Raw genomic sequence first — 70,781 nt, 5'->3', positions numbered from 1 at the left:
GCAAAAATTTTACAGACCATTTGTATTCTGCCTTGGATGAAAAGGGAATCATTGTATTCAGGGATGACAAAGAACTTGAGAGAGGAGAATCCATTTCACCCGGACTCTTTAAAGCAATTGAAGAATCCAAAATTTCAATTGTTGTTTTCTCCAGAAGCTATGCTTTTTCGACTTGGTGCTTGGATGAACTTGTTCATATTCTTGAGTGCAAAAACACAAATAATCAACAAATGGTTTATCCAATTTTCTATGACGTGGAACCGGCTGTTGTAAGGAAACAGACAGAAACTTTTCAAGAAGCATTTGCTCAATATGAAGAAGTTTTTAGTGAGAATATAGAAAAGGTACAGAAGTGGAGAGACGCTTTGAGAGAAGTGGCTAATATATCAGGCTGGGAATTGAAGGACAGGTGATCTTTCTTATTGTCAAAGATTTATAATTTCCTATTCAATGATTCGATTTGAAACTATGTCCACACGCAATTCAATTCAACAACACCAATCTTTTCTTGATCTTTTTCAATCTGCAGGAATGAGTCTGAATTTATTTTGGAGGTTGTTAAGGTGATATCAAGCAAAAGTCCTATAAAATCAGGGATCCTTAAGCATCTAGTAGGAATAGATTCACACTTGAAGAATCTGAGGCTTCTCATGGACAAAGAGTGTAATGTTGTTTGTATGATAGGAATATGCGGTATGGGAGGTATAGGTAAGACAACTCTTGCAGGAGTTGTTTATGACTTGACCTCTCATAACTTTGAAGCAAGTAGTTGTCTTGCCAATGTTAGAGAAATTTCAGAAGAAGGCGGTCTGACCTCTTTACAAAATCAACTCCTTTCCCAATTACTAAAGCTTCCAAATAATGGCATATGGAATGTCTATGATGGTATCAACATTATAGGAAGGAGGCTGCAGCACAAAAAGGTTCTTTTAATTATTGATGACGTAGTTGATATAAAGCAATTAGAATGTCTAGCTGGATAGCGTGAATGGTTTGGTCCTGGCAGCAGGATTGTGATAACGTCGAGAGATAAGCATTTGTTGATGATGCATGGAGTAGATGAAATATACAAGCTCAGGGAATTACATGACGATAAAGCTCTTCAACTTTTTTGTAAAAAAGCCTTTAAAAGCCACCAGCCTAGTACAGGATATGAGCAGCTGTCTAAATGGGTTGCAAAGTATTCAGGTGGTCTTCCATTGGCTCTCAAAGTTTTGGGATCTTTTCTGTATGGTAAAACTACAAAAGAATGGGAAAGTGCACTAAAGAGACTGAAAAGGGAATCAGAAAATGAAATTTTGGACATACTTAAAATAAGTTTTGATGGGCTTCGAGAAACAGAGAAGAAAATATTCCTTGATATAGCATGTTTTTATCAAGGGGAGAATAGAGATTATGTAACAAAAATTCTTGATTACTGTGATTTTGACCCAGTTATTGGAATAAGGGTTCTTATTGATAAATCTCTCATAGAAATTTCAACCGACAGTAGATTTTGGATGCATGATTTGTTGAAAGAAATGGGTCAACAAATTGTTAAAAGACAATCCCCTGAAGATCCTGGGAAACGTAGCAGATTGTGGAAGGAAGCAGATATACATCACATGTTGACAAGAAACACCGTAAGCAACTAAGTCAAAAACATGTACTTTTTTTAACCTCTTCACATTCTTTTTTTTTCACTTATTCTTTACTTGTAACTTTCAGGGAACTAAAACAGTTGAAGTGATAAAGCTTGAAAACTTCACCGAAGAAGCAGAAATGCATTTCAGCACAAGTTCCAATTCATTTTTGAAGATGATTAACCTAAGAATGCTTTTGATCCGTAATTTGCAACTTCCTGAAGGCCTTGAATATCTCTCTAATGAGTTACGGTTACTTGAATGGCATGGATATCCTTTGAGATCATTGCCATCAAATTTTCAGCCTGATAAAATTGTTGAACTAAACATGCGTTATAGTCGCATCGAACAAATGTGGTGTGGAATCAAGGTGAGATTCTTTTAATTTTCATTTCTGTGAATAATTGTTCATATTGTTATCATTCATCCCTTGAAAGTTGTTGAAATCTCTGTTTTTGAACAGCATTTAAGCAAGTTGAAATTCATGAGACTTGGCGATTCAAAAAATCTGATCAGAACACCAGACTTCTCAGGCATGCCAAATTTAGAAGAGCTGGATCTTGGAGGATGTACAAGATTGCGTGAAATTCACCCAACATTGCTACTTCACAAGAAGATTATTTTATTGAATCTAAAAGAATGTAAAAGTCTCACAACTCTTCCAGACAAGATTTGTATGGAATCTCTAAAAATACTTGTACTTTCTGGTTGCCGGAAATTGAAGAACTTTCCAGAGATTGTGGGGAGTCGGAAGTGTCTGTCAGAACTTCTTTTGGATGGAACTGATATTAAAGAACTACCAAAACATAAGCGCTCCAAAATATCATCCAACTTTGAATCTTTCTGGCCTTTTCAATTTTCAGAGTTCTCAGAGATCATGACAAGTATGGAGCATCTGTTGGAGCTTCATTTGGAAGGAACGGCCATAAGAGGATTGCCTGTGTCAATTGAACATCTTACTGGCCTTGTTTTGTTGAATTTGAGAGATTGTAAAAACCTCGAGACTCTTCCAAGTACTATAGATGGTCTGAAGTCTCTTAGAAATTTGTATCTCTCTGGCTGCTCCAAACTTAAAAGTATGCCAGGGAACTTTGGGAAAGTAGAAAGCTTGGAAGTACTAGATTTAAGCGGATGCAAAGGACCACCACTATCATCATCATGGTATCTGCCCTTCCTAATCAGTTTGATGCGAAGGTGTTCAGATCCCATGGCTTTGGGGTTTCCTTCTCTGTCAGGTTTGTGCTCTTTAAGGAAATTGGATCTCAGTGACAGTAATCTAGGGGAAGGAGCAATCCCAAATGATATTGGCAACTTATGCTCATTAAAAGAGTTGTATCTGAGTAAAAACAGTTTTATTACGCTGCCAGCAAGCATTAACCGTCTCTTTAATCTTGAAAAACTAGAGTTGGAAGACTGCAAAAGACTTCAATCTATGCCACAACTTCCACCCAGCATAGAGGAAGTCAGAGTAAATGGTTGTGCTTCATTGGAAACATTATCAGGTGCATTAAAATTGTGCAACTCCGAATACATTTCAATTAATTGTATAGACGACTTGAAATTGCTTGGTTGCAATGGTTTGGCATTTTCAATGCTAAAAGAGTATCTTGAGGTCAGTTTCGCACTCCCTTTCTCATTTGTGCCAAACATTATGCATAAAAATAACGCACTGTTATGGGCATTTCCCCTCCCCCCCCCCTTTTTTTTTGGTTGCAGGTAATGTCAAATCCAAAACAAAAGTTTGATATAGTTGTCCCAGGAAGTGAAATTCCAGAGTGGTTCATGCATCAGAATGATGGATCTTCAATAAAATTCATAATGCCTTCAAATTTGTATTGTAAGAATAAGGCATTGGGATATGCTGTCTGCTGTGTTTTTCATGTCCATAATCATTCACCTGGTATCCAAATGAGGCGTTCATATCCCATATATCAGTTGAGCTTCCATTTTAGTGGCTCTTCTACCAGTTATTTTATTGATTTTAGAGAGGAAGGTAGTCAAGCTGAGACAGACCATCTTTGGCTACTCTACTTATCTCTTCAAAATTGCTGTTATAGCAATTGGGGTTTTGAGATAATCTCATTGAGTTGTTCTTTCGACCTGTGTCGGGTCAAGGATTGGAGGTGAAGAGATGTGGCTTCCATCCCGTTTATAGGCACAATGTGGAGTTCTTCAACCAACCAAGAAACCAATGGACTCGCTACACCACTTATAATCTTAATGAATTTTATCCCAATTTTGTTGTAACACTTAAATTCTTGATGAATTGCTTGAATATGCAAGCAGCAGAGAAACAAACATACCTTTGTTTTTATTAAAGGAAGCTTGAAAATGAAATACAATTGTTTCAAATATTTATACATAAACTAAAAACAACGGTTGCTGGCTCAAGGTGCAGCTGAAAATGAATAAGACAAAGAGTGACAGCTGCACAGCCAATCATTGAAAACATTCTAGAAATTTCCAGCTTGCAGAGTTCACATGTTGATATTCCTCACCATAACAGTTTTGCCAGCTCATAGGATACACCTCACCTTCCTCATCAGCTGCTCTTTGGAAATGGTTGCTCAGGTGGCATGCCAGCAGGGCCTTGGGATCAAATGCTGGTTCTTCACAACCTGAATTCTCAACACCCTCTCTCAAACTTAAGGTCTTGTCAAAGACATTGAGTTTGCTTCGAAATTGACTGAACTTGTAGTAAGGCAGTGGTTTGGTCAAGACATCTGCAATTTGGTCTCTGCTGGCCACAAAGTTTATATCCAGCTCTCCTTGAGTAACTTTATCTCTAATGAAGTGTAAATCTATTTCAAAGTGTTTTGTTTTTGAGTGATACACAGGATTTGTGGCTATTGCTGCTGCACTTGTGCTATCACTCAGAATCATTGGAGTTCTCTGCATTTCAATCTTCAGCTCATCAAACAGAGAGTTAATCCAAGTGATTTCAGTGGTGCATAGAGCCATGGCTCTGTACTCTGACTCTGCTGTAGATCTTGCCACCATTCCTTGTTTCCTTGAGCTCCAAGCTACCAAATTATCTCCTAGGAACACACAATACCCACTTATTGATCTTCTGTCATCTGGATCACTTGCCCAGTCAGCATCTGTGTAGGCTACTAAATCAAGATGTTCTGATTTTTTGAATTGTAAACACATGTTACCAGTGTTCTTTAGATATCTCAACACTCGTTTGCAGGCTATCCAGTGAGGCTGTCTTGGGTCAGACATGTATTGGCTCAGCTTGTTGACAGAGTAGGCAAGTTCTGGTCTCGTTAGAACAGCATACTGCAGGCTTCCAATAACACTTCTGTAGAATGAAGGGTTATCGAGCTTGGCACCTTCTCCTTTCTTCAGCTTTTCTGATGTGCTGAATGGAGACTCTATTCCTTTGCAGCTCTCCATCTCAGTTTTAGTTAATAGGTCTTGGACATATTTAGCTTGAGAAAGCAGAATAGAATTCTGATTTCTTATGACCTGTATCCCAAGGAAGTAGCTCAGATTTCCTAGATCTTTCAATGCAAAAGCTTCACTTAGCTTTCCTATCACACCCTCAATTCCTTTGTTATCACTTCCAGTGACAATTATGTCATCTACATACACAAGTATAATGACCATCTCAGCATTGTTCTTTCTAAAAAACAGTGAGGTATCACACTTTGAATTGTTGAACCCCCAAGAGTACAGAGCACTCTTTAACTTGTCAAACCAAGCTCTAGGTGCCTGTCTCAAGCCATAAAGAGCCTTCTTGAGTTTGCAAATGTGATTTGGCTTTCTTTTGTCTTCAAACCCTTCAGGTTGTGGCATGTACACTGTTTCTGTCAACTCCCCATTCAGAAAAGCATTATTTATATCAACTTGCCTTAACATCCAATCATTATTCACAGCCAAAGTCAGAATGATTCTAATGGTTGCAGCTTTGACCACAGGGCTGAAAGTCTCATTAAAATCAAGTCCTGGTGTCTGTAGAAAGCCTTTCACGACAAGTCTGGCTTTGTATCTATTTATGGTACCATCTGGATTCTCCTTCACTTTGTACACCCACTTGTTTCCAATAAGTTTGTAGTTCTGGTCATGTGGTATTAAGGTCCAAGTTTGGTTTTTGATTAAGGCATTGTATTCATCTTCCATGGCTCTTCTCCACTTAGGGTCCTTCAATGCCACAATTGAGTCTTGGGGTAAAGAGGTTTCAGGTTGAGTAGATGTTTGGTAGACTTTTGGTTTAAAGATTCCTGCCTTTGATCTTGTGATCATAGGATGTAAAGGTAATTCCTTTTGAGTGTTGGAGGCTTGAGTGTTTGGTTCTGTTATTGCTGGCAGGTTGCAGTTTTCTTCTGTGGAGTTTGATGGGAGTTGAGCAGGGGATTGGTTGGCTGACATATTGTTGAGGTTCAAATTCTCACATGCTTCATCTTGAACAGGATTTGAGAGCTGTTCTGAGTTTCCAGCAGTGGCCTGAGATTGACTATGAGCTGATTTTTGCTGTGCTGACTCAGAGGGGACACTTGTGGAAAAAGACACAACTTGAAACTTTTCAAGGACTGTGGGGGACACATTTTGGTCAGTGAGCCTGTACTTGCAGAAATTTGAGTCATTTTGAAAAGGGAATGAGCTTTCATTAAACTTGACACTAGCTGAAATGTAGACTCTTCCTGAATGATGCATGCAAACATAGCCTTTATGACTGATACTAATACCCAGCAATATGCATTTGGATGTATGGAAGTCAAACTTATGCTTGTTGTAGGGTCTCAAGTATGGATAGCATTCACAACCAAAAACTTTGATTTGTGAGTAATCTGGTTTGGTGAGATATAGTAGCTCAAAAGGAGTTTTGTTTTCGAGTGTAGGTGAGGTCAGTCTGTTTATGAGATATGTGGCATGGCTGAAGGCTTCTTGCCAATACTTTAAAGGCATTTTTGCTTGAGCTAACAATGCTAGACCAGTTTCCACAATATGTCTGTGTTTTCTTTCCACCTTTCCATTTTGTTCATGTAAATATGGGCATGAATGTCTTAGAGCTATTCCTTCTCCTTTTAGATATGGTTCAAATGTTTTAAACTCTCCACCCATGTCTGTCTGTAAGGCTTTGATTTTCAGATTTAACTGATTTTCTATTTGATTTTTGAACACAATGAATGTGTCAAGGGCCTGTGATTTTGCTGTTATAGGAAACAGCCATGTGTATCTAGTTCTATCATCCACAAAGGATATGTAATATTTATGTCCATGGGTTGATGGGATAGGTGCTGGTCCCCAGAGGTCACTGTGAACCAATTCTAAGGTTGTGCTGGTTTTGGTTTCTATGCTTTTGAAGCTTTGTTTAGCTTGCTTTCCATACTGACAGGCATTGCAAAATGAAGGAAAAATGTTTTTATTGATATTGAGCTGATTACATGAAAGTAGAGTGTTTCTTAGGACTGACAAATTTGGATGCCCCAGCCTATAGTGCCAAAGATCCATATCATTGGTTCTAAGGTTCCTACTACTTGCTTTATCAGCCTCACTAGACTCAGCTATACTGGTACTGACAGACTCATTACTACCAACACTGAAATTGAAACACATCATTGACATAGGATTGCTAATGTAGCTTATTGACTCAGACTCTGAAAAGGAAGATAACTCAGCAGCATATGTGACCTTGTTGCCACTCAAATGAGTAGGCATGCATAGTAGCTCGTATAGTCCATCTCTAGCCACTCCTTTCACCAGAATTTTCCCTTGGCTCTTGTCCTTGATGAAGCAAACAGATTTATGAAATTCAACATTAATATCATTATCAAGAAGCAATTTGGAAACACTAATAAGGTTCTTTGCAATATCAGGTACACAGAGAATATGGTTTAGTTTGATGTGCTTGTGTGGGTTGTAAGTAGGTAACATAGAGTAACCAATGTGAGAGATGTGAAGTTTATTACCATTACCAACAGTGAGCTTGTCATTACCTTGGTATTCTGAGTTCAAGTTCATGTTCCCAATGGCATTGGTTACATGGTTTGTTGCACCACTGTCAAGGTACCAGGCATTGCTGCTCTGTCCTTCTGCTGAAGCCATGTATGCCCCTCTTCTCCTATTTGGTTGTGGCACATAATTTTTCTTGAACCTATGCCAGCATTCAGCAGCTGTGTGACCCATTTTGAAGCAAATCTGGCATGGACCCTTTGACTCAGAGCCCTCATTTTCAGCAACAGCCTTGCCTTTCCCTTTGTCTTGAGCATTTTGGTTTGTCTGACCAGGACCACCACTTCCACCATTTCCAGAGCTACTACCAGGGGTTCTAAAGACTATTCCAGGTTGCTGTTGATTACCAAATCTTTCACCATACCCCCAGTTCCTTCTACCATTTCTCATTTGTGTGAAGTTGGCCTCAAGTGACCCTGTGCTGAGGTTCTGTTCAGTTCTAGTTTCTTGGCTGAGGAGCATTCCATACACTTCTGATAATGAAGGAGTTTCTGGCATGGAGTTAATATTAGTGACTACAGAATCATATTCAGGTCCTACTCCAGCTAAGACACACATAATGAAGTCCTCATCAGTCATGTTATTTCCAGCTGCTCTAAGAGTGTTTAGGATAGTTTTCATTCTGGAATAATAGTCATGAATTGTAAGGGACCCCTTTTTGGTGGTTTGAATCTGTGTTCTCAGGTATAGAACTCTAGCTCTTGTTCTTGCACCATATTGATTGGCAAGGGTTGTCCATACTTCACATGAAGTAGAACAATCCACCACAGTGCCAAGCACTCCTTCACTGAGTGATGAGAGCAACCAGCTCAGAAGAATGTGGTCTTGTTTCTTCCAGATTTGGTATTCTGGATTTGTGGTGGTGATGGTAGTTTGATTAGGTCCAGGATTAGTGAAGCATCTGGGGGGACAAATATGGCTCCCATTTATGAAGCCTTCGAGCTCATTTGCTCTTATGCTGGAAATCACTTGTGATTTCCAGAGCATAAAATTGTTCTGTGTTAGCTTGATAGGATTGGTGAACACATATGTGTTGCTGGTGATGTGTTGGGTAGGAGATGCATTCACTAGGGTCATATTTCTGGTGTTGTTGTTTGGATTCTGGTCATCAACATTTTCTGGTTGATTCAAGTTTTGGTCGTCTGGATTTTCCAGTGTTTGATTCATGTTTGTTTGTGAATTTCTGCTGCTTTCCATAGCTTAAAGTTGCTCTGATACCAACTTAAATTCTTGATGAATTGCTTGAATATGCAAGCAGCAGAGAAACAAACATACCTTTGTTTTTATTAAAGGAAGCTTGAAAATGAAATACAATTGTTTCAAATATTTATACATAAACTAAAAACAACGGTTGCTGGCTCAAGGTGCAGCTGAAAATGAATAAGACAAAGAGTGACAGCTGCACAGCCAATCATTGAAAACATTCTAGAAATTTCCAGCTTGCAGAGTTCACATGTTGATATTCCTCACCATAACAGTTTTGCCAGCTCATAGGATACACCTCACCTTCCTCATCAGCTGCTCTTTGGAAATGGTTGCTCAGGTGGCATGCCAGCAGGGCCTTGGGATCAAATGCTGGTTCTTCACAACCTGAATTCTCAACAATAACAAAGATGGCTGTGGCCACAACGTCAAATTGAAGCCTTATTAAATATTTGGGGCTGAACAGTGGGATTGGGGCTGTGTTGACGAGGAACCACAACCTCAAAATAAAAAATTTAGAGAACTCAAATGATTCTCTGAATTTATTGGAAAGCATGCATCTTCAGTTTCTCTTTGTGTTCTTTGCACTAGGTAATTCATTTACATTCTTTCTATTCATTTATTTTATCTACTCATGCAAAAATATTTTATGTTAAATTACCAGAAATGCTCTGCTTGGATCAAAAGCAAAGAATGCTTCGAAGTTGTTGAAATGTGCCTTCCATGAATTGAATTAGCATTTGTGCTCTATCAGATTAGCACCTTGAATTTCTCTGAGGTTTGTTAATAAATCCCAGTGAACATGGATTTTGATCAAGATAATCCAATGCTTACGCCCTGTTGATAAAGAAACAAGCAGTTCATTTGATTGTTGCAAGTGTTTCTTATTTAATTTTGTTTTGATTATTTCATTTTTGTTGTTTGGAACGTGAGAAAATGTGGAATTAGAACTGAACTAGAGTAAAAAGAGATTGAAAGAAAGTAAAATTTCAGAAAATCTTTTTTTTTTTTTTTTTTGTTTCTGGGAATAAACAAAGTTTAAGAAATATAAAATAGAATTTGAAGCCTTGAGTTTTGTGATTTCTCATGAGTTGAAAATTAAAGGATTGAAACAAATCCTCTGTTTCGTATTCTTAACATCTTGCAGCTTTTTCATTTTCGTACCCTGACCATTGTTGTATTGAATCAGATGTCGTAGTTGATGACTTGCATTGCCATGAATGAATAATAAAGAAATTAGATTAGCTTGCTGAATCTGTTTGAATTTTTTGATATAGCTTCTGCAATCTGATGCATTTAAATTATGCCAGTCAATGTTCTAATTTATATAGCTGTGCACAGTGCTTGAAATTGATTGTTAACAACGATTTGGCTTTTCCACTTAACTAACGTGAGCCTCTCACTCTGTTTCTCTCAAATGTTCTATGACTTATGCCTAAAAAATTTATGTTCTGGAAAAGATTAATCTAAGGGCTAAGAGTTTCCGTAGAAAGATTATAAAGATGATAAAGGTTTGTTGTGTACTATTGTTTTATTCAACAATGTCGACCCCTGATGCTTGTTTCTCAATCTTGTCCATGAATTCTGGAAACTTCGAGAGCTTTCATTCTCAGACCTTTGATGGCTTTTTGTGCTTGATAATTCAAATACAAACTTTCCCGCCAAATATTTATTCGTTGGGACATTTTGTCAAATAGATTGATATTTATATCAAACACCTTTTGTTTTAGCTAGGTCGGGTCCAAGTTTTTGACTTGTAACATGATATTATGGAATCTATAAGAAAATAAGCAGCACATAAATATTAGGGGGTTCATGGAACAAAATTTCTCAGGTTTTCCAATATATCTACAGTTTCTCAAACCTGGGAAACTGTTCTCAAATTACCTGTTGTTCAATCACTCAACTTCAAATAAATGTTTCCCCGTTGTTCAATTACTCAACTCCAAATAACCACTCAACAATACAAGTAAATATCTTCAGAAGAGCCAAGAAATTAAGCATAGCAAGAACGTAGCAGCTGAAGTTCATAGCAAATCTGCAGACTGCAGCTACAAATTCGTATCAGCACAAGAATTTTGAATGAACGCATACCACTTTAAATTAAAGCAATATATATGTTGAGTTACTTCCGGAAAAAGAGAAGGAAATAGAACCACACGTGTAGAAATATTAAGAAAACAACTAGTTAGGTTTTTCCCTTTTGATTCGAGTTCTTTAAATCTTTTAGCTTGTGGTTCATCATCATAATCACAGCAGTCAATACTTCCACTGGATTCCCCTGTAATATGGCCGGTAACGCTTTGTTTTGACCTCGTGGCTACATGCCTCTTTGATCCGGCAAAATCATCATCAAGATTATAAACAGTAGAGAGGCTCCATTCATATATCATATACAATTAGTTGTTAGTAATAAGCTTCCACCAATTTGCTGTAATTATATTCATAACAACTACTTTACTTGTGGGATTCAGAAATCAAAATTATATTCCTAACAGCTACTTTACTTGTGGGATTCAGAAATCAAAATTTGGAATGAGAATGGTCGATAGTGTTTACTAATTAAAAATGTAAGAGGGAATAAGAATAAAACATGTGGGGCTCATACATTCATGAGAGTTGGGATTAAGTTCTCATTCATTGAACTCGCAATTACCCTTCTCAAATATCATAATTCTAATTTTGTCTTCAATTAAAATATTATTATATAAGTATATTATTGTAGTTGTTATTGTTCTTGTTCTTGTAATTGTTAAATAAATATTGTTATTGTTAAAATTATCATCATCATCATTATCATTATTATAGTAGTGACAACAGCAATAACAATAATAATAATGATAATAATAATAATAATAACAATTATTAATCCATTTTTATTATATTATTATTATTATTATCATTATTTATTAATATCATTATTATTCCCATAAATTTTGGTCATTAAGGTACAGGACAAGCAATGGGTTTGCTACCCCTAATGATACACACACCGACGCCTGTAATTTTGTTAATGCGGACACGCTCTTAATCCGCGGTTTAAGAGAGTTAAAAATTAACTCTCTTAAACGGTCTAAGAGTGTGTCCGCATGAAAAAAATGAGAATGCCTACTATATGTGTGTGTGTGTGTGTAACTAAGGTTCACTATACTTATGTTTCTATTTCATAAACAATTTCCTAGAACATGCTCAGACGACAGTGTTGTAGGCTATTTAATTAACTAAAGAAGCACATTATTCTCAACGATAATGATTTTCATGTGAAGAATTTTCCAATATTTAATAGAGAAAAAAATAGCTACACTTTCAAAGTTTGTAGAAATAGCCATGTAGAACAATTTCCTAGAACATGCTCAGGCGACAGTGTTGTCTGGATTTCATGTTTTGACAGTACGTATTTCATCATATACCATTAATGGATGAACCATGGCATATCAGCATACATAATGCACTTAAGATCAGGATATAAACTACACAGGCTTTGATACCAATGTTCATTTTCTTAATCTATGATGCAACTTTATTTGATCAACTAAATTCATATCTTTTTGGTTGATGCAAAAACAAATCGTCATGAATCTGAGAAACAAATAATAGTTTCCTTCCAATCTCCGAGAACGGATTTCCAAGAACCTTCACAAACAAATCGCAATGAAAAACAACTGATTACTGGAGCCTTCATGAACAGATCGTAACGGATCGCAACGAGCTTATGTCACTGATGGTCAGAGGACAATCACATGGTTGGAAAATCCCCTCAATTCACGTAGTAAGAACTCACTGTCTTTTCCCTTTTCTCACACTCTCTTTATGATATTATTCTAATTCTTATTATTATTATCGTACATATTTGCAAACACCCATGTAATGCTTATATAGTACAATAAATGTAGTTTAATTCAAATAAACTTCTTAGAATTATTTGAATAAGCCACAACTTATGTGATTAGGATTTGGATAAATCACTAAGTTTATCTTATAAAAATCTTAGATAAACTGTAAGTATATCTTATCTCTCAAGTTGGATAAAGTCAGCCCATCATGGGCGCGTAAATCTAACAAATGTAATGGCTTTCATGAGCATCCAAGAAGTCTCTTATTGGAAATATGATGTGTTCTTAAGCTTCAATGGTGAAGAAACTCACAAAAATTACCCCAGTTTCGTCCATTTTTTCTATGCAGAATTATCAAGCACTGTCTTTTGTTGGAAGCAAATTACCACAATCATCATCATCATTGTATTTTCCTTTCCCCATCAATTCGATGAAAATGAGGAGTTCACATACTGTAGCTTTGAGGTTGCCTTCTCTTTTAGGTTTGTGCTCTTTAACGAAATTGGATATCAGTGACTGTAATCTAGGGGAAGGAGCAATCCCAAGTGATATTGGCAACATATGCTCATTAAAAGAGTTGTATTTAAGTAAAAACAGGTTTTTCTCGCTACCAGCAAGCATTAACCTTCTTTCTAAGCTTTGGATTATAGAATTGGAGGAATGCCAGAGGCTTCAATCTCTGCCACAACTTCCGTCCAATATAGAGCAAGTTCAGGTAAATGGTTGTGCTTCTTTGGGAACATTATCACATGCATTGAAATTATGCAAGTCAATTTACGTAGTAATTAATTGTATGGACTGCATGAAATTGCTCGACAACAACGGGTCGACATTGTCAGTGCTAAGAGAGAACCTTGAGGTCAGTCTCTCATTCTGTCTCCCAGATGTGCCAAAGATCATGCCTAAAAATTATGTATTGACATGGACCTTTATTTCTTATGTTTTTGTGCTTTTTTAAGTTGCAGGAAGTGTCAAAACCAATACCGCATTTAAGCATTGTTGTTCCAGGAAGTGAAATTTCAAAGTGTTTCAGGTATCAGAAAGAAGATTCTGCAATGGCAGTCACAATGCCTTTATTTTTGCGTGAAAATGAGGTGGTGGGATATGCTATGTGCTGTGTTTTTAATGTCCGTAAAGGTTCGTGTGGTATCAAAAGGTTGCGCTCATTCCCCACACATCAGTTGAGCTGCCATAAGAATGCTTCTTATATGAGTAGTTTTATTCATTTTAAGGAAAAGTTTGGTCAAGCTGGGTCAGACCATCTTTGGCTTTTTTATTTGTCTCCTAAAGAAGGCTATTCGCGCAAATGGAATTTTAAATCTCCGGATTTTGTGTAGTCATTTCAGTCTGATTCGGGCCCAGGATTGGAGGTGAAGTGTTGTGGTTTCCATCCAGTTTATAGGCACGAAGTGGTGAAGTGCGACCATGCAACAAACCGATGGACTCGGTCTATTATTGATTATAATCTGAATGGAAACCTCTGCACTCGGTTTATTGATCATCTGTATGAATTGTGTCAAAATCAAGTGAAGCTCAACAATGTATGGTATCGGTTAGATGATTATCTGGATGAAAACCAAGTGGAGGATTTCTACCAAACAACAAACCAATGGACTTGGTTTATTGATCGTCTGAGTGAATTTTGTACAGATGCAAAGGAGTTACGCCAAGCATGAGGTGGGCTTCTTAATTATATCGAACGTCGAAGTAGCGGCAAAAACATCCGTCGTCGTTAAAGCAAAAGCATCTGTAGTCTGCGAAAAGCTCTCATAATGAAGAAAATATTAGGAATTTACTATTAGGAATTTACTTTAACTTTAATATTTTTCTAATTTTGTACCAAACTCATTGTTTCTAATACTATTTTATTAGTATGAGTTTTAATCTTTAATTAAGCTAAAATAGTATCTTTAGGGCATGATACTCGTGTAAATTATTGGGATGTCAATTTTATGTAATTTACCCATAAAAGTAAAGAAAATAACAATTAAATTTTATTTAAAAATATTAGATTATAAGCTAGATACATAAATTATTAGATACAATAACTCATGTTTATTATGGTAATTTAGTCGCTATATATCATAATAATAAAATACTAAAATAAAACTTGTATTAAAGTTTTATGATTAAAGATGGTCAAAAAACCCAAGAAAAAAATTAATAGAAGGATTTAACTAATTAACTATACAAAATTTTTATTAATTTGTATTTTTTAAAAAAATATTGTGAATTCATTGCAAAAAACCAAGCCAGGCCACAGAAAATATTCAATTGAAAAAGCAAGAAAAGAATGAGCGTGTGGATGGTAAGGGCTCGGACTCCCTCTTTCATTATTCCAATAACAACACTCAGGATTGGAAATGGAAATGGAGATGTAAAAGGCCTACGCTTGCCCCTATTGAGCAATAAGAGTTGGCAGTTTCAGTTGCAGTTCCAGCAGAGGAATAAGGAGAAGAAGAAGAGACAAAATGTTACCATCAGTTATACTAACAGTAGCAGTGGAGGGGATTCTGCTTCTGCTGCACTGGAATTGGAGGTTAATGAGATAAGGGAGAGTTGCAAAATGTGGAAATGGAAGGGTCAGTACTCCATCAATTACTTGGTTTCTTCAACTCCAAATTCACATCCCAATTCTCCTCCTCTACTCCTTGTCCATGGCTTTGGTGCCTCCATTCCTCACTGGCGCAGGTTAGCGAGATAAGATTGCTCTTTCTTGTTGTGAATTGTGTAGCGGGTTAATTATTGGGTGCACAAAACGTAGCTCCTTTATTGTGAGTTCAATTCAAATTACGTTCTGGGCATTTTCGACTTTATTTGTTTTTTGGTATGGAGCATGTCATGCCCCTATGTATGTAATACCTCTGACTCTGTTATGTATTATGAAGTTCAGGGATGCATTTATATGTGTTATACTTCTAATAATTAATTAAGATGAATGAAGCAAAAGAATAATGAAGGTAAATCTATTCGTTATTTCCTGGTGCATTGGCATTAACACCTAGTTCTATTCCTTGCACCTAGATGATGACAAACCGGTGATCTGAGTTTCAGGGTTCCATTTCGTATTACCCTTTTATGGATATAGGCTTCTTCCATTTTCCGATTCTTAATCTAGTGAAAAAGTATTCATTTTACTGCTCCGTTGAAAAGGGGAATGAAAATTTGCTTGTGCACCATTCCTTTATCCTATTAAATAATGTGAGGAATTGATATTTTTCTTGTCATCTCTGAGGTAATTTCAGGAATATTGGCACCCTGGCAAAGAGCTACACGGTTTATGCAATTGACCTTCTTGGATTTGGTGCTTCAGATAAGCCAGCTGGTTATTCATATACCATGGAGGGATGGGCTCAGGTATGCAATGTTCCCTAGCCAGAAGTTGGATCTTTTGTCATCAATCGCTTGACCTTTAGTTATTTTCCTTGCTAACTTGAGTGAGATTCACTGATACAGCTACTATTGGATTTCTTGGATGAAGTTGTTAAGAAGCCAACTGTGCTTATAGGTAACTCTGTTGGAAGCCTAGCTTGTGTTATTGCTGCCTCAGGTATATTTATTTTAACTTCCCCTTGGACATCAGATATTCTTCAACTTGCTTGCAAAGAAACACTTGCCCCTAATTATCCTTTTTGGTATCTATGGTTTACGACAAACCTGCTATATTTTCTACCATAAGAATCTAGTCAAACCCTTGTTCAAGGGCTTGTTCTGTTGAATTGTGCTGGTGGCATGAACAACAAGGCAATTGTTGATGATTGGAGAATCAAGCTATTGTTACCATTGCTTTGGTTCATTGATTTTTTGTTGAAGCAAAGGCCAATTGCTTCTGCTATATTTGAGCGTGTGAAACAAAGGTATTTTCTCTTCTCTCTATTCAGTCCATTGTTCATTATCCCAAGACACTAGAGTCAAAATAAAAAAAAAAAAAACTCTATGATGTGCATATCTTGGTGCTGTAGGGAAACACTGAGGAATATTTTACTGTCCATTTATGCAAATAAGGAATCTGTGGATGAAACACTGGTTGAGGTATTAATATTCTCCACTTATATGCCATTTTAACCTGTTACAAAAATGGCTTCTCATAATTAATGAATCGACCTCAAAACTGCAGATCATACGAGAGCCCGCCAATGAGGAAGGGGCACTTGATGCATTTGTTTCGATTGTAACAGGCCCACCAGGGCCGAACCCAGTTCAATTGATGCCATCAATCTCTATACCTGTACTAGTTTTATGGGGTGATAAGGATCCATTCACACCCCTCGATGGACCTGTTGGTAAATACTTCTCATCTCTGCCTTCTAAACTCTCAAATGTGAAGCTAATTGTATTGGATGGAGTAGGACATTGCCCCCATGACGACAGGCCTGAGTTGGTCCATGAAAAGCTGCTTCCTTGGTTGGCTGAAACATTTAATTTCTGAGGAATTTACTTTCTCATCAGCAAGTTTTAACGAGCATTATATATTATTCCTATTGTAAAAAGACAAAACAACTCTTGTATTTATGTTGTATATATCAATTCTTATTCAACCGCTTGGTTATCTTTTGGCGCCGAAGGGAATGTTGGAGAAACTGATCTCTGACAAGTTGTAGAAGCTCCAAATTGATTCAAGAAATATATCAAATTATTCAATAAAAAATCAAATTCAGCACAATAATAAAGAATAATGATTTAGTAATCCATATTGCTCTTGTCAATGATATGTGAATGATAGGATCCAATTTTATACATGAAAAAGATACAATAATCTAAATCGAAATATAAGTTCACAGGCATCTTCAATCCTTTCCTTACAAGTCATTTTTGTAAATATAAATTCTAACCAAAGACGATACCACATCAACTATGGAATCAAATGCACCATTCCAACTATGGAATTGGTAGAGATACTTGAAAAAGTGCATACATGTTTAAGCAAATGGATTCACAACTCAGGTGAGTTGAGTGAAAATGACACCTATCTCAGTCTTCTTCGTGACAGTTGAAACATGTGCTTGGGTCTTCCATTGACGTAGGATTTGGGGTGTTAAGTAAATGGATCCCACATTTTTTCACCCCGCAGCACTGGCACTCCAAAGGTGGAAAAACATTAAAGTGGACTGCCTCAGGAATGCAATTGCATTTCCAAAAACCATTAAAATCCTCTTCACAGAACTGATAGTACCCCAAATGTAAGTAATCTGATTCTACATAATTAACTCTGCTCTGAAATAATCGTGTGTCATGCGTACCACAATCTTTGGTGGTTTTCACTTTGAGCTCAAAAGAAAATGAAAACCATGTGCCACAATCTACATGACGGTCTGAAAATGCTAAAATAGCACTAAATGCAATGCCCTGCACTCTGCTATTATTGAAGAAATCTGGGGGCATCTCCAAGGCTATAAAAGATCCCACACTTTGAAACTCAAACCACTTTGGAATTTCATTCCCAGGTAGTACTATATGACCTTTGCCCATGGAAAAACCTCTATGTACCAAAAAAACATAATTTTAAACCCAAAAAAAAAACCAAAGATTGTAGAAATTGTAAGTCGAGAGAGTTAAAGACACACATTTAGCCATACTTCTTGCCATATTTCTTGCCAACGTACAGCTGGCGTATGGTTCGTATGCTGAATTCTCAGGGTATCTTCAACAATTCCTGCAGTAGAATTACCTTCCAATTTAAAATTATTTCTCCGGTCAAAAAATATTGCCTGTAAGATTCATAACTTAGAGAACAAACCTATAAATGGTTGCAGTGCCAAGCAACCTCGTTCAAGGAATGGAGGCTTTTGTACGAATTCGAACCTCTCACCATAACTTAAGAGGAGGTATCCCGACACGAAAAGTTGGATAATGCTTTCTGGTATTCTCTCAATATTGGTTTTCGCTAGATTAAATGTTATTGGCGAGGATAATTGGCCAAGACATTCGGGCAATCTCTGAAGATTTGAGCAACCACAGAGACTAAGAACTCCAAGAGATTTCAATCTATAGAGGCTGCTTGGGAGACTCTTAAGCCTTTTACAATCTGAAAGGTCTAAGTATCCGAGCCTAAGTAGACGCTCAATTGATGAGGGTAGTTCTTCAATTGCAATCCCCCTTAAAAATAACCAGCTTATATTACCTGATGAGATCTCTGGAAGCCTTTTCAGTTTTGAGCAGCCCGATAGATCAAGTTTGGTAAGAAATTCCAAGTTAAATATTCCAGATGGAAGACTTTTCAGGCTTTTGCTACCTCTTAGATTCAACGTAACTAGCTTGTTCAGACGTGGCATCAACGTGGGATTTGGAATTTTGGCAATTAGCTTATGGCAGGCAGCATGGATTATCTGGTTTAACTTACTATAATGCTGCTCGGTCAAAAATGAGGCCAAGACAAAATCGTTACCACGTATAATAATTTAAGGTTGTTATTGAAAGATTGCACATATATAATAAGATATGCATACCTTCACACAATCCCAAGTCGTTCAATGTCACTATCAGGCACTTCAAGTAACATAAGCTTCTCTGCACTGAGGTTTGAGGGTAATGACTTCAACGGATATCCATGCCAGTGAAGATATTTCACTTCAGCAAATCCAGGGTCTTGCAAATAAGACATCTTACATTTGTTCTCTCCATTGAATAATGAACTATAGAACTTTAAAAATCTCAATTTAGGCATCTTTGTGAAAGTATTGGAATTTGGATGGAGCTCTTTTACTTTTGACATATCCAAACACATGCCCTCAATTTTTTCTGTCCCCTAAAAATAAATGAAAAAGCAATAAAGTTAAAATCAAATGAAAGATATGTGTATTCCACCAATGAATCGCACTTCAACCCCACCAAGTCAAATTTTTGGGGCAAGTTTCTCACTAATTCACAATTAGAGGTAGCTTAGTTAATAATTCAACTTTTTATTTATTATTTAGTCGAGTTTATGTGGGATTGGAGTGGACTCTTCATCATTTCTCAAATCAATAATTCATGTTTTTAGTTATTGCTAGGCAGTTAAACTTTTAATTGCAAATGCACAAAGAAACATAATAACACAAGTAATACTTAATATAAAAATTCCGTCTGTGTACTATACAAATTGGCATATCAATTATGCTTGCAGACGATTATGCAAGTTGTCATGGCATTTATAATTTATTGCTACGTCATCTAACGGATATGGTTTTTTCTAATCATTGTCGCTCTTCTATTAATTCTAACACTCATCAGTTCGAGCATATATAAATATATTCATATCAAGTTTGTAAATGCTAGAATATTTCAAAATAATTATCCACAACAAACTGCTTACCGTGTTATATGTAAGAACTTCATAGATATCCTCATGATGCCACAACCTACTGCGGTTTCCAGGATTAATTGATTCTTGTCGAACAATTTCCCTACCCAACTCTTGTAGTAAATCATGCATTCTTATCTGGTTGTATGAACCAATAGCAATGAGAGATTTATCAACAAGAACACTTATTCCTATTTCTGGGTAGAAACCGCTTGCATTATGGAATTTCATTACTAGATTTACATCCTCGCCTTGAAAGAAACAAGCAACATCAAGGAAAATATTTTTCTCCTTATCATCCAAACTATCGTAACTTATTTTTAATACCTCTAGGATACTTGGATGGAGGATTCTTTGCAATTTATTTATTGCACTTTCCCAGACTTCCTTTTCTCTTTCATATAGAAAGCAACCCAAAACTTTAAGAGCTAAAGGAACACCTTGAGCATATTTCATTGCCTTCCTTGAAAATTGCTCGTAACCAACGTAAGGATGGTTTTGTTTGAAGGCATGTCGAATGAAAAGCTCAAGAGCGTGATGATATTCTAATGCCTCGATCTCATATATTTTACTCACCCCCCAATTTCTAAGCACTTGTTTATTTCTGGTGGTTATTATGATTCGACTCACAGGCGTCAACCAATCAAGACTTCCAATTATAGATTCTAATTGGCTGAAGCAAGTCACATCATCAAAAACAATCAGAACCTTCATGCGGCTGAGCCTTCTAAAATTGAGACCAATATCAAGACTCACATTTTTATCTTTCAATAAATTTGAAAGAAGTTTTTGTCGCAAGCAACCTAATCCTCCCGGTTTTTGTGACTCTTCTCTAACATTTTCAAGGAAGCAAGAACCTTCAAAATCGCTAGAGATTTTGTCGAAAGTAGCTCTAGCGATTGTTGTTTTGCCTATACCACCAATGCCCCAAATCCTTAAAGCGTAAACATCTTTCGACTGAACACCTAGTAGATATTCAATTTCCTCAACTCTTGATTCTACTCCAACCAGCTGGTTTTTGTTATCATTCCGCCGAAAAACTTGATCCAGCAGTCTCTTTAAAATATGATTAACAACTTCGTTTATAAGTTCCGATTCAGGCCTACCAAATACATAAAATTAGCAGCAGTAACTTCAAATAGGAGGAATTTGCATGAAATATGAAATAAGGGAGATTGCTAGTTTTCCAATTGAAATTAATATATACTACTTATTGTTTTTCAGAAGGATAATATTGCAAAGTGATGGTACCAGGAGAGTTATTAAATATTGTAAAAATAGTCAGAATAAGTGGTATATATTGATTTGAGTAAGGAAATTTACAATCTCCCTATAAATTATGTTGATGCTGAAATCTGCTCGTCCTCTGCCTGACCAGATCTTTACACCAACGTTTGTGTTATCAACAATGAGGATGTCAATTTCTCCTTACTTCAACGATCGCTCTAGTTACTGAAGTTAGACTTCTCCTTCTTTTTCTCACTAAGCCTGCGTTCACAAAAATGGATCAGAGACGCCGGTGGTTTTGCCGGCGTAAACCCTCCGATGCCTAAGTTAGCACAAGGTGTTTACGGGAAAACGGTGCAATTAAGATTCAAATAATTGCTTAGAATTGGCTCACTATTGGTATTGAAAAGGGTCTGGATACAATTTGGCAGAGTTTTCCCTTCTCTCAGTTTTTCTGTCCCCCTTTCTTCATTGATTTCTTCCTCTTTTATAGCTGCTACCCCACATTTCCGTTTACCCTTCATCCCTCTTTTTTCAGGTAGTGGCAGCCCTTCATGGGACTTTAACTGCTACATTGTGGGCAATCGTGAGATCTCGCGTCTCCCTCGACGGTTCTGGGAAATGCGCAACTATCGTGATTCTGTGAAATCGTGTTTCCGTTCTTTGGGGGATGGGTATCGGCTCGGTATATGCTTCTGGTCGGTGTACTTCTGTGGCTGGTACTCATCTCTGGTTGGCTCATATTTGTAGAAGGCTTATTTCCAGTGTTCTGCTTATACCGTTCGGCTGAGGTGATCCACCCCGGGGTGGGGACTATGGCATGACCGAGCTGGTGCTCTTATTTACCTAACATTAGTCCCCCAGTTTCTGGTCTTGCGAGTGAAACGAGTTGAGAGTAGAAACTGATAATAGAATATTACCGGCCCGGGGAACTTCTCATCTGGTCTTCTTTTTACTGGGATGGACCTGAGGTTCCGTTTTTCCTCTAGGGGGACTCCGACCTGAGCATGGGCCTTCATGAGCTTGTCCATTGCATATCTGGGCTCACATCTAACCTGGCCTCTTATAACGGTTAGTGACGTGGCATCTCCAGACTCTTCGTATTTGAAATTTGAAACGACGGGCTATCCATTCCTCGATATCCGGTGAGTGAGCTGGCACCCCCCTCACTTAAATGCTTCCATTTCCCCCTTTTCGCTTCAAATCCCTAGATTGAAATTGTCATCGTTTTGTTATTCGTTTCTCCGTCGTTAATCAACCCCCTCTTCAAACTTTGCTCACACTTCATGCGTCCGGAGTATCCACTTGCTGGGTGTTCTCTCTGTCACGGCAGCGCTCTAAGTGCCAGTTTATTCCAAGTATAACTTTTAACTTCTTCTCTGGTTGTTGTTGGTTGGGTTCTGTGTTGCCCCTTTTGTATCCATATACTCGAGTTTGCTTTGTTTTCTTTTGGGATTTCGATATGTCAAATCAGAAAAGGAAGTTAATTACCAATGAGAGTGACGAAGAAACAGGGGATTCAAACCTTAAATTGTCCATACCCACTGATTTTTTACATCCCTCTAGTAGTGTAGGTCTTTCCCATGGTAGGGATACCCTTGAGTACCCACGTCCCCTGACCATTTCACCTTCCCCTGAATTAGAACTTGTAGGAAATAGAGGGGGACCTGCTTCTGGCTCGGGTGAGAACCACGGTTCTGGTGGGGTTGGGGTCCCTGGAGAAGTGGGTGATGGTGAGGGGAGCAGTTCCGAGCCGAGCGGACCTGCTAAGAAAAGAAATCTTGGCCATAGGGTGGAGGCGGATTCTTACCCTATTGATTTCATAGATTGTGCCACCACCCCCACCGATCTATTTAAGCTTACGAACCTCTATAACATTCCCAATGAGGTTCTCCTTGTAGTTCCTGAAAAAGGTGATGTTCCTAGTCAGCCTCCGAAAGGGTATGTGACGATGCACTTGGAGAGTTTCAGACTAGGAGCTCGGCTGCCCCTTCAACGTTATTTTGCCAAGATACTGGGCGGTATGCACCTAGCCCCAGGTCAGCTACACCCAAATGGGTGGAGGGTTCTCTCGGCAATGTTTGTGTTGTGGGAGAGGTGCGGGTTGGAGGAGTCTTCCCTTGTTGAAGTGAAGCATCTGTACCAGCTGTGGAGTAGCCCGAGGGAAGCGGGCTGGTACTACTTTATGTCAAGTTCTGCAAAGAGGAAACCGATCACTGGGTTTCCTTCTTCATGTAAAAATTAGAAGAACAAATTCTTCTTTGCTAGAGGAAACTGGTGTCCAGCAGTTCGGTCGCTTGGTGGGGATATTTACCTTCCAACACATTTTGTCACCCCAGGTCGTTCATTTTTGCCTATGTTCTTAATCAAATTGTCACTTATTTGGGTTCTTTAACCTTTTTTGTTATTTCAAAGTCGTGGGGTTTGATCGAGGGGCTTGAAGACCGACCTTTGCTTCAGGTGGAAACTGCTCTGGTGAACGCGTCTACCTGCCAAGACCTCCTGTCACCAACAAACCTGGTCGGTTCGGGTCTAGTGGACATAGCTGCTGGAATGGATAACAAAATCCTCAGCGCGATGAGCAGAAAGCGTGGTCGGGCTTCAAGCAGCTCCAGCAACCCTCCCCCTCCTCCAAAGAAAACCAGCGTCGGTCTTTCCAAGGCTCCTGTTCCTGCTCTGCCCCCTCTTCTACCTCGTAAGAGTGGTGGGGAGAAAACTTCCGATAAGAGTCCTAAGGTCAGCATCCAGTCTGGGGACCGATCCTCTCCTCTTCCATCGCGGGATCAAGGTGACTACCTGAGCCCGTATTAGAAGGATTACAGAAAATTGGTGGGGCCCAAGATGGTGAAGGACATCGAGAGTATGGACCTCTTCGAGCTAGCTGGTTCTGTTCAAAGAGTCTCCTTCAGGCTGGCCACCTTGGTTTCGTGTTACAAGAATGGGTCCACGCGCCTTGAGAGGAGGCTTCAAGCCAACAATCAGGAGTTGAAGAAGAAAGCTGAATCTGCTGATCGCTTGAAGGAGAAGCTGGCTGAGCTGAACAAGTAGAGCACGGATCTGGAGGAGAAAGTTGCTGTTGCTGAGTCCACCACCTCCAAACTTGAGGGTGAGTTGGGTGACCTGAAGTCTGATCTTCAGGCTACTCAAAGTGAGAGAGATACTTTGAGGACCGCCCTTGAGGGAGAAATCAAATCTCTGAGCGAGCAGCTGGCTGAGGAGAAAGGCAAATCTGCTGATGTGGACGATCGGCTGGATGCCGAGTATGACTTTGGGGTTGCTTTCTCCTATAAGTGCATCATGTCTGTGCTTAAGGAAGAATATCCCGAGCTGGACATGAGCAAGCTGGAAGTTGGAGTGCAGCGGTATATGGCAGAGGTCGGCCAGACAGATAAGGAGTAGGGTGAGCAGGATCAGGTGGAGACTCCTTTAGATGGGGTGCAGGAGGGGGAAGCTGGGGGACGTGCTTTTGAAGTGGGTCAAGGGTCCGTGCCTCCTCCTCTCGGTACTGCTGATCTTCCACCTCCCGAGATTGCTGATCCTTCACCTGCTGGAGCCGTTGACCCTCCTAATCTTTAGGTCTATTTTTGTATAGACTCTAGATTTTCATTTGTTTTGTAAACATTTGAACGTTTATAAATTTTTAGATGCTCTCTATTGGGTTTCTTGTCTGGTTTTTGCTCATGGATTGTTTCTGCAAATTAACTTGACAATTTATCTGATTTTGCCTGCTGGTTCTTTAGTGGACCGAGCAGGAATAGGCATACGCTTGCCTTAGTAAAATTTTTGCAAAATTGCCTGCTGGTCGTTCGTTGACCGAACAGGAGCAGGCACTAACTTACCTCAGTAGAATTTTCGTAAAATTGGCTGCTGGTCTTTTATTGACCGAGCAGAAGCAGGCACTAACTTGCCTTAGTAGAATTTTCATAAAATTGCCTGCTGGTCTTTCGTTGACTGAGCAGAAACAGGCACTTGCTTGCCTTTGTAAAATTTCTTGCAATTGCTTGCTGGTCTTCGGTGACCAAGCAGGAGCAAGCACTTATTTGCCTTAGTCGAATTTCGTGGAATCGCCTGCTGGTCTTTCGTTGACCGAGCAGAAACAGGCACTTACTTGCCTTAGTAAAATTTCTTGCAATTGCCTGCTGGTCTTCGGTGACCGAGCAGGAGCATGCACTTATTTGCCTTAGTTGAATTTCGTGGAATCGCCTGCTGGTCTTTCGTTGACCGAGCAGGAACAAACACTTACTTGCCTTAGTAAAATTTCTTGCAATTGCCTGCTGGTCTTCGGTGACCGAGCAGGAGTAGGCACATATTTGCCTTAGTAAAAATTTAATGGGACTGTCAACAGAGGGATTTCATGCTGAATTCGTCTTTATTGAAAGTTGAATGCATTACAAAAATGCGGAATATATGCATGTGTAACACTTCATCATGCATTTAATAGAAATAACTTGTCAAAATGAAGACTTAGTAGAGCACTTTGCTTACTGGAAATACTTCTTTAAGTGCTCGGCGTTCCACGACCTCTTCACGTCTCGCCCGTTTGGGTACGCTAGCTTGTAAGCCCCTGGTCCAGTCGCTCGAATCGCCCTGTACGAGCCTTCCCATTTCGAGTCGAGCACGCCATGGTAAGGATCCCTAGTGTTTTGATTCACCTTCCTAATCACCCAATCCCCTGCTCGGAACTGCCTCACGAGTTCTTTCTTGTTGTAATAACGCGTGACCCTCTGCTGACACTGGGCCACTTTCTGCGAGGCCCCTTCCCTTTTCTCCTCCAATAGGTCCAGGCTCAAGCAGATCTGCTCATCATTTTGCTCCTTATTGAAATGTTCTGTCCGATGCTTTCCTACTCCAATTTCTGTTGGGACTACCGCCTCATGACCAAAAGCTAAAGCAAACGGGTTTCCCCGGTGGCGGTTTTGTGAGTTGTCCAGTAAGCCCACAGTGCGCCTGGTAATTCGTCGACCCAAGCTCCCTTCTTCTCTCCCAGTCTTGTTTTCAGGAGTTTCTTTATTACTTTGTTGGCTGCTTCCACTTGTCCATTTGCTTGTGGGTGTGCGGGGGTGCAGAACTTCAGGTCCACCCCCAGGTTCCGGCAAAATTCTCTAAAGTTGTTGTTGTCGAATTGCCTCCCATTGTCTGTGATGATGGTATAGGGGATTACGTATCTGTAGATGATATTCTTCCAAATAAAATCCGTTGTCTTTCTCTCCGTGATTTGGCTGAGGACTCCCACTTCTACCCATTTAGTGAAGTAATCTATTGCTACAATAGTATGTGTTGCCGCTCCTCGGCCCTTTGGTAATGAGCCAATCAGGTCGATTCCCCATTGAGCAAAAGGCCATGGGGACATCATAGTGGTCAGCTTTTCTGGGGGTTGTGCAGGAACCACAGAGAAGCTTTGGCAGGTTTTACAGTTCTTTGCCATCCTTTTCGCATCCTGGTGCATGGTTGGCCAGAAGTATCCTTGCTGGAGTGCCTTGAAGGCTAAAGTTCTTGCTCCCGAGTGATTGCCACATATCCCTTCATGAATCTCCCTCAGTACATAATCTGCCTCCTCGTCATCCAAACATCTTAAAAGGGGCAAGGTGAACCGGCGATACAGCACTCCGTCAAGTAGCGTGTACCTCGCTGCTCGGTATTTTAATTTTCTGGCTTGACTTTTGTCCTCTGGTAATACTCCATCGCGGATATATGCGCGAATCGGGTCCATCCAGGATTCTCCAGTGCTTATTCTCATCACCTCTACTTCTCCCCCTATACTTGGTGACATCCTCACCTCTGACTTAGGTAATTTTGCATCTGCAGTTGCAGCCATCCTAACCAACATATCGGCTCGGTAATTCTCATTCCGGGATATCTGCTTTACCTCTACCTCTTTGAAGAGTCCGACCATTTGCTTCGCCTTCTTCAAGTAAAGCCCCAACTTCTCTTCCCTTACTTGGAATTGGTCGCAGAGCTGATTGCAAACTAGCTGGGAATCTGCTCGGATTTCTACTCTTTCAGCTCGTAGCGCGCGTGCAAGCCCGAGCCCAGTAATGAAGGCCTCATATTCAGCTTGGTTATTCGTAAGCTGAAACTCAAATTTTACTGCATAGAATACCTCGACCCCTTCTGGGCTCCGTATTACCACTCCTGCTCCGGACCCTTGTTCACTACGCGACCCATCGACCATCACCAGCCACACCCCCTCTGGTTTCTCCTGCTCGATTGCTTGTTCCTCCCGAATCTCTTCCCCTGGTTCAGCTCGGTCAATCATAAAATCGGTCAGAGCTTGGGCTTTGATTGCTCCTCGGGGCTTATAAGATAGGTCAAACTCGCTCAACTCCACGGACCATTTTACTAACTGACCAGATGCATATGGTTTTTGAAGCATTTGCCGAAGGGGCTGGTCAGTCATCACAATAATCTGGTGGGCTTGGAAATATGGTCGGAGTTTGCGTGCTGCCGTTATTAGAGCCAGTGCCCACTTCTCCATCAGTGGATACCTGGTTTCTGCATCCACTAGGGCCTTGCTTGTATAATATACCGGGTGTTGCCTTCCTTCTTCCTCCCTGACTAATACCGAGCTGGTAGCCCATTTAGAGATTGCCAAGTACCAAAGCAGCTGGTCACCCTCTCTCGGAGTTGATAGTAACGGGGCGCGGGCTAGGTATTCCTTTAGCTGTCCAAATGCCTCCTCGCATTTCGATGTCCATTCCATCTTCCTCCATTTCTTTATGATTTGGAAGAAAGTGTGGCACTTATCAGTGGCTCGCGAAATGAATCGGTTCAATGCTGCCAATTTCCCCGTAAGGCTCTGCACTTCCTTAACTGTTCATGGGGACCTCATTTCTATCACCACCCGTATCTTTTCCGGGTTGGCCTCAATCCCTCGGTGGCTCACCAGGTATCCCAAAAATTTGCCCGAGTTGACCCCAAATGCACATTTCTCCGGGTTCAGCTTCATTTCATACCTTCTCAGCAATTCGAAGGTCTCTTCCAAGTGCTTCACATGATCTCTCGGTTCCTTTGACTTTGTGATCATATCGTCCACATATACCCCCATAGTGTGACCGATCAATGGTTTGAAGACCTTGTTCACTAATCTTTGATAGGTAGCTCCTGTATTTTTCAGGCCAAAAGGCATCACCCTGTAACAAAACAAACCCATGTTAGTTATAAAGGTGGTGCTTTCCTCATCCTGCTCGTCCATGGGTATCTGGTTGTATCCGGAAAAAGCGTCCATGAAACTGAGCAGACTATGACCCGCTGTTGAGTCCACCAACTGATCTATTTTTGGTAGGGGAAAGCTGTCCTTCGGGCATGCCTTATTGAGGTCCGTGAAGTCTATACACATTCTCCACTTCCCATTGACCTTCTTTACTAGTACTACATTGGAAATCCACTCCGGGTACTTGGCTTCCCTTATAAATCCTGCTTTCAGCAACTTTTCCACCTCAGCATTTATAGCCTCGTACCTTTCCTGGTTGAAGCACCTCATTTTCTGCCTCACTGGCCTTGCTCCTCTCCTGATCGCCAACTTGTGGCAGGCTACCCTTCGATCAATTCCTGGTATATCCTTATGAGACCAGGCAAATATGTCTGCATGGGACTGTAGACACTTTACCAACTCGCCTTTTATTGCTTCGCCCAATTCTGACCCGACCTTAACTACTCTGCTCGGGTTACTCTTGCTTACAACAACTCCCTCCAACATCTCGACAGGTTCCTGGCGACCCTTTTTCGAATCCCCTCGATTATCTAGAGAGGTAACCTGCAGCGTTTCCTTGGCCGCTGTAGCATAGCAGCTCCTTGCCATTCTCTGGTTGCCTTTTACTACACCAACAACTCCATTTACTCTGTACTTCAGCGCCAGATAATGCGTGGACATTACACATTGGCTTATCCTCATGAACGGTCTCCCCAGTATCATCTGGTAAGGGCTTTTTTCCTCTACCACGACAAAGTCCAACATCATCATTCTTTCAAACGGCTTTGTCCCCACAGTAATCAGGAGTTCGATGATCCCCATGGGAGTTAACCGTCCCCCTCCAAATCCCTTTAAGGATGTATTTGTCCGTTCCAACTTCAAGTTTACAATTCCCATATTATCTAGGGCCGACTTAAACAGGATGTCAACCGAGCTGCCCGTATCCACCAGTATTCGTCGCAATTCTGTACCAGCCACCATTGCCTTAATCACCAATGCATCCTCATAAGGATATAAAATACCCTCTTCGTCGTCATCTGTCCACATAATGGGAATTTGCCGCACTTTTGCCTTCTTGGCTGCTGGCAAATTGAAAAGCACTTCTTTGCTGGTCATGGCGTATCTCCCATAGTTCTTCCGTGCCCTGTTCGAATCCCCAGCCAATGTTGGCCCTCCTGCTATAACACGGATAGCCGGCTGTTCACGTTCCAGATCCCTCTCAACTCCTTCATCCCGTGTGTCTTGTGATTCAATGACAGGGGACACTCCATCTACATACTCATCCAAGTATCGGTTCCTCACTAAATCCTCCACCTGAATCTTTAGGTCATGACATTGGCTGATAGTGTGACCATGAGTGTTGTGGAATTTACAGAATTTGCTCTTATCCCGTCGGTGAGCAGGTTTTGTTATAGGGGCTGGAGGGTACAGCAGGCCTCGTCCCTCGATCCTCTCATACAGTTCCTCTATGGAGATTTTTAATGGAGTGTACTGTCTATATGCCACGCTCTGGTCAACCAATTGAACTGCTCGGCTATCATGGATGTCACCTCGGGCTGGTATGGTCGGTAGCTGCTCTGGTCGTCCAGACTTGGAATTAGTTGCATTTAACACTCTGGGAGTATTGTGATAAGGGTGGGTAGCCATCTGCCTGAATTCTCGCTGCCGCTCTGGGTACGGGGGGCTCGGAGGTTGAGCCCGGTTGTGTTGGAACTGTTGTGATCTCGGAGCCATGGGGTAAGGGCGGGACAGAGCTAATATTCCACCCATTACTGAAGATTCCCCAGCTCGCTTTCTCGACCCGCTCCCGTTCGAGGCTCTCCGTTCCTTTCGTCTCAGCTCTTCCAGCTGTTCACTTTTTATCCTTGCCGATTTCTATATCTCGCCTCGCCTGTTCATACCCCGCCAAGTAATTCTGCACTAGGGGGCTTCTTAAGTTATACCACAATCGGTCGATTCTTACACCTTCTTTTAATCCCCTCAACGCCTGCGAGTGATTAAAAGCTCCTAGATCCAGCACGACTCAGTGATATCATTTTACAAAATTTCGAAGGGATTTATGCTCCTCCTGTTTCATCCCCATCAATTCCATCATGTCGTCCTCTGGGGCCACTGCTCCTCGGAACTATTCAGCCAACTCCTGGCACATCTGCTCGTACCCTTTTATACTTCCTCAGGGCAGCTTGTGGTACCATTCTCGGGCTCGTCCCTCTAGTGTCAATGGGAACACCCTGCACCTCTGAGCTGGTGTCAGCCCCTGCACACCCGTCATGTCGTTGAAACGCTCAATGTGCACCAGCGGGTCACTTCGCCCGGAGTATTTGAGGTCGAGGAAACGAAAATCTCTTGGGATTACTGTACCCATGATCTCGGTTGATAACGGATATTCTTCATCTAACATTATCCTCCAGCTCGGGGGCTTCCTCTTGCCCTATATCTCCTCCATCACCTGCGCTAATCTGCGCACATCTCTTTCCAATTCTACAGCACGGTCAGGATCACGCGCAACTATCTGATCTCGCTCCTGCTCGGCATTCTGCAACCGCTTTCTGAGCTCTCCTTCATCAACATTGCCCCCTCGGCCATCAATTTCCAGTACCCGTCTGGGGCGAGGTTGGTCCCTTCCTTCATCCGCGCGTTCTCCTGGAACCCGACCAGTACTTCTGTGGGGATGCACCCCATTAGGTTGGTCTGCCGGCGGAGGGATTTCCTCGACTCTACGCCTCCGGAGGCTGGGTTCTGCTCCTACTTCATCAATTCTAAAAGTTAATTTTTGAACCCTGTATTTTAGGAGAAATCCAAAAATTAAGGAATCCACAAGATCCCCACCAAACCCCAATAACATATATAAGAAATTTGAACAATTATGATTTAGTTTACATCATACATATATGTTTTTTTTATCAGTTCTAAAAGTTAATTTTTAAACCCTGTATTTTAGGAGAAATCCAAAAATTAAGGAATCCACAAGATCCCTAACAAACCCCAAAGTGAAATAGGATCTGTGAGTGGATTATTATTACTACTATTATGTATTCTACAAAGCATTTATGTTTGATTATATGATTTAGTATAATGTTATGATTATATGTACGTACATTATATGATTGATTGAGTCATGAGATTTGATTGCCAAGCACCATATGTGTACCCTTCCCCATAGACCCTACACATGCGTATTGAGAGTTAGATCACTCAGCTCTTGTGATGCAGTTAGTTCCGCTGAGCATTGAGAGGTTTTTTCCCCACTTTATTCGTACGATGATGATCCTAGTGAGTATTGAGAGTTATTTTCCCAGGATATTATTTAGTGCAATTTTGTCATGTATGTATATATGACTTTATGTTTGCTTTTGTAATGAATTCAGTGTGAAGTTATGTCATACAATTATGTACAAGCACTAAAGCACTAATTTATTTTTATATGTAATTATGTCTATTCATTGAGCCACAAGCTTACTATTTTCCTATTTACCCCATTTCTCTAAGGTTTCTGTAGGATTTTGTGCAGTTCAGTTTCTGATCAGTTGAGGTTGGGCCATAACACGCATTACTGCATGACTTACATTTTGAGCACGTTTATGTTTATATGTATATTACGTACAATAAGATGTGAACTATGCAAATTTTGAATATATTTTTCAATGAGGCACATATGTTATTAGATATTTATAACAAAGGCAAAGGCGAGTGTTATATTCTCATGAATTAAGTTTATGTAACAAGTTTTAGATTTAAGATTGCATAATTCAATTCAGATATAGCAGAAGGGTCGAGGTGGGTTGTGTCATATATGATATGTACATATTTAGATTCAATATAATCACCATTTGTATGATGGTTTTTTAAAATAAGTGCACATATGTCGTAGCATGATTCACTTATTGAATACTTTTGATGTATTCTAAAATTTCTTCTTTAGTTAGAGGTATTTGTTTTAAATTTTTATGCTAAAAGGTCATTTTAAATTTCGAAGTGTAAAATATATTTTTTTATATTTACACAACAAATTCCTTAATAAATTTTTAGAGAGCTAAAAGAAAGTGGTTAATTATTAAAAAAATAGAGAAATTGAACAGTGGATGGGGCCTTTATTTAATTTATTAATAAAATGCAGGTGAAGACTGGTGTAGTCCAAAAAGGCATCTTTTGTTAGAGTATAGTAGAAGTAAAGATATGAAATAAAATGTTGGAGAAATATTCGTGGGGAATAATAATTGTGGAAAAAAGGAGCAATAATTGATAAACCTTTATTTTAAGAGCTAGACTATTGGCATTCTTCTAGCCTCCTCATGAAACTACTTTTTCGGTTACATTTATTTTATTTCACAAAAATCTCCTTTTATTTTTAAAGACACTCTTTTAGTTTTTCATTTAATCTTTTTTTATTAGCTGTTTTTTTTTTATTTCTTTTACAATCTTATTGTTATCCTACATACAAACTAAAAAGTTTTTTAGGTGATAAATTTTGAATGCTAATCATTAGCTCAAATAACACATATTTTAGATTGTAGTTTGAAAGTAATCTTAAGTACAAAAATATTTAATCAATAAGAAATAGGAAAAGAAAAATAGATTATTCTAAATTTATATAACTTATTTTAGTTAGATAAGAAATAATAGGTAGGAAATTAAAAAAAAAAGATTGATTATGAATGTAAGTAATTTGTTGGGGGAAAAAAATCCTATGTGTTTGTTTCTTTTTTTGTCTTTAACTGTAATTTCCTTTTTTTGAAATAGGGTTTTATAAGAATAATGAAGGGGTGCCAATAGCTTCATTCTTATTTTAATTGAAATATGGGGAAGAATGAGAAGGAGGAGAAGAAGAATAAAACAAAAAGAATCGACAGAGGCATATTATAAATGTCGCTTTCCTAGTGAAAAAAGAGTACCGTGGGAAGATTAGATGGATCACAAAATGGTCGTGACTTCTATTTATAGATAATCACGTGCTCTTTTATTTCGATTGTTATCTTTCATAATACTCTTTCATTCATGGTTATTAAATCAAAATTTGAACTAGATCATCACTAGTCTAAAATAAACTATCATCATTTGAAATTGAAGTATAAAACTGTGAATGGATGCATCTTTAAATAAAAAGGATATGTTTTTATTATATATAACATTGTTTAAGTAAACATATCTTTATAGTCAGACACCTTTTTAAAGTGCCATTTATTTTGAAAAGATTCTAACATAAAATATATCCCTCTCCCTTATAAGAGCTCATTTGGTATGCTAGATTGGATTAGATTAGATTGGATCGGATTAAATTGGATAATATTAGATTATATATAATATTATGTTGTGTTTAGTGCAATATTAGATTGGACTATAAATAATCATGACTTATATTATAATATTACAATTTACAAGTTATTATTATTATAAACTAAAATTTTGATTTATTAATTATACAAATCAACCTCAATGATATTAATGAAATAGAAATATTTTTATTTTGTTAAATATATTTATGATATTTTTATTATTTTTATTCTATAATCTACTATTTTATTAAAAAAATTATATTTTTGAATATTAATTTAATATGTAAATTTGAAATTATAAAAATATTTAATAATTAAATAAATTAAAATAGAATTTTAATTTAATATGAAAATTAATAATGATTTTTAGTATAATTTAATATTTACATTATTAAAATCAATATTTTTTATTATAGTCATCAGATATTACGATAATTTTAAGATTTATAAATTATTATATTTAATTGAGTTATCAATATAATCCAATACTAACTAATCCCATGGCCCCTTTTGAGATATTTTTTTTTACAAAATTGAGATTAGCTTGTGGGTCCAAAATAACTAAATCCTTATAGTCTTAACAACACCAAACATGAGACTAGGATAAATTGTTTTTAAAAAAAGTCCAATCCCCACTTTTAATCCTCCAATGAACAATGAAACACACCCTTAGAAGAAGAGTATTTTGCAAATATAACAGAGCCACCGAGAGTTAAAAAATAATAAAATAATAACATTGCTCACTTGCTCGACTGGGCTGGATTGGGCTGATTGGGCTGGGCCTGCCATAAGAGTGTGTTACTAGTACGAAGCTTTGCTTTGATTACCAGGTACGAAATTGAAATTGATGATGACGTTGTAAACTTTCCTGCTTCGGATTTCCCAGCTCGGAAGGAAAAACATAAACTTTCCGTCTTACAAGCATCGTGGGAATTATCAGCCCTTGTTCTTGTCTTGCAATTACAGAACCAATGACAATTGTTGTTCAAATTCTTCGAAGAAGAAGAAGAATTACTTAGAGTAATTGCTTTTTGACTTTTGTGTTGTTAAGTGCTGATAACTCTGTTTTTGTTGTCGAGTGTCTGTCACTCTGTCTCAATGCCTGATGGCATATTTGCAAGTAGCTTTAAAGCATATTTGGCTCTTTGTTTATGAATAATGTTCAATAGCAACCTGCTTCATTGATAAGAGAAATGTATGATATAATTTTTTAAAATATGTATCTGCATTATGAATTGTTATTGGAAGGAAGTACAAGAATAAAGCAAGAGCAAAAACTGATTAAAAGATGTATCTTCATTATTACGTGAAATGTATGTTCTGCTTCTCATTCACTTTACCAGAATTACAAAAGTTTTATGTTATTGATGGTTGGATTGTTTCTGGGTTATCCTTGTTTTTCTGTTTTAATTGCTTTACATACATTACGTGTGTAAATTTTTAATGGACAATCTTCATTTGGAACATGAAAATTTTAAAAAACTTTCCAATTTGTGCAGGGTATGAAGCCACTTAAGTAGGACTTTTTGGGTGCTACTTCTGTGTTGGGCAAATATTTCTTTTTTTCTTTTTCCAGTCACCATAATGGGGGTCATGGTGAAACAACTTACTAATCACTCTGGACAGGAACGGGCTTCTATAAGTAAAGCACACCTATTTCACTCTTTCCTTAGTATGGAGCTGCTTACTGTTGGGATGAAGATGGTAATAGCTGCTATAGAAATTACTTTTCTTCAGAAGGAAAATTCTCAATCTTGGTAAATTTAAAGTTGTACTAGAAGACAAGCTGCCTATTCAACCAATGGCTAAATGTAGCATAGTAGCCTCCTTGGATGATTAATTAGATTGCATTCCTTTTCATCTCTCTGTTTTCATTTTTTTCTCCTTTTTGATTTGCACTTCTCTGTTCCTTTCCCCCCCCCCCCCCAAAAAAAAAAAAAAGGTGTACTTTTCTGCCGATGTCTTCCCAATATCCTATGATCTCCAAATGCACAAATATTCTTGTTGTGACGTTCCATATATGGTTTCTTTTTTATTTTGGTCCATTTTCCAACAATATAGAATAGTGAGAAGAATGCTTTATTTTATTGATGCTTCTCTGCTTTCTTGAATGTATGCTTGTTCTTGTTCACATTTTACCGTTCGTGATAATTGGTATGGTCTTTCTTTGGCATCATCAAGCCCAAAATGTGATGAAACATTTTGAATTTCTTATTGATCCAGCCTTCACTTTAGAATAATTTATACACCATACCTGCAGTAAGTATCAATTATAGTTCCGAATGAGTGCGAAAGCAGACTAGTGTGTAACTTCATGATTTATTTACTGGTTTGCACATCCATATTCAAATGGTTTACTGGTCTCCGGCCAAAAGAGAGGGAAAATGAAAGACTTGTGAGACAATCCTCATGGCTTTGTTGACATCAGTTTGGTGGTTGATTGAGAATGAATGATCATACATACATACAAATACTTGTTAGAGGGCTTGTTCTGTTGAATTATGCTGGCGGCATAAACTACAAGGCATTGTTGATGATTGGAGAGTCAAGCTATTGTTTCCATTGCTTTGTTTGATTGATCCTTTGTTGAAGCAAAGGCCAATTGCAGATGCAATCTTTGAGGATGTGAAACAAAGGTATTTTCTCTTCTCTCTATTCAGTCCTTCGTTCATTATCCTAAAAAACTCTATGATGTGTATATATTGGTGCTGCAGGGGAACATTGAGGAACATTTTACTATCCATCTATGCAAATAAGAAATCTGTGGATGAAACACTGGTAGAGGTATTAACATTCTCCACTTATGTTAATGATATGAGAATGATAAGATCCAATTTTATACATGAAAAAGATACAATAATCTAAATAGAAACGTAAGTTCACAGGCATCTTCAATCCTTTCCTTACAAGTCAGTTTTGTAAATATAAATTACTACTAATACGATTGTGTTCAATTAAATGCACACTTGAAGGAAGCAAGAAAGGTAGCATAGAGTACTACGTACGTAGCGAGAAGTAAAATAATGGGGAATGATGAAGAAGCGTCATCATCAAATCGGCCATCCATAGGTTTCGCTCTTGGTTTAGCTCTGCTTTTGATGATGTTGTTTTGCATGAGTGGCGTCCTCACTTGTTGCCTCAATTAACTATCTGCCTCTCTCGCGCAAAATTAATTGATTACAATGTGTTTGTATTTTCCATATATTTCGGCGCAATATTCACTTCATAAACTAATATTAGTTTCCTTACAAGTCAGTTTTCCTTACAAATGCATACATGTTTAAGCGAATGGATTCACAACACAAATGAGTTGAGTGAAAATGACAAATCAATATACAAATATCTCGTGGTCAAGACCAAAAAAAAAAAGAAGCGGACTGCCTCAGGAACGCAATTATATTTCCAAAAACCAATGAAATCCTCCTTATTGAAAAAATAGCACCCCAAAAGTAAGCAAGGCGCTTCAGAAAATCCTTCATACCATCCCAAAGTTGAAAGATTGCACACATAAACTATTAAGTTACACAAACCTTCATACCATCCCAAAGTTGTTCAATGCTGCTATTAGGTATTTCAAGAAACACAAGCTTCTCTGCACTAATGTTTGAAGGCAATGACTTCAATGGATATCCATGCCAGTGGAGATACTTCACTTCAGTAAATCTAGGGTCTTGCAAATAAGGCACCTTACATATATTTCCAAAAACCATTGAAATCCTCCTCACTGAAAAAATAGCACCCCAAAAGTAAGTGATCTGATTCTACGTAAGCAAGGCGCTTTAGAAATCCTTCATACCATCCCAAAGTTGAAAGATTGCACTCATAAACTATTAAGTTTCACATACCTTCATACCATCCCAAAGTTGTTCAATGCTGCTATTAGGCATTTCAAGAAACACAAGCTTCTTTGCACTAATGTTTGAAGGCAATGACTTCAATGGATATCCATGCCAGTGGAGATACTTCACTTCAGTAAATCTAGGGTCTTGCAAATAAGACCCCTTACATTTGTTCTCTCCATTGAATGATGAGCTATAGAATTTTCAAAATCTCAATTTCCGCATCTTTGTGAATGTATTGAGATATAGGTGGATCTCTTTCACTTTGGACATATTCAAACAGATGCCCTCAACTTTTTCAGTCCCCTAATAATCAATTAAAAAAAATGAAAAATGATATTTATATCCCACCAATGAATTGCACCTCAACCCCACCAAGACAAATTTTTGGGGCATGTTTGGCATTGATTCACAACAAGGGGTAACTTAGTTATTAATTCAACCTTTTTTTTCACTCTTGTGTGGAATTGAGGTGGGATTGGAGTGGATTTTTTTTATCATTGCTCGAATCAAAGGAACACAATAATACAAGTAATACTAAACATGAAATTTACGCATGTGGGATACAATAAAAATTGACATTATAAACTATCCTTACAAAGAATTATATAAGTTGTCACGGCATTTATAACAACTATTTTTTTTTCTAATCATTGTCACTCTTCTATTAATTCTAGATTCATCAATTCGAGAGTATATAAATATATCCATATCAAGTTTGTAAATGCTAGAATATTCCAAAGTTATTATCCACAGCAAATTGCTTACCATATTATATGTAAGAACTTCCTAGATATCCTCGTGATGCCACAACAGACTGCAGTTTCCAGGATTATTTGATTCTTTACTGACAATATCCCTACCCAATTCTTGTAGCAAATCATGCATAGTTATCTTGTTGTTATTTGATTTGACAATAAGAGACTTATCAACGAGAACACTTCTTCCTAGTTTTGGGTAGAAGCCACTTGCATTAAGGAATTTCATTACTAGATTTACATCCTCACCTTGAAAGAAACAAGCAACATCAAGAAAAATATTTTTCTCTTTATTGTCCAAACCATCATAACTTATTTTTAATACCTCTAGAATACTTGGATGGAGGATTCGTTGCAATTTATTTATTGCACTTTCCCAGACTTCTTTTTCCCTTTCATATAGAAAGCACCCCAAAACTTTAAGAGCTAAAGGAACACCTTGAGCATATTTCATTGCCTTACTTGAAAGTTCCTCATAACCAACATCAGGATGGTTTTGTTTGAAGGCATGTCGACTAAAACGCTCAAGAGCGTGATGATATTCTAATGCCTCCATCTCATATATTTTCCTCACTCCCCAATTCTAAGCACTTGTTTATTTCTGGTGGTTATTATGATTCGACTCACAGGCATCAACCAATCAAGACTTCCAATTATAGATTCTAATTGGCTGAAGCAAGTCACATCATCAAAAACAATCAGAACCTTCATGCGGCTGAGCCTTCTAAAATTGAGGTCAATACCAGGAATCGCATTTTCATCCTCAATAAATTTGAAAGAAGTTTTTGTCGCAAGCAAGCTAATCCTCCCGTTCTTTGTGACTCTCCTCTAACATTTTCAAGGAAGCAAGAACCTTCAAAATATCTAGAGATTTTGTCAAAAGTAGCTCTAGCGATTGTTGTTTTGCCTATACCACCAATGCCCCAAATCCCTAAAGCGTAAACATCTTTCGACTCAACACTTAGTAGAGATTCAATTTCCTCAACTCTTGATTCTACTCCAACCAGCTGGCTTTTGTTATCACGCGGCCGAAACAGTTCTTCCAGCAGTCTCTTCAAAATGTGATTAACAACTTCGTTTATAAGTTCTGATTCAGGCCTGCCAAATACATAAAATTAGCAGCAGTAACTTCAAATATGAGGGATTTGCATCAAATATGAAATAAGGGAGATTGCTAGTTTTCCAATTGAAATTAATATATACCACTACAATCTCCCTATAAATTAATAACTTTTAAATTATAGGAATATGTGTGGCTTTTTTCTGTTTTTTCTGATGGAGGTATGTGAGGTTGAAATTGCTTAAAAAACGATAGACCACCATTAATTTTGTTAAATATATTGTAAAATTATCGGGCTTTTATTATTAATTCTGTCAAAATTCTTTCATAATTATCGGGGTTCAAAAGTGGGGAAGTCAAGAAGCCTAGAATTTGATACCTAAAAAAATTTAAAATTGTAGTTTAGCATCCGGAAATTTAAATAAGAGTGCTGCATGAATTTTATTTACAGTGCTAAATATTAGCATGAGAAATTAACAGTAACTTTTCACCTGATGCTACGATAATGAAATCCAGACAAACCAGCCGCTTCTCTCAATCCCTTCCTCCATGTCTGCGGCTTCTCCGAATTTTGCTCAAATCTTTCTTCAAGCTTTGAAAAATCCCCAAAACTCCCTGTTTGGTTTCTCACGTCTGATGGATCAACGCGATAGAAAAACGGTAACACAAATGAAAGTTTCTTGCACTCGAGGATCTCCGCAAGTTCATCAAGACACCATCTGGAAGAAGCGTAGTCTTCAGAGAAAATGATAACTGAAATGGCTGATGCTTTAATCGCTTTCACAAGTGACTCTGAAATTTCATATCCTCTGTTAAGTTGGTCATCAATGAAAGTTTGGATATTTTTTCGAGACAGGGCTAAATAGAGATGGCTAGTAAAGTTGTCGCGGGTGTCTTCTCCTCTGAAACTAACAGAAACATCATACTTCTTGTTGTTTCAAGAAAAAGAAGCCATAATCAACAGAAGCAGTTGAATTGATTAGAGAGAGATTGTGATCAGATGAAAACAATTACTAAGCCAAAATGAGCGTGACTCTGCAGCATATATTGACCTGATATCTCATTTTCCAAGCTTCCTGGACAATGATTCATGGAATATTCAAGGCTTACTGAAATGCCCACCTAATTTTTGGACTCGACGGATTTTTTCAGTTGAAATTATAGGCACGGCGTTCTGAGTTAAGACTATTGGCACTCTTCCATTACTTTCGTCGAACTCCTACTCTATGTTATGAGTTAGACACGGCGTTATGAGTAAGACTATTGGCACTCTTCCTTGAAGTTTCGTGATAATTTTTCAATTTCATCTCATTATCCAAGCACCGTGCACTGCACGATAATTTCAGTGCTTTTTAGACTTATACCTGAAATTTCCCCATGCATACCATAGTTTTCAACACATGGCTTTTGTGCTTTTAATTCTCAAATTGAGTGGGTCATGACTATCAATCATGAGTAGTAGGTTGATATTTTAATTTTTGCCCCCCAATTTTTCTTATCAGTCATCATTTCTCCATTAATTGCATTTGATTTTAAAATTATCCTTATTTATCATTTTTTTAAATAATTCTTATTCATATTCCTATTGGTTATTTGTTAAACGTGTGAACTCTAATTTTTCTTTTTTTTTTAAGTAAACGTTTGTAACTTTTATCTAATATATGAAAATGTCTCAATAGAAAATAAATGCTATATCCCAAAATTATCTCTATTAAATATAGTTATTTCCTAAATTGTAAAATATAATCCCTTTGTTTGTTTTGAATAAAAAATATGATGTAATTCAAAAAGTGTCTTTTGAATTATAGTAATAGTAGCAGAAGTCAAATATGAAATAAAATGTTGAATCAAACAATGTTATTAGTAGCAAAAGTCAAATATGAAATAAAAAATCCGCATTCGGCTAATTTATCAATAAAATGCAACTAGAAACTGATGTAATTCAAAAAGCGTCTTTTGTTATAATATTAGTAGCAGAAGTCAAATATGAAATAAAATGTTGGAGAAATATTCGAGGACAATAATAATTACGGAAATAGTGGGACTATTAGCACCCCTTCTATTTACCCCTTCAAGCCCTGCTTGGATAATTACAATTAGATACTAAATTAAAATTATAATAATGGACAAACAAGCAGATACAGTCTAATTGAATGCGGAAATGATTTCATCTGAAATTCTCTAAAGTTTAAACTAATTTGCATTTTTTTTCACATTGAAAGAGGAATAAGTGAAAAGGGTAAAACTGTAAAAGAATCTTATAACATTTTTGAAGAAAAAATCTTTATGACACATTTTTAGCTTGTTGCAATTTTTCAATCCCAAGAACTTTAAGCATAGAGTCTGTTGATGCGAGATTCTGGTTACCCCTCGATCACGACCAGGATCTCTGCTCAACCAACTCTACCACGACCAGGATTTCTCCTCGTATGACTTTTTCTCTAAAGGTTCCTGCGTACACAGAAAAAGGTCAGAGCACGCCGGTTGTTTTCCGGCGTAAACCCTCCGATGCTTAAGTCAGAAATGAAGGTTTTTCGTTCCTGGGAATGTTGGCCACTAATCTTATGGCTTCCTTTTGGTACTGATTAGCCAGTGCTCTTTTTTTATCTCAGTTTCAATGTCAAAAATTCTAACCCTTTTACCTTCGTTAGCTACCTTTTTATAGGCTTCTCCTGAATTCAGACCCTCCCTCCATTCACGCTTGTTATCCACCCACCTCTCGAAAGTGGATGCTCTATTTCTGTAATCATGGGTGGTTGCGTGGCCTTCGTGCCTTGATTCTCGGATTGGAGAGCATGTCTCGCCAACTGTCGTTGACCGGGTCTCCTCGACTCAACCCTTAGCAGGAATGGCTTTATGCCTCTAACAGGAGATCGGCCTCGCAGATGACGTATTCGTAGACGAGCGGAATATTCTTGCTCCTGCTCCCCTGCTACCAGACTCTTACAAGATATACATGTTCGTGGGACCTTGCTACCAGATGTCTGCTCACCACTGCTGGTCCTGGTCGAAGCACATCCCCCAAACACCGGTCCCCCAGTTTCTGGTGTTGGGTAACGTAGTGAGCCGACAGTAGAAACTTGACAGTTCTTGCTCGCGCGGGACAGGAAAAGGCTACCAAGAGTCGTGTTGCATTTAATTGCTAACGAGGTGATGTGGCAGAAATCTACCCCTCTATTTGAATTTCAAACCGACCGTTAAATGCTGGCAGCCCAAGAGTTTGTTCTTTATTAGGAAAACCCAAAACCCTTCAAAAGAGAAATTCGTCATTTACTCCATCTCTGTCTCTGTCTCTCCAGTGAAGGAGTTCCGGCATAAAAGCTTTCATCCCTATCTCTCTCCGAATGAGCCACTACTTCAGGTATTACTTCTATTTCCTCGGTCTCAGATAGTTGTAGATAATTTCATTTCTCTCTATTTTGCTTGGGTAGTATTTGGTGATATTGCTCTGGTTATAGCTTAGGAAATGTCAAAAGGTAAAGAGAAAGTCATTGAGGTTGATGACGATGAGTTAGACTTCCTGCCTAGTCTGCTCACCGATCCTGCCTTTGACCCCGGGATCCCCATAGAACCCATTAGGTCTAGTGTTGGGACTAGTGTTAGGAGGATGTCCCCCTAAACAACCTCCTCGAGTGGAAATAGCGGTGAGGAGGGATCTTCTGGCTCAGAAAACACCTTGAGTAAGGATCGAGGAGGTGATTCTGGTAAGGTGTCCCCACCAGGAACATCGCGACCAGAAGGGCGGAGTACAGTAGAAGGTAGAGCCCTATCACAGAATTACGCCATTGATTTCATCACGTGCACGACCACATTTGACGAGCTCACTGACCTCCGGGTTAGGTGTAATATTCCTGATGAAATACCTCTTAGGATCCCAGGAAAGAAGGATGCTCCTACCCGGCCTCCTAAGGGATACGTTACCCTGTTTCTGGAAAGTTTTAAGTATGGGCTGAGGTGTCCCCTGCAACCCTACTTTGTCCGAATGCTCAACGGGCTAAATTTAGCTCCTGGTCAGCTGAACCCCAACGGGTGGAAAGTACTCTCTGGTCTGTTTATATTGTGGGACAGATGTTGCCAAAGCGAGCCCACAGTTGATGAGGTAAAGCACCTGTACCAGCTGAAAAGCAGCCCCAAAGATGCCGGTTGGTATTACTTTCAATCAACTACTAAGACCAGGAAACCCATAACCGATCTTCCAACTGGTGGTGGTGGGAATTGGAAAAAAAAATTCTTTTTTACTGGGGGTCCCTAGGGTCAAGTTGCACAAATTGAAGGGAAGGATTATCGCGTCCCACCCCGTTTCGTGGTCCCAAGTTGCCTGCTTGCTTTAGATGTCTTGTCTCCATAGTTGTTCTCACTTTACTGGTTTGTCTCTAACCGACTGTCTGTTCGTATTGCAGGTTCTTGGGGTGTTCACTTCCCACTCAAACCCGACCAGCTTAAGTGGGTTGAGGCTGTACTGGCCAATTCCTGCTCGAACCGAGAGCTGCTAACAACTTATAACCTGGTCGAATCTGGTTTGGTGTCCACCGGCCATAAGATGGAGGATGCTGTGATTGGGGCTTTGACTCGGAAACGTCCTCGACCTCAAGCTACTAAGCGGGACCAGAATAAAAATGCTCCCGCTACGAAGCGGGTGAACGTTGTGCAGCAGGTTCCCCCCTTGAAGACTCTACCACCTCCTCTTATCAAAGCCAGAGAAACTAGCGGAGCAGCCACTGATCCTGCTTCCTCTTCTCCTCCCGTCGGGCTGAGATCTCGTTTATCTGACAATCGAGCAGAACATTTGGGCCCCTATATGAATGAGCTTTCTAAACTCGTGAGCAAGAAGGACTTGGAGGACTTTGACGGCTGCACCCTGGGTGAGCTGGTGGGGGCCATGCAGTATAGCGCTTTTCATCTCAACTGCATGGCCACTTACTATAAGGCCAAGGTTGGCCGTTACGACCGGAAGATGAAGGAGGACATTCAATCGGTGATGACCAGAGCTGACGCTACCGAGAAGAAAGCAGAAGACTTGAATCTCAAGAATCTGAAGCTGATAGAGCGAGAATCTCTTGCTCAAGCAAAGGCCATTACTCTCGAGGAAGAGCTGACTAAGGTTAAGGAGGATCTGCAAAGGCAGAAGGTTATGTACGAGGCTCAGCTCGAATCTCTCCGCGATTCCCACCGGGTTCAGGTCGAGAACTTGGAGAAGGAAGCTGACAACCAATACGACCAGGGACTTCGACATTCCTATCGTTGCATCATAGCCGTCCTTGGGAAGCAGCACTCTAATCTGAAGATGGATGACCTTGCAGCTGGTGTTGCTCAACACATGGACGAGGAGGTAGCAAAAGAGGATGTCGAAGAGGTGGAGCCAATTGTGCTTGAGGAGGAAAACTCTCCTCCTCATGCAATCCTTGCTGATGTTGGTGAGGCGAGTACCCCTCCGGACGCAACTGGTGATACCCCCCTGCCCCTGAGGTGGACCAGCCAACTGAGGCTGTTCGTCTTACTGACCCACCGTCTTCTTAAACATGTTTTGTGTTGTAGTTACCTTTTTCTTGTTTTTGGACATTGTATGTTAGGATGAATAGCTTTACAAACTATTGGCATATTAATAAGAATGTTCTTACTTGCCTTCTGGTATAGTAGTTGTAAATTTTTTTTTTTTTTACTCTGCTCGCCTTCTCTTGGCTAAGTAGATCCTGCCATGTTTGGCTTCTGGTCTCGCCATAAAACAGGCTTTGAGATTTGGTGAGCCTTTGCATGCCTTAGAAACTTTTTCAATGCTTGGGATTCTGCTCGCCTTCGCTTGGTCGAGCAGATCCTAGCACGCTTGGCTTCTGGTCTCGCCATAAAACAGGCTTTGAGACTTGGTGAGCCTTTGCATGCCTTAGAACTTTTTCAATGCTTGGGATTCTGCTCGCCTTCGCTTGGCCGAGCAGATCCTGGCACGCTTGGCTTTCGGTCTCGCCATAAAACAGGCTTTGAGACTTGGTGAGCCTTTGCATGCCTTAGAACTTTTTAATGCTTGGGAGTCTGCTCGCCTTCTCTTAGTCAAGCAGACCCGGGCATGCTTGGCTTCTAGTCTCGCCATAAAACAGGCTTTGAGACTTGGTGAGCCTTTGCATACCTTATAACTTTTTAAATGCTTAGGAGTCTGCTTGCCTTCTTTCGAGCAGACCCGGGCATGCTTGGCTTCTGGTCTCGCCATAAAACAGGCTTTGAGACTTGGTGAGCCTTTGCATGCCTTAGAACTTTTTAAATGCTTGGGAGTCTGCTCGTCTTCTCTTGGTCGAGCAGACCCGGGTATGTTTGGCTTCTGGTCTCGACATAAAACAGGCTTTGAGACTTGGTGAGCATTTGCATGCCTTAAAAACTTTTTATAACAGTTCAGTTGACTGAAATTCCTCATTGATCCATTTATTGCTGAATTCGGCTTACATGAAATCGCTTTGACATAAAATAAATAACAACGAGCACGAATAGAAAAAACATGAACAAGTCTTACTGGAAATATTTTCTGAGGTGTGCTGCGTTCCATGGGCGTTTCACCTCGTGGCCATCCGTGCGAACAAGCTTGTAAGCTCCGGGTCTTACTATCTGCTTGACCCTGTATGGCCCCTCCCAATTCGGTCCAAGCACTCCTTGAGTCAAGTCTCTGGTGTTATGTTCTGATTCACTCTCCTTAGCACCCAATCTCCGACTCTGAACTGCCGTACATTCACCTTCTGGTTATAATACCGAGCGACCCTCTACTGGTAAATGGTTGATCGCTTCGATACTTGCTCCCTCTTCTCTGTTAGTAAATCCAGATTCAGGCACATCTGCTCGTTGTTCTCTTGCTCATTGAAATGATATGTCCGGTGCGTGGTCGTTCCTATCTCGGCTGGTACGACCGATTCATGTCCGAAGGCCAAGGCGAACGGTGTTTCTCCAGTTGCTGTTTTGTGGGTTGTCCTTTATGCCCATAAAACACCTGATAGTTCATCAACTCATGCACCCTTTTTTGCTCTAAGCCTGGTTTTCAAAAGCCTCTTGATCGTCTTGTTGGTTGCTTCTACTTGTCCATTAGACTGAGGGTGAGCAGGCGAGCAATACTTCAACTCTATCCTGAGATTCTGGCAAAAATCCTTGAAGCTGTGATTATCGAACTGCCTGCCATTATCCGTTATCAAGACATAAGGGATCACGTACCGACAGACCAGGTTTCTCTATACGAAGTCTGTTGTCTTCTTCTCTGTGATCCTGCTGAGGGCTTCTACCTTTATCCACTTCGTGAAGTAGTCTATTGCAACTATTGCATGTATTGCTGCTCCTCATCCCTTTGGCAACGGCCTGATCAGATCAATTCCCCATTGAGCAAATGGCCAAGGGGAGGCCATAGAGATGAGCTTCTCTGGTGGTTGATTGGAGAAACTTGCAAAATTCTGGCAGCTTACGCAGCTCCTGGTCTTCTCCTGCGCATCCTGGTGCATTGTCGGCCAGAAATATCCCTGCCTTAGAATCTTGTGGGCAAGGGACCTCCCACCAGAATGGTTCCCGCAAATTCCCTCGTGTACTTCTCTCAATACGTAGTCCGCGTCATCCTCATCCAAGCACCGAAGGAACGGGAGCGTATATCTTCGCCAATATAACACCCCATCAATCATTGTGTACCTTGAGGCCTGGGCTCTGATCTTCCGAGCTCGTAGCTTATCTGGTGGTAACACCCCGTCTCTAATATATGAAGTTATCGGATCCATCCACGAGCCTTTTTATTCTATTTACATCACCTCCAAATTCTGCTCGATGCTAGGGTTGGTTTTCACTTCCAAAGGGATCGACTTAGGCATTTTCGGGTCTGCTATAGTTGTCATCCTGGCCAGAATATCTGCTCGACTATTCTGCTCCCTTGGGATTTGTATCACCTCAACCGCTTCGAACTTCCCCATCATCTGCCTGACTTTCTTCAGGTACTGCTCCATCTTCTCATCTCTCAGTTGAAATCTTTCACTGACATGATTTGCGACCAGCTGGGAATCAGTTCTGATCTTCACCCTATCTACTTTCACTGCCTTAGCCAATTCCAAGCCTGCTATCAAGGCTTCGTATTCTGCCTGGTTATTTGTGGCTGTGAATTCTAACTTTCCAGCATAAGAGATCTCCTCCCCTTCTGGGCCTTCTAAGACAATCCCTGCTCCCGATCCCTGCTCCCCTGATGACCCATCTACAGACATCTGCCATACTCGAGCTTCGCTGCTGTCTGTAGCAATATCTGGCTGGTCCAAACATACTTCAGGCTCTACGAATTCTGCTACGAAATCGGCCATTGCTTGAGCCTTTATCACTGCTCGGGGTTTGTAATCAATGTCGAACTCGCTCAGCTCTATAGCCCACTTCACGAGCCGACCAGAAGCATCCGGCTTGTGCAGGGTTTGATGCAACGGCTGGTTTGTTATTACCGAGACGGGGAATGCTTGAAAGTACGGCCTCAACTTCCGAGCAGCAACCACAAGGGCAAGTGCCTATTTCTCCAACGGTGGGTATCTGGTCTCAACATCAAGCAGGGCCTTACTGGTGTAGTATATCGGATACTGAACCCCTTCTTCCTCTCTCACCAGAATAGAACTTGCGACACGATCTGATACCACCAAATACAAAAATAACGTGTCCCCATCCCTCGGTATGGACAACAGAGGTGCCTGCTGTAAGTATCGCTTCAAGTCCTGGAAGGCTTCTTCGCATTCTGGGGTCCATTCTGTTTTCTTTCCTTTCCTTATCACTTAAAAGAATGGCTGACACTTATCTGTAGCCTTGGATATGAATCGGCTCAATGCTGCCAACCTCCCCGTAAGGCTCTGCATCTCCTTTAGGTTACGAGGAGACCTCATCTGCACGATCGCCTGGATCTTCTCGGGATTTGCTTCGATCCTCCTATGACTCACCATGAATCCAAGGAATTTCCCTGACTCGACCCCAAAAGCACACTTTTTCGGGTTGAGCTTCATCTTGTACTTCCTCAAAAGTCTGAATGTCTCCTCGAGGTGCTCAACATGTTCCTTCGGGATTTTTGACTTGGTTATCATGTCATCCACGTACACCTCCATTGTTCTCCCAATCAACGGCTTAAAGATCCTATTCACCAGCCTCTGGTACGTGGCCCCAGCATTTTTAAGACCGAATGACATTACCCTGTAACAGAACAAACCCTGGTTAGTAATAAATGCCGTGCTCTCCTCATCCTGCTCGAACATGGGGATTTGGTTGTATCCTGAGAATGCATCCATGAAGCTGAGCAGGCCATGCCCAGCTGTTGAGTCTACAAGCTGGTCGATCTTTGGTAAAGGAAAGCTGTCTTTTGGGCACGCCTTGTTGAGGTCCGTAAAGTCCACACACATCCTCCACTTGCCATTAGCCTTTTTTACGAACACCACATTCGATATCCACTCGGGATAATTGACTTCCCGAATGAACCCTGCTTTCAAGAGCTTTTCCACCTCGCCGTTTATAGCCTCATACCTCTCCTGGTTGAAGCACCTCCTTTTCTGCCTTACTGCCCGAGCACCTTTCTTTATTGCCAGCTTATGGCATGCGACCTCAGGGTCGATCCCTGGCATGTCTTCATGTGTCCAAGCAAACACATTTGCATGAGCCCGCAAGCATTGCACCAACTCCTGCTTCTGCTCTTCTTTAAGCCTTGACCCAATTCGGATCGTTTTTCTTGGATTCTTTGGTCCCAGGCTTGCTGTCTCCTGCTCCTTTATAGGTTCTTGTCTGCCATTCTTGGCTCCCACTCGGGTATCAAGGGATGTTATCTGCATTGCTTCCCTTGCTGCTGAGGAGTAACAGCTTCGTAGGATTCTCTGGTCTCCTCGTACCACCCCAATTACCCCATTCACCCGGTACTTGAGAGCTAGATAATGGTTGGACAGCACCGCTTTGCTCATCCTCAGAAATGGCCAACCTAGGATCATCTAGTAAGGACCTTCTTCATCGACTACCATAAAATCCAGTACCATAGTCCTTTCTGTCGAGGAGCTTCCAATCATGATAGGCAGCTCGACCATGCCTAAGGGGACCAGCTTTCCTCCTCCAAATCCCTTCAAGGAGGTATTAGTGTGCTCCAACCTCAGGTCTGCTATTCTCATCTCCTCCAGAGTTGACTTAAACAACACATCAACTGAGCTCCCTGTGTCAACCAGTATCCGGTCAAACTTCTTGCTAGCAACAGTGGCCTTGATGACTAAGGCATCCTCGTGTGGGTATAGAATCCCTTCTTCATCCTCATCTGTCCACATGATTGGTACTTGCCTGACTCTTGCTCGTTTGGCTGCTGGGGTGTTGAAGGATACCTCTTTACTAGTCATGGCATATCTAGCATAATTCTTCCTCGATCTGTTGGAATCCCCGGCCAACGTTGGACCCCCAGCTATCACCCTTACTAGAGGTTGCTTGTGGCTCAAGTTTCTGTTACTCTGCTCCCCTTCACATGTCGAGGTCATAATCGGAAAAGTCTCATCTATAAACTCGTCCAGATATCGATTTCTCACCAAATCTTCTACATGGGTCTTGAGATCTCTGCATTCTGTTGTGGTATGGCCATGAGTGCCATGGAACTTGCAATAGCGTCCCATATCCCTCATACCGGGTAGCTTGGTTATTGGGGCAGGGAGGTACAGTAATCCCTGATCTTTTATGGCCTCGTATACCTCGTCCAAGGGCATCTTCAAGGAAGTGTACCGCCCATAGTCCTAGTTCTGGTCGATCATGTGCACTGCCCTTTCCCTGTTTGTGCCGTTCTGAGTTGGAGGAGGTGGCAGCGCTCCTGGTTTACTCCATCTACTACCATGGGGGTGTGGAGGAGGTTGACCATATGTCGAGTCATGCCTTCTCCAAGGCTCCCTAGCTGGTGAGCGAAGAGGTTGCGCCCTGCTGCGCTGATACTGTGGCGGCCTTTGATAGGGCTGGTAAGCAGATACCCGACCTCCTGTACCACTACGTGAGGCATGGTGGTCCCTCCTCTTAATCGGCCCATTTCCTGGTAATGCTCTCTTCTCTTTCCTTCCCAACCCTTCTAACTGATCTGTCTTGATCCGTGCTGCCTTTTCCTCCTCAATCTCTATGTCCCTCTTAGCATGCTCGTAAGCGGCTGCATACGTCTGAATAACTGGGCTCATCAAGTTGTACTACAGCCTTCCTATCTTCACCCCTTCTTTCAATCCCCTTAATGCTTGAGGATAATTGAAGGCTCCTAAGTCGAGGACATCACGATGAAACCTCTTGATGAATTCCAGAAGGGTTTCTTGTTCCCCCTGCTTCATACTTTTCAACTCCATCATGTCGTCTTCTGGTGTCATTGCCCCACGAAACTGTTCTGTAAATTCTTGGCACATCTGCTCGAAGGATTTGACGCTTCCTCGAGGGAGTTTGCGGTACCACTCGCATGCTCGCCCCTCTAGTGACAGTGGGAATACCCTGCATCTTTGGGCTTGGGATAATCCCTACACCCCAGTTATGTCATTAAAGCACTCTATGTGCACCAACGGATCAGTTCGCCTTGAATATCTGAGGTCTGGGAGATGAAAATCTCTGGGAATGACTGCCCTCATGATCTCCGCTGAGAGCGGGGATTCTCCGCCTAGCATTATCCTCCAACTAGGTGCTCTACTCCTTCCTTGCATATCATCAATTACCTGCGCTAGTCTGCGCACTTCCTCCTCCAGCTGCACTGCACGACCAGGGTCACGTGCTGCAACTTGATCCCGCTCTTGCTCTACATCATGTAAGTGTTGCCTGAGCTCTGTTTCCTCTGCATTCACCACCTCGTCATCCTCATCAAAAATCTGTCTTCCTGGTGATTGCTCTTCTTCTCTATGAACTCCTCCCCATAGAGATAAGTTACTTCTCTCACCACCAAATCTCCTGGTGGTCTGACTTCTCATCATACCATCGTGCCATGGTGCCACTCCACCACCTCTCACCCTTTCCTCATGGGTTCCCCTTCGTTCACTCCTCAGTTCATGTAGGATGGTTGTCAGGGTCTCCATCTGCTTTTCCATCCGTTCCACTCGGTCATGCATGGCTTTTTCCCGTGCTTCAATGGCTATCTCCCTCAACGTCACAGATTCGTTAAGCCTCATATAATCTCCTTGTGCACTACTTCCTCCTACATCTATTGTTTCTTCTCTTGCTTTGATTTTCCTCTCTCTGTCAATAGAAGCTTTTTTATTAGCTCCCCACAGATGGCGCCAAAATGTTGATGCGAGATTCTGGTTACCCCTCGATCACGACCAGGATCTCTGCTCAACCAACTCTACCACGACCAGGATTTCTCCTTGTATGACTTCTTCTCCAAAGGTTCCTGCGTACATAGAAAATGTCAGAGCACGCCGGTTGTTTTTCGGCGTAAACCCTCCGACGCTTAAGTCAGAAATGAAGGTTTTTCGTTCTTGGGAATGTTGGCCACTAATCTTATGGTTTCCTTTTGGTACTGATTAGCCAGTGCTCTTTTTTTATCTTAGTTTCAATGTCAAAAATTCTAACCCTTTTACCTTCGTTGGCTACCTTTTTATAGGCTTCTCCTGAATTCATACCCTCCCTCCATTCACGCTTGTTATCCTCCCACCTCTCGAAAGTGGATGCTCTATTTCTGTAATCATGGGTGGTTGCGTGGTCTTCATGCCTTGATTCTCGGATTGGAGAGCACGTCTCGCCAACTGTCGTTGACCGGGTCTCCTCGACTCAACCCTTAGCAGGAATGGCTTTATGCCTCTAACAGGAGATCGGCCTCGCAGATGACGTATTCGTAGATGAGCGGAATATTCTTGCTCCTGCTCCCCTGCTACCAGACTCTTACAAGATATACGTGTTCATGGGACCCTACTACCAGATGTCTGCTCACCACTGCTGGTCCTTGTCAAAGCACATCCCCCAAACAAAGTGGATTCTCTTATTTCCACCATTTGTGAGGATGACAAATCAATATTATTCCAGTTGATTTATGTGTAAATCTTGTGAATCTCATTACCAAAGGATCCTTAGCAATCCTCGCCCCCCTCTAGTTTGGCTATTCAAACCTGCCGTCAAATTGTTTTTTTTTTATCTAAACCACCATGAAGGTGAGGGGTTAGGCCAGATCTCTACCTACAATGAAAGAAACATTAGATAATGAAAAGAATATGAAGAGGGGGACATAAACCAAAAAGTTTTTTTAAAAAAAAAATAAACTATAAAAGAAACAACAAAGGGAAATCAATGTTGAACATAAAAGAACTCGAGAGCATCTAAATGAAGAATGCCAAATAGACTAGATATAAGATCCCCAGAGCTGAAGAATCGCTGATGAGTGTTATGAGTACATGCTTAATCAACCATGAAGTCAGTGGTTGAAGTGGCCTCCCAAAAGACATGTTTGATAGCAATAAAAGGACTAGAAGATAAAGCATGAATCCAAACCAGGAGATAAGCAAATTCTTATTGCACTGAATCATGTGAAGTAGCTAAAGAAACCATAGTGGCAAGTTAGATTCCATCTCTAGAACAGTAAACCCAAGCTGAGCACAAGATCTAATCCTTCAAGCATAGCCAACAGCTCAGCAAACAGTATTGATTGGTGCCCTAAGAAAGAACCAAAAGCAACTAGTACTACTCCCGAATGATCATGTAGAACACCTTCAACAACAGACATACTAGAGGTTCCCCTAGAGTAACCATCCACATTTAACTTCATCACGCCAGACGGTAGCCTCAACTAGGAAACCAAGCGACCAGTCTACGAGGAGGCAAAATATCTACAAACCCTCTCTAATATGGGTATCCAAAACACCCCTCAATTGGGATAGCTTAAAACCAAAAATAGAGCTAGCGAGTCTAAGGCCCAAAACCACTCGAAAAGTAATGACAAATGGAATCGAATCTAAGAGCATTTCTAGGCTTTCAGACATGCCACATGATGAAGCATGAGAGAAGGACTCGAAAATGTCTCGAAGAATGGGCACAATGCTGCCAGTGAACAAGCAACGTATGAGGAGATAGAAAGGAATGTATCAAAGACCAATCATCGAGTGAAATCGTTGTCAGATTTTCCCAACTAATGAGCAATTCACAAAATAACTACTTGACAATCTTAATAGTGCAAGCCCAAGGCATCATTCGCAACTAAGAAACCATACAACAACCACCATAACAAAAGAAAAAAAACCTATAAGGAATATGTCGTTGCCAAATATAAGTAAAAACCTCATTCCAGATTCGAGACCTACAAACAAGCTCCCAAATAGTCTTTATAGAAAAATTCCCATCCCTAGATAGAGTCCAATGAAGAATATTCGGTCTAACACCAAAAATAATTATCAACAAAATCTACTTAACAATTGAAGTAAGTAGAATAGACAATAGCCTACTCATATCCTAAACTGCTCCTCGCCAAAAGAATGACACAGGAACCATAGAAGCAGCACCAATGTTAAAAAGAAAGAGAAACATAAAGCACAAACAACAATCATACAAGAAATTATTATCACTAGATCTAATTAGCCAGTGTATATGAGGTTTAGCAACATAACAAATGGAGCAAAAATGTTGACAGAATGGGGAAATAGAATAGTGAAATTGAACCATTTTGGGATGTTAGGTTTTGCAATACTTGGACTTCATGAGTGAAGCCCAAAGAGATTGCTGATCCCGAAATCTCTACCACATTTTCAGCTCAAATGCATCAGGGAGATTTGAAAAAGAAAATGAATTCCTAAACCACCCTCATCCACAAGGAAGTAAACATATGGTAATTTGCACCAGTAGATGCGCCGTCTTGAATTTGTATCTCCTAATAAGAAAATGGTGAACTATTGCTCGAGATGATTAATGACTACCATAGGCAATCAGAGGACTTGGAAGATATGTAACGGCATGGAAGAAGCACATGCCATAAAAGTACAAGCTTACCCTTAAAAGAGAGAAGCCGATTATCCCACCCTGAAATCCAATCTCCAATTTACAGATCATATCATCAAAATACCAGATCCATGTGCAATACACATAGCATCCAAGATAAGTAAAAGCAAGTTGGTACTGCTGGAACCCAACATCAAATTAATTCTTATATGACAATTGAGATAACAAGTCTCAAAGGTTCATATTAACATCTATGCAAATAAGAAATCTGTGGATGAAGCACTGGTAGAGGTATTAATATTCTCCACTCATGTGCCATTTTCACCTCTTAAAAAAATGGCCACACAGAATTCATGAATTAAAAAAAAAAACTACAGATCATACGAGAACTTGCCAATGATAAAGGGGCACTTGATGCATTTTTTCGATTATGACAGGCCCACCAAGTGCAATTGATGCCATCAATCTCTATACCTGTACTAGTTTTTTGGGGTTATGAGGATCAAGTCACCCCACTTCCCATCTATGACTTCTCAACTCTAAAGTGTGAAGTTAATTGTGTTGGAAAGAGTAGGACATTGTCCCCATGACGACAGACCCGGGTTGGATGATGAAAAGTTGCTTTCTTGGTTGGCTGAAACATTTAAGTGCTGAGGAATTTACTTTCTTATCAATAAGTGTTGATGCGCATTATATATTATTCCTATTGTATAATGGCAAACAACTCTTGTATTTATATTGTATATAGCAATTCTTACTCCAACTGCTCGAATATCTTTTGCTAGAGTTGGCAGCAGTACCCGCGGCGTGGGGCCTCAATTAATGCCTCAATTAATTTGGGGCGGGCATGGACCTCAGAAAAATTTGAAAATAAATTCGAGTTTGTTTTGGGTGTGGGTTTAAGCTCCAAAAAATTTTCGGGTTTGGGTTTGGGAATTTTGTTGGGCCTCTTAACCCAATCTAAAAATAAAAACTAAAAAGAAAAGGGTAAATGCTCATTTAGTCCCTATATTTTAAGATTAGTGTCCGTTTAATCTCTGTATTTTTAAAAATGCCTCGAAACATTCTTGCCGTTAAAGTATTGATACACCAACTGTTATTTTTTATTTCTTTTTGGCTTATTTTTACAATATTACCCTTTTATAATAATTTTTTTGTTTGGACATTAATAAAAAGAAAATAATTAAATTACCAATTTCACCCTAGAAAATAAAAAAATCATATTAATTTTTTTTGCAAGCACCATTTGCACACTTGGTAGTTTGCATAAAATTTTTGACAATTTAATTTTTGACAATTAAAAATTAATATATATTTTTTTTTAGGGTTAAATTGGTAATTTAATTATTTTTTTATTAATATCCAAACAAAAAAAATATTATAAAAGGGTCATATTGTAAAAGTAAGCCAAAAGAAATAAAAAGTAACAATATAATTTTTTACAATTAAAAATTAATATATTTTTTTAGGGTTAAATTGGTAATTTAATTATTTTCTTTTTATTAATGTCCAAAAAAAATTATTATAAAAGGGTAATATTGTAAAACGAAGCCAAAAAAATAAAAAAGTAACGGTAGGGGTATCAATACTTTAATGACAAGGATGTTTTGAGGCATTTTTAAAAATATAGGGACTAAATGGATACTAATCTTAAAATATAGGGACTAACTAGGCTTTTACCCAAAAGAAAAAGATTATTACCTAATATTTTAAACTTGTAAATTAAAAATTCTAATACCGATTTTTTGGATTGAATTAATCGTTATTCCTCCAAACAAAACCTTAACAGCTCGTCAGCCGTTGCCGTCGTCGTCGCTAACAGCTAGTCAACCGCAGCCGTTCATCGTCACCAAACAACACTCAGCCGTGCTATCAGCTCTCCTGCTGCAAGGTTTTAACTCTCTCTATTTTTCTTTCTTTCTTTATTTATTTCAAATTGCATCTGGTTTCATTGATTTGAGTCAATTTTACATTTTGTGTGTTTTCATTCATCTTCTCCTAAAGCACAGACTACAGCCATGGAGAGCTCACTGAAACAGAGGCTGCAGTCATGATTTGAGTTACCTGACAGCCATGCTTTGGGCCTAATAAAGGTGCGATTTCATTCATAAATACCTCATACTTAATTGTTGGCAGCTAATTGTTGTTGCTTCTCTTATTAATTTCATCCATACAGCCATATTGTCAGTAATGGGTCATTGGGTCGCATGGGAGATAAATATATGAAGTTTCACCAACCTAATGGAAAGAAATTAAGATTGATAATGCAATCTACACTAGGTGTCTTTGTGCCTATGTTTGTTTATCAGTAATGAGTAATTAAGTTGCATCTGAATGTCATTTTTAGCACTTTCTTTGGGCACTATGTCACGGGACGAGAGGTTTCGAGCCTGTGCGGCACTCCTGCATCCCATACTATGAGAGTAACCCTAGTGGAAGTGGCACAATATCGACTGATTTCGCCCTGCCTTGGGCTCGTCAGGAGAATGGCTTCAATTCCCAACCAGTGTGTGTAGGGTTTCACCTAGACCCCTCTTCAAGGTTAAGTCCTCGACTAGCGACAAGCTCCCCAAACTCAACCGGGTCGGCCTGCCTGAACTCCAAAGAGTCTAGGGCCATTGTATTCCCCACACGCACGCCCCTGAAGCACATCTCCAACAATCAACACAACCATCATCAACACTAGCGTACAAGCGCATATCTTGGGTGCCACGATTACGGTTCGTGACATTCTCCTACCACCATGACCATGCACGTCCTTGTGCATGAAGAGTACGCCTCGCAAATGTGCACTTCTGCGCGAAAACGTGAAAATCGGCTTGCCAATCTCATCCATGAACTCCTTGCCTACTCGTCCTCGATCCGGGGAGAGGACCCGCGTGCAGACACTATCCAACTTAGTGCGAATGCTTGGGGGTGTGAGAACCCGCCTGTTCGTCCCGTTTGTCGACCCTTGCGCCCAAAAAGGGTGGGGACCTGCGTGATGCGGCATTGGAGCGCTTGGCGAGCTCGTAACGAGGGCTTCGAAAGATGACAAGCGCGGCTCTGAAACCATTTGTCACGGGACAAAAGGTTTCGAGCCCATGCGGCACTCCCGCATCCCATACTACGAGAGTAAGCCTAGTGGAAGTGGCACAATATCGACTAGTTTTACCCTGCCTTGGGCTCGTCAGGAGAACGGCTTCAATTCCCAACCAGTGTGTGTAGGGTTTCACCTAGACCCCTCTTCAAGGTTAAGTCCTCGACTAGCGACAAGCTCCCCAAACTCAACCGGGTCGACCTGGCTGAACTCCAAAGAGTCTAGGGCCATTGTATTCCCCACACGCATGCCCCTGAAGCACATCTCCAACAATCAGCACAACCATCATCGACACTAGCATACAAGCGCATATCTTGGGTGCCACGATTGCGGTTTGTGACAACTAGCTTCGATTTATCTAGTGCAAGTAGTCGCACTTACCTTGTTTGCAGTATAAATGTTGCCTTCTATTTTAACTTTTTCTTTGAAGAACACTAAAAGTAACATGGCTGATATTTGGTGCCATTAGATTAAGTTTTCTAGGAGTCTGAACCAGTGGCTTCTGCCTTTGAGTTTTATCTTCTTCTCTTGTTGATGAAGCTTCAGCTATTGCGACTGATAACTCCTCTGTTTTTTTAGGCTTCTTTTTACCCATTAATATTATATTAATATACATATGCAGCTAGTTATCCATATGTTATTCTATTTGTTCTCTATATAGGCAACTCTATATATGTATACATATTATCTATCCTCTACCCCAAATTAAAGCATCATCAAAATCAAACATTTTATGAGCTTTGATCAATCTTTAAATCCATCCTACAAAATCCCAGGTTTTTTTTTGTCAATTAATTAATTAAATAATACCAAAATTCTCTTTTCTCTCTCTAGTCCCTCAAAGATCCTAAAGCTCTAAAGTAAGTGGGCTAATATCTTTGACGAATATCCTGATTCTGGGAAGCCCATTTATAAATCATCTTTCCTTTTCTTTTTATTTTAGACGTCTACAATTCTACATCTATCTCTATATCCTATTCTTTTGCTACAAAAAATTAAACCACCTTGGAATTTCATTCCCAGGTAGTACAATGTGATCTTTATCCATGAGAAAACCTCTCTGTACAAAAAAATCATAATTATAAAGCCAAAAAAAACTGTATAAATTGTAAGGAGAAAGAGTTAAGACACACCTTTTCCCGTGCTTCTTTCCAACAGGCGGCTACCGCATGGCCCATATGCTGAATTCTCACGGCATCTTCAACAGTTCCTGCAGTAGAATTACCTTCCAATTTAAAATTATTACTCTAGTAAAAGAACACTACCTATAAGATTCAGAACTTAGCGAATAAACCTGTTAAGGATTGCAATGCTGGGGAATGATCGACATCTAACCATCGTACAAGGAATGGAATCTTTGGTGAGGATTGACCCCCGTCACAATAAATTAAGAGGAGGTATCGCAACAGAAAAAGTTGGATGATGCTTTCTGGTATTCTCTCAATATTGGTTTTTGTTAGATTCAATATTATTGGCGACGATAACTGGCCATGACATTCGGGCAATCTCTGAAGATTTGAGCAACCACAGAGATTCAAAACTCCAAGAGATTTCAACTTATATAGGCTGCTTGGGAGACTCTTAAGCCTTTTACAGTCTGAAAGGTCCAAGTACTCCAGCCTAAGTAGAAGCTCAAATGATGAGGGCAATTCTTCAATTGCTGTTCCACTTGAAAATAGCCAGCTTATGTTACCAGATGAGATCTTTCGAAGCCTCTTCATTTTTGAGCAGCCCAAAAGATCAAGTTCGGTAAGAAATTCCAATTAAATATTCCAGCTGGAAGACTTTTCAGGATTTTGCTACCATTTAGATTCAAGATAACTAGCTTGTTCAGATGTTGCATCAACGTAGGGTTTGGAGTTTTAGCAATTAGCTTCTTGCAGGCAGCATGGATTATCTGGTTTAACTTATCACGATGCTGCTTGGTCAAAAAAGAGGCCAAGACGAATCATTACCATGTATGACAATTAAATGTTATTATGAATATACTGCACACATAATGTATTAGGTTATACATACCTTCACACCATCCCAAAGTTGTTCAATGCTACTATTAGGCATTTCAAGAGACACAAGCTTCTCTGCGCTAATGCTTGAATGCAATAACTTCAATGGATATCCATGCCAGTGGAGATACTTCACTTCAGCAAATCTAAGATCTTGCAAATAAGACACCTTACATTTGTTCTCTCCATTGAATGATGAGCTGTAGAATTTTAAAAATCTCAATTTCCGCATCTTTGTGAATGTATCGGAATTTAAACAGATCTCTTTTACTTTGGATATATTCAAACAGATTCCCTCAACTTTTTATGTCCCCTAATTATGAATAAAAAATCAATAAAGTTAAAATCAAATGAAAAATGATATTTCTATCCCATCAACGAATTGCACCTCAACCCCACCAAGACAAATTTTTGGGGCATGTTTGCTATTAATTCACAATTGGGGGTAACTTAGTTATTAATTCATCATTTTTTACTCTTGTGTGGAATTGAGGTGGGATTGGAGTGGAGCCCTTTATCATTGCTCGAATCAAATTTCAATAACTCATGTTTATAGTTATTGCTAGGCAATTAAAATCTTAATTGCAAACGCACAAAGAAACATAATAATACATGTAATACTAGGCATAGATTTCACGTACGTATACAAGACAAATTCAAAAATAAACTATGCTTACCAAGGGTTGTACAAGTTGTCACGGCATATATAACCACTATTGTTTTTTCTAATCATTGTCACTCTTCTATTAATTCTAGATTCATCAATTCGAGAGTATATAAATATATCCATATCAAGTTTGTAAATGCTTGCATTAAGAAACTTCATTACTAGATTTACATCCTCACCTTGAAAGAAACAAGCAACATCAAGGAAAATATTTTTCTCTTTATTGCCCAAACCATCATAACTTATTTTTAATACCTCTATAGAATACTTGGATGGAGGATTCTTTGCAATTTATTTATTGCACTTTCCCAGACTTCTTTTTCCCTTTCATATAGAAAGCAGCCCAAAACTTTAAGAGCTAACCTTGAGCATATTTCATTGCCTTACTTGAAAGTTCCTCATAACCAACATCAGGATGGTTTTGTTTGAAGGCATGTCGACTAAAAAGCTCAAGAGCGTGATGATATTCTCATGCCTCCATCTCATATATTTTCCTCACCCCCCCCCCCCCCCAATTTCTAAGCACTTGTTTATTTCTAGTGGTTATTAGGATTCGACTCACAGGCATCAACCAATCAAGACTACCAATTATAGATTCTAATTGGCTCAAGCATGTCACATCATCAAAAACAATCAGAACCTTCATGTGGCTGAGCCTTCTAAAATTGAGGTCAATACCAGGAATCGCATTTTCATCCTTCAATAAATTTGAAAGAAGTTTTTGTCGCAAGCAAGCTAATCCTCCCGGTCTTTGTGACTCTCCTCTAACATTTTCAAGGAAGCAAGAACCATCAAAATATCTAGCGATTTTGTCGAAAGTAGCTCTAGCGATTGTTGTTTTGCCATACCACCAATGCCCCAAATCCCTAAAGCGTACACATCTTTCGTGTTAGTAATATGCCCTAAAGGCCAATCGAATGGTGATTGTTTGTTTAGGGTATTATTGTATTTGAATAGCATTTTGATATTTATGAAATGGCAAAGTTATCAACATTCATAAATTAATTTAATGAATATAGTCCAAGAAGTAAAATAGTTAAGGAGCACATTCTCGAGTTTGTCGAGAATGAAACATGCATCCTTTGTACTATACTTCTAAAATAGTTCCTAGTGGTGGATTTATGATTGGACATTGTAAATTCCTATAAACACTAGTATGTGTTATGACTCCTTATGGTATGTGATACTAAAATGGATGGTGAGTTTCATATCATTGACATGAGATGTCAAGTCAAACACATAGGTACTTGTTGAGAGAATGAGTTTACTTAACTTGACCAAATATAGTAAGCCATATGGTTTTAAGTGTTAATGGCTTATTATACATTGTAATAGACACTATGTTTAGTAATGGTCTTTAGACCTGAGGCATAACAGATGTCTTATACATAGACATCTCTGATATGTGAAAGTATAATGATTGATTCCTAATCACGGAAGAGATCTAGCAATAGCTGCATGGTTGGCTATGTATGAAGACAAGTGTATGGCCAATATGGAATTCATCACTTTGTAATATACAAAAAGGATGTCCCTATGAGATAATATGAATTGGCATGAGAAATCCTTGGCCAAGGTGAAATATATTTGAAGGAGTTCAAATTATATTTTCATGTCAAGTTCATTTAGATTTATTTTGAGATAAAGCATAACTGCTTAACATAATAAACCATAAGCCGTGCTTTTCTCTGGACATGGATGATGAAGAGACCAAGACATAGAGATACAATGGAATAGGTTCTATAGATCCAACAATTCTTGTTATTTGGATAGTTGTGATATACTGTTAGGTGTCACTCATGACTTGTAGAAACCTTAAGATTAATATTGGTAAAGCGTATTAGCAATGCATCTTAAGGTCATTAGAAAAGTTCTAATTGATGACTAAAGAGTTTAGCATCATTTAATGAATAAAGAGTTATCATTAAAATAGTTCTACTACCTTATAACTAAGAACCTAAAAGGTCACACACCAAATAGAAATGAAAAAGGAGTTACTAGAAAATGAGAAGTTAAATTTCCTAATTTTAGGAAAATCAATATTTATATTATAATTCATTAAGAATGAATATATATATAAATATATCTTAAATATGATTTAAGATAGAAATTTAGATGTTCCATAAATAGTTTAAGGAACAAAATAAATTTTGAAAATCCTCAATTAAACATTATGTAATATCGAGCACGTAAAATGACCATTTTGGACATGTTCCGGTTCATATATGATTATGGACTTCTAGACCAATTTTGGGTTTAGAATTTTGGGCTTTTATTGGATCTAATATGAATTAAGAGAAAGCATTAGAACATGTCACAAAAGAAGCCCACATTCAACCATTTGATTTGATCAAAATGGGATTAATTAATTAATTACGAAATTAATTAATTTAGCTATTTATTTATTTGATTAAATAATTTATTGAAGTGATAAGATCACTTTCAATAAATAATGGCTAAGTGGGTGGGTCTAGCACATGATAATGTTTGGTGCCATTATTGGAGATAATGGTGGCTTTATTTGGTGGAATGAATCATCATGAACTAGCATTCATGTTTCTTCATTATCTCTCTCATTTCTAAACGAAATTTCGAGATTCCAAATCCAATGAACTCCTAGAACATTTCTAAGTGTGGACTAATTAGAGGCATCACAATTGGGTGCTTTAAGGATCTCAGATCGTGGCAAAACAGAAGCTGTTCGTGCAGAGCTCTATTTTCTGGACAGTGTTCGTAGCTTGCTGTTTTCAGTCATTTTCTCCTACTTCACGAAGTCGTTTTTGAAACTACAAGTGAGGTTATTAAACTTCAATCTTTCCTCTTGATTTTCGTTTTTGAATGAATCCGATCCGAGGTTTCTAGAGCTTCCGCCATCCGTTTAAATTTTACTGCACAAAAGTTGCGATTTTAGGAACCTCATGGACAAATGTTGTCCTTCATTTCGACCCAACACTTAGTAGAGATTCAATTTCCTCAACTTTTGATTCCACTCCAACCAGCTGGTTTTTGTTATCACGCGGCCGAAACACTTCATCCAATCTCTTCAAAACTTGATTAACAACTTCATTTATAAGTTCCGACTCACGCCTAGCAAATACATAAAATTAGCCGCGGTAACTTCAAATTAATTAATATGAGGAATTTGCATTAAATATGAAATAAAGTAGATTGTCAATTTTCCTATTAAAATTAATATATACCACTATAAGTCTACAATCTCACAATAAATTGATAACTCTTAAGTTACAAGAATATGCGTGAGTTTTTTTTTTTTTAATGGTGGTATATGAGTGAGAGGTTGAAATTGCTTAAAACACTACAGAGCACCACTAATTTTGCTATATATATTGTAAAATTCTCGCGCTTTTATTATTAATTCTGTCAAAATTATTTTATATGAGCACAAAAGTGGGGAAGTCAGGAAGTCTAGAATTTGATGCTTAAAAATTTTTTAAATTGTAGTTTAGCATCCGGAAATTTAACTAAGAGTGCTGCGTAAATTTTATTTATTGTCAAATATTAGTATGAGAAATTAAAGGTAACTTTTCACCTCATGTTAAGAGAATGAAAGCTAGACAAAGTGGCTGCTTCCTTCAAAGCATTTCTCCAACTCTGCAGCTTTTCAGTATTCACCTTTAATCTTTCTTCAAGCTTCGAAAATAAAATCCCAAAAGACCCCGTTTGGTTTCTCACGTCTGATGGATCAACCCGATAGAAAACCGGAATCACAATCTGTGCATACTCCTTCTTGCCCTCGAGGATCTTTACAAGTTTATCGAGACACCATCTGGAAGATGCATACCCTTCAGAGAAAAGAATAACCGAAATGGCTGATGCTTCAATTGCATTCACAAGTGACTCCGAAATTTCATCTCCTCTGCTAAGTTGGTCGTCAACGAAAGTTTGGATATTTTGTCGAGACAGCTGAATAGAGATGACTAGTAATGTTGTCACCGGTGTCCTCTCCTCTGAAACTAACAAAAACATCATATTTCTTGTTGTTTCGAGAAGAAGAAGCCATAATTAACAGAAACAGTTGGATTGATTAGGGAGAGATTTTAATGGGATGAAAACAATTATTGAACCAAATGTGCGTGACTCTGTACAATAAATCGATGCCATGAACCTTCCTTCAAGTTCCGTGATAATTTTTCAATTTCATCTCATTGTCCAACCACCGTGCACTCCACGATGATTGATTAATTCCACTGCTTTGTAGACTTCTAGCTGAAAATTCCACATGAACACCAGACTTTTCAACACACGGTTTCTGTGCTTTCATACTCATAACTATCAGCAACGATTTATCCTTAATTTATCTAAATTGGCAAGACGCGTTTTAGGGTGTATAGGCACTCTAGAAACAAAATTGTGCAAGCCTTGTTAAGGCCCAAAGCTACACAATGTAGGAAAGAGGTCAATAATTTTAATTTTACAATACACATCATGTGCCTCTCATACGCTATACTCTTCATCTAACAAGGTAAAGTTCAATACCCCACGAAAGTTATTACATGAATATTTTGCTCCAAGAACTGATTTGGACATTTTCTCCTATTATTAAAAGTGATTAGAAAAAGGAAAGAAATAAAAATACATTCATGAAAATCTCAGTCTTCTTCGTTATTGTTGAAACATGTGCTTGGATCTTCTATTGAATTCGTAGAATCTGGGAAGCAAAAAAAATGGATCCCACATTTTTTCACCCCGCAGCACTCACACTTCAAAGGCGGAAAAACATTAAAGTGGACTGCCTCAGGAATGCATTTGCATTTCCAAAAACCATTAAAATCCTCTTCACAGAACAGATAGTACCCCAAATGTAAGTGATCTGATTCTATATAATTAACTCTGCTCTGAAATAACTGTGTGTCATGCGAACCACAATCTTTAGTAGTTTTCACTTTGAGCTCAAAAGAAAATGAAAACCATCTTCCACAATCTACATGACGGTTTGAAAATGCTAAAATAGCACTAAATGCAAAGCCCTGCACTCTGCTACTATTGAAGAAATCTGGTGGCATCTCCAAGGTTATAAAAGATCCCACACTCTGAAACTTAAACCACTTTGGAATTTCATTCCCAGGTAGTACTATATGAGCTTTGCCCGTGGAAAAACTACTCTGTACCAAAAAAACATAATTTTAAACCCAAAAAAACAATTGTAGAAATTTTAAACAAAGAGAGTTAAAGACACACATTTTCCTGTATTTCTTTCCAACGGACAGCTTGCTTATGGTCCATATGCGGAAAACTCTCGGGATCCACAACAATTCCTGCAGTATAATTACCTTCCAATTTAAAATTATTGCTCCGGTCAAAAAACATTGCCTATAAGATTCATTACTTAGAGAACAAACCTAAAAATGGTTGCTCTACCAGGCGACGTCGTTCAAGGAATGGAAGCTTCGGTGAGGATGCAAACCTTTCACTATAACTTAAGAAGAGGTTTCGCAACACGAAAGGTTGGGTAATTCTTTTTGGTATTCTCTCAATATTGGTTTTCGCCAGATTCAATAATATTGGCGAGGAAAATTGGCCAAGACATTCGGGAAATCTTTGAAGATTTGAGCAACCGCATAGATTAAGAACTCCAAGAGATTTCAACTTACATAGGCTGCTTGGGAGACTCGTAAACCTTTTACAATCTGAAAGGTCCAAGTACTTGAGCCTAAGTAGACGCTCAATTGATGAGGGCAGTTCTTCAATTGCAGTCCCCCTTAAAAAAAACCAGCTTATATTACCTGATGAGATCTCTGGAAGCCCTTTCAGTTTTGAGCAGCCCGAAAGATCAAGTTTGGTAAGAAATTCCAAGTTAAATATTCCAGATGGAAGACGTTTCAGGCTTTTGCTACCTCTTAGATTCAAGATAACTAGCTTGTTCAGACGTGGCATCAACGTGGGATTTGGAGTTTTGGCAATTAGCTTATTGCAGGCAGCAGGGATTATCTGGTTTAACTTACTATAATGCTGGTCGGTCAAAAAAGAGGCCAAGACAAAATCGTTACCACGTATAATAATTTAATGTTGTTATTGAAAGATTGCACATACATAATAAGATATGCATACCTTCACACAATCCCAAAGTCGTTCAATGTCACTATCAGGCACTTCCAGTAACACAAGTTTCTCTGCACTAAGGTTTGAAGGCAATGACTTCAACGGATATCCATACCAGTGTAGATATTTCACTTCACCAAATCCCGGATCTTGCAAATAAGATATCTTACATTTGTTCTCTCCGTTGAATGATGAACTATAGAACTTTAAAAATCTCAATTTAGGCATCTTTGTGAAAGTATTAGGATTTAGACGAATCTCTTTGACTTTTGACATATCCAAACAGATGCCCTCAATTTTTTCTGTCACCTAAAAATAAATAAATAAAATATAGTTAAAATCAAATGAAAGATGATATGTATATTCCACTAATGAATTGCACTTCAACCTCACCAAGAAAAACAATTTGGGGCAATTTTGTCACTAATTTACAATTAGAGGTAGCTTAGTTATTAATTCAATTTTTATTTATTCTTGCATGGAGTTTATGTGGGATTGGAGTGGGGCTCTGTCATTACTCGAATCAAATTTCAATAATTCATGTTTATAGTTATTGCTACGCAGTTAAGAAACATAATAACACAAGTAATAATTAACATAAAAATTCTGCATGCGTAATAGATAAATTTACATATCAATTATGCTTGCAAACGGTTACGCAAATTGTCATCGCATTTATAATTTATTGCTACGTCATCTAACCACTATTGTTTTTTCTAATCATTGCCACTCTTCCATTAATTCTAAGACTCACGAGTGCGAGCGTATGTAAATATATTCACATCAAGTTTTTAAACACTACATTATTCCAAAATAATAATACACAACAAACTACTTACCGTATTATACGTAAGAACTTCATAGATATCTTCGTGATGCCAGAGCCTACTGCGGTTTTCAGGATTAGTTGATTCTTGTCGAACAATTTCCCGACCCAATTCTTGTAGTAAATCATGCATTGTTATCTTGTTGTATGAATCAATAGCAATGATAGATTTATCAACAAGAACACTCATACCTATTTTTGGGTAGAAGCCACTTGCATTAAAAAATTTCATTACTAGATCTACATCCTCACCTTGAAAGAAACAAGCAACATCAAGGAAAATATTTTTCTCCTTATCGTCCAAACTATCATAACTTATTTTTAATACCTCAAGAATACTTGGATGGAGGATTCTTTGCAATTTATCTATTGCACTTTCCCAGACTTCTTTTTCCCTTTTATGCAGAAAGCAACCCAAAACTTTAACAGCTAAAGGAACACCTTGAGCATATTTCATTACTTTGCTAGAAAGTTCCTCATAACCAACATCAGGATGGTTTTGTTTGAAGGCATGTCGACTAAAAAGCTCAATAGCGTGATGATATTCTAATGCCTTCATCTCATAGATTTTCCTCACCCCCCAATTTCTAAGCACTTGTTTATTTCTGGTGGTTATTATGATTCGACTCACAGGCGTCAACCAATCAAGACTTCCAATTAAAGATTCTAATTGGCTGAAGCAAGTCACATCATCAAAAACAATCAAAACCTTCATGCGGCTGAGCCTTCTAAAATTGAGGTCAATATAAGGCATCACATTTTTATCCTTCAATAAATTTGAAAGAAGTTTTTGTCGTAAGCAAGCTAATCCTCCTGGTCTTTGTGACTCTTCTCTAACATTTTCGAGGAAGCAAGAACCGTCAAAATCACCCGAGATTTTGTCGAAAATAGCTCTAGCAATTGCTGTTTTGCCTATACCACCAATGCCCCAAATCCCTAAAGCATAAACATCTTTCCACTCAACACCTAATAGGGATTCAATTTCCTCAACTGTTGATTCCACTCCAACCAGCTGGTTTTTGTTATCACGGGGCTGAAACACTTCATCCAATCTCTTCAAAATGTGATTAACAACTTCATTCGTAAGTTCCGACTCACACCTAGCAAATACATAAAATTAGCCAAAGTAACTTCAAATTAATACGAGGAATTTGCATTAAGTTTGAAATAAGGGAGATTGTCCGTTTTCTCATTGAAACTAATATATACCAATCTTCCAGTAAATTAATAACTCTTAAATTACAGTAATATGTGTGAGTTTTTTTTTTCTTGGAAATTATCATTGTACCACCTCTCTTTTGTCTTATGTTCATCCAACCACAATAAAATTCTAACATATTCTTTTCATCACTTTTCTTTTTAAATTTGTATCAATTAGCCACTTTTACACTAATACCATTAAATAATTTTTAAAAAATGACCAATTTACCCATAAATAAACTAAAAGATAATTTTATTTTAAAAAATTTTTGAAAAATAAAAAAATTAAAATTATAAAAATACCCCTAAATTTAATAGAAAATAAATCTCAAATAGAGGTGCTCAACTAATTTTTATTAAATTTAGATTTTACAAATTTGTAATAATTATTTTTATTAAAAATTATAATTTTGCAATATTTTAATAAAAATAACTGAATTTATTTATTAAAAAGTATAATTTTGTAAAATTTTATTAAAATAGCTGAATTTATTTAGGGAATTTTTATTAAATCCCAAAATTTTGTAATTATTTTTATAATTATAATTTTTTATTAAAATAATTTTTATTAAAAAATAAAAATTGTAATTTTGGAATTTTTTTTAATTAAAATTAAGGGTATTTTTATAATTATAATTTTTTATTTTCAAAGTTTTTATAAAATAAAAATGGTCTTTTATTTTATTTAGGGGTAAAATTATCATTTCGTTTAAATTATTTAACGATGTTAGTTCAAAAGTAACTAATTAATACAAATTTAAAAAGAAATGCGGTGTAAAAAACATGTTAGAATTTTATGGTGGTTGGATGAACATAAGGTAAAAGAGAGGTTGGTGCAATGATAATTTCCCTTTTCTTTTTTCTAATGGTGGCATATGAGGAGAGGTTGAAATTGCTTAAAAAACGACAGACCACCACTAATTTTGTTAGATATATATTGTAAAATTCTCGAGCTTTTATTATTAATTCTCTCAAAATTATTTTATAATTATGAGAGCATAAAAGTTGGGAAGTCAGTAAGTCTAGAATTTGATGCTTAAAAATTTTTAAAATTGTAGTTTAGCATCTGGAAATTTAACTAAGAGTGCTGCGTGAATTTTATTTATTGTTAAATATTAGTATGAGAAATTAAAGGTAACTTTTCAATTTCACCTGATGTTAAGAGAATGAAAGCCAGACAAACTGGCTGCTTCCTTCAAAGCTTTCCTCCAAGTCTGCAGCTTCTCTGGATTCTCCTTAAATCTTTCTTCAAGCTTCGAAAATGAAATCCCAAAAGGCCCTGTTTGGTTTCTCGCGTCTGATGGATCAACCAGATAGAAAACCGGAATCACAATCTGTGCATACTCTTTCTTGCACTCGAGGATCTTGACAAGTTCATCGAGACACCATCTGGAAGATGCATACCCTTCTGAGAAGACAATAACTGAAATGGCTGATGCTTCAATTGCATTCACAAGTGACTCCGAAATTTCATCTCCTCTGTTAAGTTGGTCATCAATGAAAGTTTGGATATTTTGTCGACACAGAGCAGAACAGAGATGGCTAGTAAAGTTGTCGCGGGTGTCCTCTCCTCTGAAACTAACAAAAACATCATACTTCTTGTCGTTTCGAGAAGAAGAAGCCATAATCAACAGAAACAGTTGAATTGATTAGAGAGAGATTTTGATTCGAATGAAAACAATTATTGAACCAAATATAGTGACTCTTTAGAATAAATCGATGCCATGAACCTTCCTTCAAGTTCCGTGATAATCTTTCAATTTCATCTCATTGTCCAGCCACCGTCCACTTCTAGCTGAAAATTCCGCAAGAACACCATACTTATCAAGACACGGCTTCTGTTCTTTAATGCTCATAACTGCCAGCAATAAGTAGGGCTGATATTTTAATTTTTATCTATGAATTTATCTTATCGGTCCTCATCTCTCAATTAATTGTATTTAGTTTCAAAATTATTCTTTTTTTGTTTTAATAGCTCTTATTCATGTTCCTTAGCGCTTATTTTAAACATATGAAGTTTAACTTTTTTTTTAAAAAAAATTAGTTTTTTTTTGTAATATATGTTTGATTGTTAAATATTTACATTTGAATTAAAAAATAAATTTTTACGACCTTTGCCGAAATGAAAATACAGGGATTAAATGAGCTTTTACCCTTTGTATTCCAGCAAAAGTAAGGGTACCTGGAAAAAATGAAATCTTTCACAAATTTGTGAATTTTTTTTTTTTTTTAGTGCAATTAGAATCATTAACTTGGCGGGAGAATTGTGGCTTCAACGGGATAACCGGTTAGATCAAAACACAAGTCAATTGATTTATGGCTGCCTATCAAATCTAATCGAAGATTTAGATGCATGGGTTCCATTGTAGGCAGACCCACTCATCTAATTATGGAGTGAAGAGTGAAGACTGGTACTTTTATTGTAGAGAAATGAATGCTTAACTTATTTGTCTACTGTACTTGAACATAAGAATTAGTAAGTGGCACTTTGCCATTAAAGAATTTGTGAGTGTCCGAATATGTACACTACTTTAAGCTGGTGAGTGTTGACTAGTCAATGGTCATGGTTAAATACATTTTTTTTAATGGATCGGAATATTTTAACTTCAATTTTTTATTTTAAAATTTTAACATAAATTTTGACTTTTTAATTCAATCTAATGTTAGATAATCATGGTTAAAACAGTCTAATTATCTTTTTTCTAGATACTGCAATACAATTAGGGTGCGTTTGACACATTATATTGTATTACGTTGTATTGCATTATTTTAATGCATGTGTATTGTATTATGTTGTATTGTATTAACACTATATTTTAATAATATTGTACAATATTTGGTGC

At 38.7% G+C, this 70,781-nt stretch overlaps 8 protein-coding genes and 1 pseudogene across 8 annotated transcripts; 3 read left to right on the top strand and 6 right to left on the bottom strand.

Moving 5' to 3' along the window:
- The window catches only part of LOC18048524, a 3,790-nt pseudogene extending 91 nt beyond the window's left edge, over positions 1–3,699 (top strand).
- An 11,222-nt stretch (positions 3,700–14,921) lies between these two features.
- Positions 14,922–17,111, top strand: LOC18048523 (pheophytinase, chloroplastic). The gene is made up of 6 exons (XM_006441807.2): positions 14,922–15,307; positions 15,862–15,973; positions 16,073–16,166; positions 16,296–16,473; positions 16,579–16,648; positions 16,734–17,111. The coding sequence occupies exons 1-6, from the start codon at positions 14,922–14,924 to the stop codon at positions 17,043–17,045; spliced, it is 1,152 nt and encodes a 383-aa protein (XP_006441870.2). The 3' UTR covers positions 17,046–17,111.
- A 476-nt stretch (positions 17,112–17,587) lies between these two features.
- Positions 17,588–19,072, bottom strand: LOC18048522 (disease resistance-like protein CSA1). Its single transcript, XM_024187180.1, has 4 exons — positions 19,063–19,072; positions 18,354–18,963; positions 18,179–18,269; positions 17,588–18,095 (listed from the first exon to the last, which is right to left on the bottom strand). The coding sequence occupies exons 2-4, from the start codon at positions 18,886–18,888 to the stop codon at positions 17,588–17,590; spliced, it is 1,134 nt and encodes a 377-aa protein (XP_024042948.1). The 5' UTR covers positions 18,889–18,963; positions 19,063–19,072.
- A 3,512-nt stretch (positions 19,073–22,584) lies between these two features.
- On the top strand, positions 22,585–23,933 carry LOC112099727. The gene is made up of 2 exons (XM_024187179.1): positions 22,585–23,342; positions 23,462–23,933. Exons 1-2 carry the CDS (start codon positions 22,585–22,587, stop codon positions 23,931–23,933), a joined length of 1,230 nt encoding a protein of 409 aa, XP_024042947.1.
- Positions 23,934–25,603: 1,670 nt separating this feature from the next.
- On the bottom strand, positions 25,604–27,822 carry LOC112099726. The gene is made up of 2 exons (XM_024187177.1): positions 26,362–27,822; positions 25,604–26,224 (listed from the first exon to the last, which is right to left on the bottom strand). The coding sequence occupies exons 1-2, from the start codon at positions 27,820–27,822 to the stop codon at positions 25,604–25,606; spliced, it is 2,082 nt and encodes a 693-aa protein (XP_024042945.1).
- An 11,066-nt stretch (positions 27,823–38,888) lies between these two features.
- LOC18048521 (TMV resistance protein N) lies at positions 38,889–40,629 on the bottom strand. Its single transcript, XM_024187176.1, has 3 exons — positions 40,606–40,629; positions 39,733–40,169; positions 38,889–39,279 (listed from the first exon to the last, which is right to left on the bottom strand). The coding sequence occupies exons 1-3, from the start codon at positions 40,627–40,629 to the stop codon at positions 38,889–38,891; spliced, it is 852 nt and encodes a 283-aa protein (XP_024042944.1).
- Positions 40,630–49,182: 8,553 nt separating this feature from the next.
- LOC112099724 lies at positions 49,183–49,932 on the bottom strand. The gene has a single exon (XM_024187175.1). It carries the CDS (start codon positions 49,930–49,932, stop codon positions 49,183–49,185), a length of 750 nt encoding a protein of 249 aa, XP_024042943.1.
- A 13,466-nt stretch (positions 49,933–63,398) lies between these two features.
- Positions 63,399–63,842, bottom strand: LOC18048520 (disease resistance protein RLM3). Its single transcript, XM_024187173.1, has one exon. It carries the CDS (start codon positions 63,840–63,842, stop codon positions 63,399–63,401), a length of 444 nt encoding a protein of 147 aa, XP_024042941.1.
- A 620-nt stretch (positions 63,843–64,462) lies between these two features.
- LOC18048519 (disease resistance-like protein DSC1) lies at positions 64,463–69,738 on the bottom strand. Its single transcript, XM_024187172.1, has 6 exons — positions 69,091–69,738; positions 66,752–67,838; positions 65,922–66,221; positions 65,213–65,822; positions 65,052–65,128; positions 64,463–64,975 (listed from the first exon to the last, which is right to left on the bottom strand). Exons 1-6 carry the CDS (start codon positions 69,561–69,563, stop codon positions 64,463–64,465), a joined length of 3,060 nt encoding a protein of 1,019 aa, XP_024042940.1. The 5' UTR covers positions 69,564–69,738.
- Positions 69,739–70,781: the final 1,043 nt, after the last annotated feature.

This window comes from Citrus clementina, unplaced genomic scaffold, assembly GCF_000493195.1.
Source record: "Citrus clementina cultivar Clemenules unplaced genomic scaffold, Citrus_clementina_v1.0 scaffold_3, whole genome shotgun sequence".
Lineage (NCBI taxonomy): Eukaryota > Viridiplantae > Streptophyta > Magnoliopsida > Sapindales > Rutaceae > Citrus > Citrus x clementina.
This window is presented reverse-complemented; position numbering and strand designations above follow the sequence as displayed.

Bases quoted from the DNA above. Each gene is read 5' to 3' on its own strand.
- LOC18048523 (XM_006441807.2), top strand. From the start codon at position 14,922: ATGGTAAGGGCTCGGACTCCCTCTTTCATTATTCCAATAACAACACTC. The intron at 16,474-16,578 runs GTATTTTCTCTT...TTGGTGCTGTAG, and splicing joins TTTGAGCGTGTGAAACAAAG to GGAAACACTGAGGAATATTT. The intron at 16,649-16,733 runs GTATTAATATTC...TCAAAACTGCAG, and splicing joins TGGATGAAACACTGGTTGAG to ATCATACGAGAGCCCGCCAA.
- LOC18048522 (XM_024187180.1), bottom strand. From the start codon at position 18,888: ATGCCACGTCTGAACAAGCTAGTTACGTTGAATCTAAGAGGTAGCAAA. The intron at 18,270-18,353 runs GTTTGTTCTCTA...ATTCTACTGCAG, and splicing joins GGCACTGCAACCATTTATAG to GAATTGTTGAAGATACCCTG. The intron at 18,096-18,178 runs GTGTCTTTAACT...TTTGGTACATAG, and splicing joins CAAGAAGTATGGCTAAATGT to AGGTTTTTCCATGGGCAAAG.
- LOC112099727 (XM_024187179.1), top strand. From the start codon at position 22,585: ATGTCAAATCAGAAAAGGAAGTTAATTACCAATGAGAGTGACGAAGAA. The intron at 23,343-23,461 runs GTTTCCTTCTTC...TTGTCACCCCAG, and splicing joins AAGAGGAAACCGATCACTGG to GTCGTTCATTTTTGCCTATG.
- LOC112099726 (XM_024187177.1), bottom strand. From the start codon at position 27,822: ATGGAATGGACATCGAAATGCGAGGAGGCATTTGGACAGCTAAAGGAA. The intron at 26,225-26,361 runs GTAGAAGTGGGA...CAACAACTTTAG, and splicing joins TAGATTACTTCACTAAATGG to AGAATTTTGCCGGAACCTGG.
- LOC18048521 (XM_024187176.1), bottom strand. From the start codon at position 40,629: ATGGTATGCATGGGGAAATTTCAG. The intron at 40,170-40,605 runs GTATAAGTCTAA...TGAAACAACAAG, and splicing joins TATGCATGGGGAAATTTCAG to AAGTATGATGTTTCTGTTAG. The intron at 39,280-39,732 runs GTGAAAAGTTAC...TGTATTTGGCAG, and splicing joins TTTCATTATCGTAGCATCAG to GCCTGAATCAGAACTTATAA.
- LOC112099724 (XM_024187175.1), bottom strand. From the start codon at position 49,932: ATGCCCTTGGACGAGGTATACGAGGCCATAAAAGATCAGGGATTACTG.
- LOC18048520 (XM_024187173.1), bottom strand. From the start codon at position 63,842: ATGATGTTTTTGTTAGTTTCAGAGGAGAGGACACCGGTGACAACATTA.
- LOC18048519 (XM_024187172.1), bottom strand. From the start codon at position 69,563: ATGGCTTCTTCTTCTCGAAACGACAAGAAGTATGATGTTTTTGTTAGT. The intron at 67,839-69,090 runs GTGAAATTGAAA...TGTATTTGCTAG, and splicing joins TTTCATTCTCTTAACATCAG to GTGTGAGTCGGAACTTACGA. The intron at 65,823-65,921 runs GTATGCATATCT...TTGACCGACCAG, and splicing joins GACTTTGGGATTGTGTGAAG to CATTATAGTAAGTTAAACCA.